We start from the raw sequence: 72089 nt of genomic DNA, 5'->3' as shown, positions 1-72089 counted from the left end.
AGGGCGGGGACGTGATAGAGATCGGTGGGTTACCTGACTGGATCCGAGCAAAACGTAGATGTGGTTGAAGTTGTGGTTGCGGCGGCGGCGGTTTGAGATGCCGGTAGGGGATGCGCGAGGGAGGGGGATACTAAGGGGAAGGGGATGTGGTTGGAGAAATAAATTCTAAAATCGTGCGCCTAATGAAAATTTTGGGGCGAAATTTGAAACTTGGGCGAGGGAAACACACAACGCAGACGAAGCATGTAAAATACTCGTGTGCGAGAAAAAAGAAAGTTGGCAGATCCCGTCTCCAAAAAAATATACACGTGTACTTGATTTTTTTTCGGTCAATGGTACGCCTGGTTTATTAGGAAATATCGCACAGGTAACTAACTTATGGGTCATTAATGCAAAAAACGCAGACGGATACGGCATAGAAACTGTGTGTTTTATGATCTTCTAATGATTAACGCAAAAAAAAACGCACACGGGCACACATGCTAATCAACGCTCAAAGCCCTCAAAGGATGCTCTTACCGATATTGTACATTAATACTACAAACTTAAAGTACTACTGGTAATTTGCTCTAATACTACAAACTTAAACTACTTCTCACATGTTGCCATCAGGGCATGCTGGCCAGACGTCGGCGTTCTCCTTCCCGACCTTGTAGGCGGCAGCCCACCGTGCTTCGATCTCCGCCAAGCTCTCCTCACCACGGCATGCGGCCTCTTTTTTCTTGCGGCGGCGGGACTCTCTTTTGTTGACTGCTTTCTTCCTTTTCCGCTCCTTCTGTGCGGCTTTGGCCGCCTCTAGATCCACCACCCATTCGGCCATGGCAGCCTCAAAGTCAGCCCATGTAACTGTGTGGCCACCGGCGGCGATGAATGATACGTCTCCGTCGTATCTACTTTTCCAAACACATTTGCCCTTGTTTTGGACTCTAACTTGCATGATTTGAATGGAACTAATCCGGACTGATGTTGTTTTCAGCAGAATTGCCATGGTGTTATTTATGTGCAGAAACAAAAGTTCTCGAAATGACCTGAAACTCCACGGAGCGTATTTTTGGAAATAATAAAAAATACTGGCAAAAGATCAAGGCCAGGGGGCCCACACCCTAGCCACGAGGGTGGGGGCGCGCCCCCTACCTCGTGGGCCCCCTGGAGCTCCTCCGACCTCAACTCCAACTCTATATATTCACTTTCGGAGAGAAAAAATAAGGGAGAAAATTCATCGCGTTTTACGATACGGAGCCGCCCCAAGCCCTAAAACCTCTCGGGAGGGCTGATCTGGAGTCCGTTTGGGGCTCCGGAGAGGGGAATCCGTCGCCGTCGTCATCATCAACCATCCTCCATCACCAATTTCATGATGCTCACCGCCGTGCGTGAGTAATTCCATCATAGGCTTGCTGCATGGTGATGGGTTGGATGAGATTTATCATGTAATCGAGTTAGTTTTGTTAGGGTTTGATCCCTAGTATTCACTATGTTCTGAGATTGATGTTTCTATGACTTTGCTATGCTTAATGCTTGTCATTAGGGCCCGAGTGCCATGATTTCAGATCTGAACCTATTATGTTTTCATGAATATATGTGAGTTCTTGATCCTATCTTGCAAGTCTATAGTCACCTACTATGTGTTATGATCCGGCAACCCCGAAGTGACAATAATCGGGACCACTCCCGGTGATGACCGTAGTTTGAGGAGTTCATGTATTCACTATGTGTTAATGCTTTGGTCCGGTACTCTATTAAAAGGAGGCCTTAATATCCCTCAGTTTCCACTAGGACCCCGCTGCCACGGGAGGGTAGGACAAAAGATGTCATGCAAGTTCTTTTCCATAAGCACATATAACTATATTTGGAATACATGCCTACATTACATTGATGAATTTGAGCTAGTTCTGTGTCACCCTATGTTATGACTGTTACATGATGAACCACATCCGGCATAATTATCTATCACGGATCCATTGCCTACAAGCTTTCCATATATTGTTTTCGCTTATTTACTTTTCTGTTGCTATTGTTACAATCACTACAAAATACCAAAAACATTACTTTTGTTATCATTACCTTTTGCTACCGTTACCACTACTATCATATTACTTTGCTACTAAATACTTTGTTGCAGATATTAAATTTTCAGGTGTGGTTGAATTGACAACTCAGCTGCTAATACTTGAGAATATTCTTTGGTTCCCCTTGTGTCGAATCAATAAATTTGGGTTGAATACTTTACCCTCGAAAACTGCTGCGATCCCCTATACTTGTGGGTTATCAAGACTATTTTCTGGCGCCGTTGCCGGGGAGCATAGCTCTATTCTTTGAGTCACTTGGGATTTATATCTGCTTATCATTATGAAGAACTTGAAAGATCCAAGAACCAAAATTTATCCCTCAACTATGAGGGGAGGTAAAGAACTGCCATCTAGCTCTGCACTTGATTCACCCTCTGTTTTGAGTAAGCTTGCGACACCTAAACCTGCTTCTGGCATTCATTCTGATATGTCGCATGTTATTGATGATGACACTTCTGCTATGCATGATACTTATGATGAAACTACTTCTATGCTTGATACAATAATGTAGACATTTAACTTCTACCTATATGCTGCAATTGTGAAAAATTATCTACAAGATGTGTCCCTATCTGCATTAAAGAAGTTCTGAAAGAAGATATGAACCGCCAAATTATTGAGTATAGTAATATAGAGATTTAAATTCTACCTATTACAGTTTTTGTTGCGTGTATACGTGTCACATCCCGACTTAGAGTACAATAAGAATGATAAACTACCCATATCAACAAGGTGAGCCTTTTTTTCAGGAACCCATCCGAAAGGAACCTTAAAGTCAAGCAATTTTAGGATGGGCGATCGACCCAGGAGTTGATCCTAGGTCCGCCCGAGTAAGGACAAAATGCACAGAAACTACTAATGTTGGTCTGTGGGGCCAATCTAGATTCTAGATGGTAGCCGGGCGCAACGGTCAGGAAATGATGGGTTTGGCCGGGGTGTTACAATATGGATTATCGAACATCCTCGGTTAGTTAGCACCCGACACATGTGGTTGGTCCACCCCCATGGTCCATTTTGTATCCCAGTTCGTTTGGTTCTTGATCAATAAAACCTAGCTTTACCGGTTAAAAAAAAGGAGAATGTGCCAACGCTGGCGGAAATCGGAGACCAGCAGAGGTCGTTCGTCCTCATGCCATTCTCTGAACATTTTTAAGAAAGCCCTGAAGATGATGATTCTACTAAGCTTGTCTCTGAGGCCTTGAAGATCGCCTCTGATCTGTATGCGTGTGACGGTATGAGGTTTTAGTTTTGACCCCATTGATTTTTTTTCTAATGGATGAATTGATGGTTTGTGGTGTAAACGGATGATCCGCCTTATAACTCCATCCAATCCATAATAATCGGAGTCGGAGGTAGTACATTGCAAAGTAGTACCAGCCAGGTTGTGATTCAAACAGCTTAAGAAGCAGAAGCAGACAGGGTAGTACGAGTAAATTCTTGGAATACAAAATATTAGATCTAGATACGCCCAGAATAGGTCCTATTCTTCTACCTTTTCCAGGTAGTCGATGGCTATTCACAGCTACCACCTGGCGGAATATTAGGGGTAAAATGGAAAATAAGGTGAATGATATAGCATGTTCCAACACAGGCAAGGCAGCGTAGCCAGCAGAGATACAGAATCAGAAACAGAAGTCCAGCACATATGAACCAATCATACAACTAATCAAACGACTACCTTATGTATATGCCAAACTGATCAATCCAATGGCGCCAGCAGTATGTATCTTTGCCAACACAAGAAAGAATGTCCATCCATCCAGTGGCACCAGCAGAGTATGCGCCAACAGAAGAAAGAAACTGCTTCATTAGTTCATTCATTCATAGGTAGGCAGCAGCCCAACTCAACATTATTAACCTAGCAAAATCTGTTGCATGGGAGATCTATTAGTATATACCAGCCAACAATTAGCAACAAGTTCAATGTGATCACACAAGATTCACTGTATACCAGCCAACAGAAGAAGAATGCACAAGTGTACATGCTATGCCTACCCCAACTTCGTCGATGCGTCTACTCTACCACTAAACTCAGCAACACTCTCCTCCATAGGCAGCAGCCCAACTCAACTTTGATCCAGCGGAATCTATTCACTTGAACTCTCATCGCCAGGATGTTCTCTCTGGGAAGTCTGTTGGCTTGAACCCTCATCAGCAGCATGTTCTATCTGGGAAGCCTGATGACTTGAACTCTCAGCTGGAGGAACACGCGGGTAGATGATTTCGTAATGGTTTGCCGAGTACAGCAGGGTCACTCTCGGACGGGGAACTCCGGGGACAGTGTAGATATCTGGATCATATCCTCCTCGGACTCGCTCCACTCTGAGGGGTATCTCAAGCGCTCTGGCCAAGGCCACCATCATGACATGATCCGTGAACCGACGAGCTGGAGTGACGCGCTGAAAGCACCACTGTTCGTACAACAACAACAGGAGGTTAGGTAAGTTGAGTGTCATGTATCCAGGAATGGATGCATTGGAAATCAGCATGAGGTAATGTACGGGAGAATATGCATCACTCACATCTTGAAGATTGTAATTTCCACTGAGCCCTGGTATAAGCGGTTCATACACCTCGTCGTGCCAGCATATCTCGACAGCTACTACTAATCTGAGGAAAATAAAAACTATCCAAGAAAATGAGTCAGAAACATGAATTACATGAGAACAAAAGGAAATATGACTTCAAGGGTGTTTTTCTCACTGTCTTGCGTCGTATCGTACTCGCTGAAGAACTCGAGAAGTTCCTCTTTACGGTAGCTAAAAATGGCACATATTATGTCAGTGAGATGGAATGCATTCGGCCACAATACTAATGATGGAATTGCAGAAAACCAAGCGAGTCAAAAACCTGCTAGTTGATTCCATGCCCTTCCACCTGCCATGACTCTTCCATCTCATTACTTTCTCGATCAGATTCTTAAATGCCTGAAAGAACCAGCGACGCAATAATTCACAGTTGATAATCACATATCATAGGTTACAATGATACATACAGATACTGATCAAATGATCAATAGCAAGATATAAAAGAACACAGCTAAGACAACTCGCTTGAGAAGCTTCAGTCATTAAGCATATACTATAGCATAGTAACAGAACAGTGTGATGCCTATACAATAACAATCAGTAGGTGCGCACTGTTACAGTGCTCAAACAAGCATAAAATTATGTTATTTCCTCATTATATTGCCGGTGTTCCTTTGCAAGTAAATTTTCTTAAGCCCGTTGGTACCATCGGGCTGTTAACTTTACAATAAACTTCAATTCAGTTATTGCCAACAGTGTGTAAAACTGTGACGGCATCCAACTACTGTAAAGCAATTGTGCATCTCCTGCAAGTGACAAAGATAGTGAGATGCCAGATGCAGAGATGCTGCTTGAAGTGTACAGTAACCTGAATAGAATCATTATCCCTTGCAAGCATGTTTATCCAAGAAATAACAGTTATGGACAAGGCGAGAACTTACTCTGCTGCTCCTGGAAAACTCAGACTCGTTCCATCGAAACTCAGACTCGTTCCATCGAAGAGCTGCAAAGTGCAGATTCACCATATCAACAGCCTGAAGGAGACGGTGTTCCTCATGTGTGTCCTGCCTATCAATAACTTGCTCCTGTTGTACATTCGCGAAAACAGAGAAAGTCAAATAACTAAACCTACATCCTATGATAAGGAAAAGAGGGGAAACTTACAAGGTACGAAAATATGAAACTCCTGTAGAAACACTCCCCATCTCCAATCACCGATCTACATTCCGAATAGGCATCAAGATGGTTCGCCTCATCAGAAGCAAGCTTATGATGCCTTCTGACTTCAGTGATGGGATGTGTCTGCAACGAACACACAAATATGAGAATTCAAATTACGCTGTGTTGAACATGGAAACAACATATCTAAAAATGTGATGGAAATTTTGTTTTCATTCAAATATTCAGGTTTCCATGTTCTCTGGAAATGTTTGAAACCACTAGTATATAATCCCATCATTGATACTGATCGGTTGTTGTTCGGTAACAAAACAAGAAGATATCTATTAACACATGATAAACTCAACAACAGTAAAAGTACGATTCAGGTCCCATCAGACTATCACAACCAAGAGTGAACATACAATTTAGTATTTATAAAAGAGAACATAATCTTTCTGAACAGTTGATTGTACATGAACCACTCATCACAGTATCTTGTGATATAGGGCTTTGATCCTGATTTTTTGCACTTCCATTTTGAATATTATATTAGACAAAATGGAGACAAACCTGGTGCTTCACATGTTCCGAACATATTTCCCTTCCTTTTCTACGAATCTATTTGACAGGAAATGAAGAAAACAAAGTTAAAGACCATACATCCTGCCAGTCTTACAATTAAACAGAATCAACAAGAAGATCGGGTATTTCGAAACAAGAAAAAAAAACAATGATACATAGCAAGACCACAAAACGTGTGTCCAAAGCTTCTTTATTTTTTGCAACTATTTACATGAAATTATTCTGAGGCTTCTGAATCAGTTCCAGGCACCAATCGCCCAAATGGCGAAACTTCTCGACTAAATCCTAAAGTGGTTGCCGATTTTGCATGTAAATGGCAACTGATTTACAGGAATTATTATATTCATTTACGCAGTCTTGAACTAATGTCTAGATTAAAGTTTCTGATAACAGCATCCGTTTACAAAGGAAGCTCATACATTCGACTTCAGGCTCTGTTACCAAAATATTGTAGTAATCAGGACATGACCTCATGATTTCCCCGCATTTTACAGATAACAGTTTCAACAAGATCATAGCCGTTTGCTTCAGAATAAGATGACAGATTGTGGAAAGACCCACGAGCGACAAGGACCTGTGTACTGCTGCCAACATATGCCCAAGATTCCCCCTATATTCTAAGGATGCCACATGACGCTCTAACCAAGATTCAGATAATGTACGTCAAGTTAAGTAATCCCAAGCAAACCTTCAGGTTAACTTCCCCTATAACGCTATTCATCTACACTGGAAACTGATACATTTTGGCATCAAGATTTATTGCCAAAATATGACAGTCAGCAACCACTGCCAAGACATGATCCCCACATTTTTCACTTGCAGCAAAAGTGCAAAACATGCTATCATACCAAATAGAAGAATCAATTAGCACTGAACAAGAACAAGAAAATTAAGTAGCAAGCCTGGGAACCGAAATCTTGAGCAGTTTCGAATAATCACAACAAGATCCTCGCCTGTCTCTAAATCTCATAACGCGCCGGCCGCAAGAGGAACTCCTGTAACAATCAGAAAATACCTAATCCTCAAACTGTCCCCAAGATTCCATTTCTACTACTCTAAACTAAATCATCCCCAAGATTTCAGCAGGCTTAGAGATCACAGTTCCAATTCCACATCCCGAACAGAAAGATCGGCACACGGAAGCTAAGAAGTGCCAGATTCATGCCATACCTGTTCCTTCCGCTCGAGCGCCTCCTCCGCGCGCCACGACCTGAACATCGCAGGAGAATCCAATGAAGCGCCACGAGCACGTCGCAGCATCGCAATGGTCACCACCTGCCGTGTCCACAGCGCGTTTGCCACGTCGGCGGCCGCCTGCTCGATCGCCAGCCGCTGGTCGAACGCCAGCCCGGAGCCGGACGGCCCCGCCGCCGCCGCGTCGGGGTCCTCCCTCGCCGGCGACACCACGGGGTCGTCGCTCCACGTCAGCCACGGTCCGAAGGAGTCGTAGTCGAGAGAGGGGGCGGAGGAGCCTCCGGCCTGGTCGAGGGCCGTCGCGGCGGGAGGTGGCGGCGCGGCGGCGCTCGGGGCCCCATCCCCATTGGAGGAGGCGCTGGAGTTGGAGTTGGAGCCCCCATGGGCCGGTTCTTGGTGGTGGTCGTCCTCGGCCGGTTCTGCTGCTCCTGAACCGGAACCGGACGGTTCCATCGCGTCGCGGCGGGAGAAACTCGGAGGACTCGCGTGGCAATTCCGCGGACTCGCGAGGGTGTGGAGAGGAAACGTGTGGAGGGTGCGGGATGGAAAAAGGGGGGAGGAGGACTATTTATTTGCAAACTGTGAGGGCGGTTTGGTCCCTGTTTTGCCAAAAAAAAAAAAAAAACTCCACGGTAAACCACATTAGTACAGGAAAGGCACAGCTCCATTTGCAGATACAGCCCACAGGAAAGAATTATTTTTACAAGAAAGGCAATCGGGAATACGCGACCAATCCACCGCCAAAGGGTAGGATACATGTCAAGTCGCACAAAACATACAGTAGATTGCATCCGCGTCCTACATGAGTGCCGGCATAGCCATCGGACGACGCATCCGTTGAACAAAATCCAATCTGTCACTAGCAAGTCGTCTCTCGTGTTGCCAGCGCGAAGAGCAGAGATTGACAATAACAAAGGCTACCAAAAAAAGGCAAGACCCAAGAAAAACAAGAAATGAGATTATAAAATCGTGGTTTGCCGAAAGCAGAAACAGAGCTGCCAAGGATGCACGTGGTGAATAAAGCATCATCTTGGAAACTCGAACCGGATGCGAATAATCCTTGGAAGACAATAGATGATAAGATAATGACTCAATCGCACCAAGATCCCAATCGTTCCACCCAAGCCAAGTACCCAAGAGAGGGCCTCCAAAACCGGAGGTAGAAGAGGCTAACAGAAGAAGAGCAATGCATCCAACACTAGAGAGTAGCCTTATAGTCACGCATGAAAAATATATAAGGAAGAGTGTCACTAGGGTGAGGCGGGACAAGTGCCAAGGACATTACCTGATCACGTGGACCACACTCGCCTCTAGCGCTAGGACAAACATAGTGCAGTTCACGCCCTGTTCGGCGGCGGTGACTTAAATCTACGGAAGCGGCGAAGGCGGTGACTTCAATCTCCGATAGTATAACCTGCTTCTCGCCTTCAAATGTGTTTAGTTAGAGGGACATGCTAGGGTGGTTATGTGTATCCCAACTAGTTGGCTTGGGATAACCCTTTTTCTGTTTGGCTGATGTATGAGATTAGCCGATGTTTTGTTTTGTTCGAAGGATGAATTATGGTTGGGGATAGTCATACTACTCCAATAAGTGTTTGGTTTGAGGGATGAGTAGTGGATTGGGGTTGTGATGGCCCTTTTTAATTGAGGTGGTCATACTACCCCTTAATTTGTAAAATTTTATATGAGGCAATCGAATATGATATGTACAATAATAATCTTGAAAATTTAACAAAACTTTGACACCATATCCGAAGAAACTCATCAATAGTACAAATTAAACTTGAACTTCAATACATGGCATAGTTCAACATTTTCATATATAACACAAGTGCATAGAACTCATAGTTCATCATTCCGGGAGGGCGGGGGGGTGCTAGATTTTGTGCCATGCCTCCCCGATCGATTTCTGTATCTCGCTATCTCTGTGTTGATTTCTCCTGCACCGCTGCATACGTTGTGCCCCACTTTTGCGCTAAACTCAGCCTAGCTCGCTAGAAACGGGCGATTCGAGCGTTCCTAGCAAGGCATACTCTGGACTGCTTTAAGGTTCATGCATGCGAGTTAGGCCTCCGTGTATGCTACCAAACATATTTTCCTTGCACCCAGTGAGCATGTTTTGGCGATGATGCAGGATTTCAAACGCGTCATTAACACATGAGCACTGCTTTGCTGATGCATCATGGGCATATTTGGTTACCTGCACATCATTTGCCTACTTGCATCTCTCATTCAGTTGGGCCTAGTTGAGCACATGCATGGTAAAATCCTATTGTGCATATTGTTTGGTAGCTTGCATGTAGGCTGACTGCATTAGGGCAACAATTTTTGTCTGCATTTGGTGGCCTGCGTTGGCTCTGGGTTGATGCAACCCCATGGTGTTTGGTTCCATACATTGGACTTGATTAAGAGTTAACGACTACACATGACATATAGAGTTACATTAGAGTGCCTTGGCGACTACAGTGGTCGATGGTCCCGGTGTTGCGTCCGATGTGATGAGTATGAAGTCGCGGACGAGCGACCTCGTCAGCGGCACGACAAACTGTTTCCTAGCATCATCGCAGCATGGAGGCTCTAAGGCAGACGACATGGAGGAGAAGTGCAGTGTGCATGCGATGACGGCGTCAGTGTAGTAGGTCGCGAGCGAGGAGGCCAAGAGGAATGACGCCGACAGCGGTGCCAGGCACGGCATCGCATCCATGCGGCAAGGTTGACGATGATCAGTGAGAACAAAAGGAAATCACTCTGAATTTCATGTAAACCATCACATGAACACCTTAATACATTACAATATGCAGATACACATAGTATACAGCTGTTGTAACAGAAAACATACAACACGAAAGTCATTTGAAACAATGAGATGAAGGTACAGGCCAAAGGAAAATACAAACAACCGACTGTGTGCAACTAGTTTGATAAAATTCGTCCAAAATAGCTCCAAACATGAACATGGAGTTGAACATTTACGGTCAACGAAACTACACAACTGGCTGCATGAATGGAACCACAACGTCGATGTGCATCTTTTTCATGTAGAGCTTATCTCAAATTGAAGCACCGTTGTGTAGATTAGAACGTATTAGCTCAAGGAGATTAATGAGTGTCATTAAAAGTAATGTTTAGTATATCACTTATTGTTAGCCTTTTGGTCGGGTGGGATTAGATATTAATTGGAAATTGATCATTGATTGATTTAATTGGTTGACTATTAGTTGGCCAAATTTTGCTTGGAATTGCCAGGTTTAAACAACTAAAATGGAAACAACCACCAGTGTTCTCGATGCCTTTAAATAGGACAACACTACATCAATACATAACTACATATTACATGTTAAACAATGTGTCAATGACAACTAAAGTTGGACAACACTATAACACATGTCCTATATGTAGTGTGATGTGCGGGAGGCGACTGAAGGGGAGGCCATGGTTTGAGGTTTCTGACCACAGGTGCCCAACTTGATTAATCGGTCGATTCCTAATTAATCGCTCTTAGTGGCCACCCACCGCTAAGCGATAAATCGACTGATAAATCAGTGAATTAAATGATTTTTTGGACATTGATTAAAATAGATAACATATATGCATTTGTATAGTCCACTATGTAGATGAAGATATACTCGTCAACGACCATCAAAACAGAGAACTTCCAACACGGAAGTTGGGTGAATCATCGAGATGAAACTACCGTTAAAAGGAAAATTCAAACGGTCGACCATACCCGATGAACTTTTCAAAATTCTCCCAAATAGCTCCAAACATCAACACATAATTGAGCATTTATGATCGACGAAACTGCAAACTAATTTCCTGATTATGAACCATAGCATCATTGAACATCTTTTTCATGTAGAGCTTATCTTGAATCAAAACACATTTGTGAAGATTTCATGGGACTGAGAAAAGGAGAATAGGGAAGGAAATTAAGTGGTAAGAGAACAACCCAAGTACATGTTGCCTACTCGCTCACATCCCCTCGCGCCCTTCCGTGCAATCGGACCCACCACGTGCGCTCAATATGGCTTGACTTAGACTGCCTCGCTAGAAACGGTAGTTTCGGTCATTCCTGGCAGGTCTGGCTCAGGAGTGGTTTAAGTTTCGTGTGAGGCAAGATTCCAGTGCACGCCACATCAAACTGGACACAAACACTTTACAAATCTGAAACTACCATAATATTACTACTAGTAGTAATCTTTTTGGTATGAAGGCACATGTAAACTTTCAGCAGCAGCCATCACCAACACTAGTTATCGCTAAGAATTTCGTATCCAGTTCGTCTTCGTGCTTCTTCTCACATACAATGAATTAATCTCATGCATAAAATTCTTTAGTTAGTCTCCTCTCGCGACATGGGGGGGGGGGGGACCATAGCCGCCCCACCAGGCCTCCCCTCCCCTTACCTGCTTCGCCCGTTGCCGAAGGGGACATAGGCAAAGCCATGTGTGCCCGAGGGAAGGTGGCGGCGGGGCATCCTCGTTGGTCAACCGGTGTCCTGCGCGGGTCTCAGGATGGCCGGTGGCGCGCGTCGGTCTAATGGTCCTGCTGCTCTTGGTGTGGCGTCTCTACATGGCGGTAGGGCCTTCCCTAAGCGGTGCTTGGTGGTGGTTGCTCGACGACATGGGGAGTGCATGTTCTGGGCCTGGGACCTGTGTACTAGTCGTGTCGACGTCTGGCATTCCTCATCCATGGGGCGCGACGCCGGACGCGCCTAGCTCCAGCGGTGCCGGCCAGGACGCGTGTTGGCAATGCCCTGCTTCATCTCACGATCTAAGTATGGCGAGCGAGGCAGTGGAGATGTGGTGAGGTGGGACTCCGGAGAAGGTCTCTAATGCGGTGTGATGGTGGCAGGGGTTGGTGGCTAGCCGGTCTCGGATCTAAACAGTGTGGTTGCCGCGAAAGCCTCGCTTGATCTTGGTCGACCCGATGATGGTGACCCTCGCTAGCGGCATAACCTTCCTGAAGGTGTCGTCAAGGGCAATGTCATGTTCCTTCTTGAATGTTCCAGGTGGTACCCTCGATCCGACTGTTTTTGGATCGAACAATGGCAGCACTATGTGTCATGCACTTCTTGAGGCCTCCATCTTGGAGCAGGATTCCAATTTTGGGGACTAGCGGGTTGGAGGTGCGTTCTACTAAGTGTGCTCATTGGTCTTATTGATTTGAGTTTGTGGAAGAGTCGGATGCTCTCATCTTAAGTCGGGTTAGCGAGTCTGTGATCCATCTTGGATCCCCTCATTCCCTATCAACACTCCTCCTTCTTGAGGGTGTTGCCGGGTGGCGACCAAACGACCAAGCTCAAACCTCTGCTTTCTTGGTTAGATGAAGATGAAAGCCGAAGTCCTCCTGTTGGCCGTGTCAACGAGATCGGTGATTGCAAGTGGCGACTCTTTCCCTATATCTCTTATGTCTTTTTCTTTCTTTTTGGCGGGTCTTGTTCATCTCATCATGTTTCACATTGTAACTTCCTGGCTTGGACGGTCTATGAAATGTAGCGTCCACCGTTGTTCGTAAAAAAGAAAATCTCATGGACGAATGACTACACGTACGCTGCGAGAAACAGAGGACCGATGATGGATGAATTGAATGTTTCAAATAATAAAACAGGAAGGCAAAATGGGCTCCAGTTTCTCCAAAATTAGTGCCTGTACGACACTTACGCATACGATTTTGGTACGATCCCTAATCCAAATTTTCTGAGCTCCCGCCCGCCTCACCGAACGAAATTTGAGAGCCCACGTCAGCGATCCGCGCCATCTCTTTCCCGGATCGAGATCTTGACCGTCCATTCCATCCGGATCGAACGGCAGGCCGACCCTCCTCCCCTGTTAAATCCCCTTCTCCCGAGACCACTCCAGCAGACGCAGCCACCACCAGTTCATCCATCCGATCCCATCTGCCCGCTCGCAGCTCCAAGGAAGGAAGGAAGCCTTCAGCCATGTCTGGCCGCGGCAAGGGCGGGAAGGGGCTGGGCAAGGGCGGAGCCAAGCGACACCGGAAGGTGCTGCGGGACAACATCCAGGGCATCACCAAGCCGGCGATCCGGCGCCTGGCGCGGCGGGGCGGCGTGAAGCGCATCTCGGGGCTCATCTACGAGGAGACCCGCGGCGTGCTCAAGATCTTCCTTGAGAACGTCATCCGCGACGCCGTCACCTACACCGAGCACGCCCGCCGCAAGACCGTCACCGCCATGGACGTCGTCTACGCGCTCAAGCGACAGGGACGCACCCTCTACGGATTCGGAGGCTGATTGACCTGCTCCGTCTGGTCTCTTCCCCCGCTGTTCCATCTGTCCGAGTGCGTGTGTTGTTGTTCCGTCATTGGGTTTGGTCTGTGTAGTTAGTGCAAGGCGGTGTGTATGGATGCAATGGAACCAGCGTTGGTATTATCTTAACTGCATCTCTCGATATGTTATAGTTTTATATCCTACTCTGCTTGTGTGATTCAGTGACGCTGCGTTCGCTTAATTCAGTTTTTAGCTGAATGAGCACCAAAATTTGGGTATGCAGAAACATTCTCTGAATTTAAATGTGTTTCTTTATCAGTCATGCTGATCTGCGTTCTGAAACTCTGGAATTGGTCTGAATGTTTGTTTCATCGGTTGGTTTTCTCTGCTTAGTGGAAGGCGATGATTATGAATGCAATGGAATCAGGGTCCTCGTGCAGCATCCTAGTACTTCGCTGCAGCTTTGTTCGCTGGACTCACTGACACGAAATTTCGTTGCGTTCCTTTTCTATTTGGTTATGTGCAAATGTTCGCTGGAGTTAGGTGTGTTCATCATCAGTCATACTGATTTTTGTTCTGAAACTCTGGAGATGTCAGATTGAAGCAGATGCTATACAATTGCCCATTGCGCAATTTGACGATTTCAGTTTACTGGTTATACGATTGCCCATTGCACAACAAAAAAGTTGTTTGCTATGTTTGTGTGATCTGCCATCCTTGACCCAGAGAGTAGAGAGAGATTCAGACCAACAGAGTTGCAGCCTTGCTGGCAATTTTGCCCTACTTTGTCAGCTGCTAGTTTGCTACTGGGACATGTTTTTCGAGTAATCATTGCATTTGGTACCGCTCCCCAATATTACACTAGGCTTCACACAGACTGAAACCAGATAACCTTCATTCTAGATGACACCATTATCATCCTTGGAGCGACATCACTGCAACACAAAAGGTACTACACAAGGTGAGAGTGGAGGATCCCTCCACTCCACCTAACCATGCCGAGGTGGTGGTCCGAGGCAGAGCTAGCAAAGCTACTACACTAGGCTGTTTTTCGGCCACCCCCCCCCCCCCCCCCCCGCGCGCGCACGCGCTCCCCCACGTTCCCTCATTAGGTATGGAACATTTTTTTAGAAATAATTCACAAATTTGAAAAGTTCCAAAATTTGAAAAATAAACAATTTCAAAAAATATTTCTGAAATTCAAAAAACAATTGATATTTTAAAAAATGTTTACGAACTTGAATCATGTTCAAGATTTCAATTTTTTCATGAATTTAAAAAATGGTTATAATTTCAGAAACTGTTCATGAATTAAAAAATCTTCATGATTATAAAAATTGTTCGTGAAATCAAAAAATGTTCATGATTTAAAAAATGTTCAGAAATTGTAAAAAAATCGCAATTTGAAATGTATGTAATTTTTTAAATTCGATGAATTAATCTTTAATTCAATTTTTTTACACCGTTTAAAACATATCTGAATTTTAAAATATGTTCACCGATTTGAAAAAACTGTTCCCGCATTTCAGAAAATGTTCATGAAATTTGGAAAGAAAAACGAAAAAAACAGGAAAGGATAAACTAAAATTAAAGATAAAGGAATAAAGAAAAAGAAAAGAATGAGAAATAATAAGAAATAAAGATAAAAACCACTTTGGGAAGGTTCTAGAAGCTTCCTAAAACCGTTCATGAGCTGGTTGGGCCGGCCAGCGAGGGGGGGGGGGGGGGATGGAGGGGTCTCTCCCGCGCGACCTACATGCGGAATAGGAATCGTCCTTGTCGATCTCTCCTTCTGTCTATCTGTGCCGCTCTTGAATTTTCTGATGAGACCACGCTAGGCGACTTAGTTCTTAATTTTGTGCACGATTGACCATCCATGCCTTGCCCATCGGTCGGCTTAACCTTTAATGCAAGTACATGCAGATGAAAATCTAATACTACATGCTTTCTTGTGAGTTTGGGGGGCCATGGCTCAGGTTGGCCCCCATGAAGCTCCGCGACTGACTACATGCTTGAATGAATCTAATTTGTTGTAATTTTTTGAAGATATCGGATCCAATCCCATAACAAGATATGAGCATGTGCGGTAATTGCAGGCTGCTCACAAGACCTCGGCTCTTGTACTCACCTGCCGCTTGATCTCTTTCATGGCTAACATTTCCTAAGAAACTCTTTGGTTGTGCTCATATGTAAGTTGCCGAGCTCAAACTCAAATTTGCATTGCATTTCTCGAAACAAGCTTTCACCCCCACTGTAAATAAAGGCACAAACAACCGAACCAATACAAAGTGATGAGGAAACCTCATACAAACAGGTCAAAAGAGAAATAAAACAACATCGAACTAGGGGCACAGCCTGTAGGTGGTGCGAGATGCTGTGGCAATGATTGCCAGGGTTGTGGTGGCGGGGTGTCAGCTGCAGCTTCAGGAATCAAAGCCAAGAACTCCTCATGCCCTGAGTTTGGGGGTGGATCCACCGCCTTTTCTTCTCTGGGCGTCATCGAGGTGGTGGACATTGAGAGCAGGAAGAGAAGAAGATACTTGCCAATGGGGTTCGTGCTCACCATCAAGGGCTTTGGCTGCGGAGATACAATGGCTCCGGCTGCCGACTGTCGGTGTCATCTACGCTGCTCTTGAATTTTCTGGTCGACAGGCGACCGATCTATTTACTCCTATCTTTCATGCCAAATGGGAGGCAATACCTCTCCAGCTCGGTTTTGACAGATTCCTTCTCGGCATGCCCGATGGTGGGCAGTTGAGTGGCTGAGGTCTCGACGAACCAAGTGGCGCAGTCCCCGACGTCGACGAGATTGCAGCCGTGTGGAATGTGTTCTAGATCCAAGTGTGCTCCGATTTCTTTGTCTAGGTTCCTCTTCATAAAAATCAGGGAGTAGATTGTAATTTGTGTATTTTTAAGGTCATGTTGTAATCTATATTGTACCGCCACTTGATCTCTAATGCATTCTCTAGGTCGCTTTGGACCCTCCTCTTGTTCCAATAAAAGAAAAAAAAACAAGGAAAACACGTGAGTCGGGTTGATTTGTTTGGAGAGCTGGGAACTTGTGATCTCCCTATAATTAATGCCCTCCAAGCAGATATTCCGGCAGTCGTGCAACGAGCGGTACTGGCAATACCGCTAGTTCAATTCCATCAGCATAGATCGCTATGCACCGTTGGATATCTGTGAATGCACGACCTGTATGAAGGCGAAATTCCTTTTACTTCTTTTATTTACGGTAGTACCATGTATGAAGGCGAAGTATCAGGTACATTAGAAATTCCTTTTACTTCTTTTATCTGTGAATGCTCTTGTTCGGGTGGATTTCAGTCTGCAAAGGACCTACGAGCAGCTAGCATTGTTGTGCTAGTTGTGGAACAAGCTTCATCTAACAAAGACGTTATTCAAGGCATACCCAAGCTACAAAATTGGCAACAACTTCAAGTTATTCCTCTCAGAAGACTAACTAGACATCTCTCAGAAGAACTATGATATTCACATCTAGAAGTAACAGCAGTACAGCTCCCGGAAGAACTATAATATTCATTCTTAAATTTTATCCAACACATGAAGTTGTTGTTCTGCACCAACATACGCATTGGATATGAACCAAAATCCCAAGTACATACTGAGATGAACCAAAATCCGAGGATATTCTTGTGTGCTCAACCTTAACAACAACAAGAAAAAATACTGATTATATTACAAAAGATACAATTCAGAGCAGACATTGTGCATAAACCAGTGAAAACTTACAAATCTTTCACAAGATAAATAACTATTTGTGTCTCTCTAGAAGGGAAAATTGAATTTCTCTAAAGGTAAACAAAAGAAAGTATCCAAAGACAATATTTGCCATCTTGCATATGCTTGACAGTTATCATGCATGGCCTCACAAGCACATCTAGTTAACTTTCTTGCATGTTTTCTTCGCTTCTCTCCCTTCAAGTCCTTGTGTTCCTCCTCATTTGTTCGGAAACCAACTTTGCCACAAAGAAATCGCCTCAGACCACCACATTATCTACAACCCTTTTTTGTTCAATTTTGATTGAAAACCCAACATTGTGTGCATATGCCTTGTAAAACTTCTCGACATCTTCCATAGTCTCGAATGCCATACCTACAAACACCCAGTAGTCATATAAGTCAATGATTATTAGAGAGATTTGAGTGAAATTATGGTGATAATGGTACTCACATAAAATAGGCCACTTGTAGCTCTCTTTTTTCATGTACCAAAGTTTCCAAATTGATCGGAGGAGGGTCCCTCCATTGTCGACATACTCAGGTTCATGCTCCATCTATAATGCAACATCGCATGATTAGTTCTTATCAATCGAGGAACAACAACAATCGCCAAATATCCATGTTCCGTATAGTAAATATACATGCTCTGTACACTGGTTGACCTATGACTTTCTATTGCGTAGCTTGTGATCTTTTTTCTAAAAAAGAATTTCTATGCTTGACAAAAACGGTGAAAATAATGTCTGTCTTTTGTAGCAGCCAAAGCTTTCTCATGATGCTGAAGATAGTGACAACCAATTTGCGTACAAAAACACTGTCTTATCAGTGTATCCTACTCGTCATTCTAGGTAAGCATCTAGTGAATTACGATGCTTGTCCGTTTCATGTACTGGATTACCTGTATATGACTATGAAGAGGCAGCGGCACGTCAGGGTTCAAAATTGTGAGGGGCAGCGGTGACAAGTACTCCTAAGGATGAGTCCCGGCTACAAGAGGGTGAGCCAAGTCCAATGGAGGGCGACATGCAGCCGACGAAAGCCCCATCACTGTCGATGGAAGGGCAGCCATGGCACGAGGCGCGGTTGGCAGAGGGAGAATTGTGGTGGATGGAAGGCCCATCCCGACGGTCGGAGGGCCAGCCGCGGCCGGCTGAGGGCAGTGGTTACGCGCCGGCGGCGCTCAAGACGATCGAAGAAACAGATCTCAGGATCTCACTAAGGGTCGAGCCCTATTCACCTCAAGATTAATATAGAGGGGGGTTATCTGCTAATGTGCGTTTAAGTGGATTGTTAGGACTCCCACCTGTGATCCATGACGTCCGCTCCTGATCCAACAGTTCACGATAGAAATTTCCAGATTTTCACCGAATAGTCATTTTCACCTGATACTTCGCCAAACATGTTTGTATAACGTACATAAACGGATTAACACCGGTTACCTTTCCAGTGAGAGTGCAGGCACAAATGGTTAGGCTAGTGGTAGGGACAAGAAAGAAAGGAATAATCAGTTGATAGACACTGTGATTAAGTAAAACTGAGCAGAGCTCTGGTTTTACTAATAGACACTGTGATTAAGTAAAACTGAGCAGAGCTCTGGTTTTACTATTATTCTTTGGATGTCCACAGGTGACGATGTTGGTGAACACAAATGATTATCACCAGTACCTCTTTTCTTTGAGAGGCGATTATCAATTGGTAAAATTATCACTGCCATTTTTAGCATCCCATTATCAGTTGTGAGTCATATAAGCCAAACCCTTTTACTGAGGATACATTGACAGTTGCTTAACATGCTAATTCACTAGTCCAGAAAAGGCCCTAGATCTGTTTTGTAAAGGAAATGGATTCTTCAAATTTGAGATTATCCGTGCCACCAGTTGCCTCTGCAATAGAAGCGTGAGAACAAAATGTAGTGGCACAACCTTCTATGTTGATGCGGCTCACTGACATGCTTATACACGAGTGATGCCGGTTATAAGATGATCATCAATTGCCTCTTTTTATGGCCAGAACACAAATTATCTCTTTTTAGATTAAGGTTGTCACTTTATCAGTAGAGTACCGGGAGAACTTGTGTCTGTAATCCTTTTTTTTTGCCAGGAACTTGTGTTTGTAATCTGACAGTGCTATCACTGTAGGAAAAAAAGTCTATCACGGTACATGGATGATCAACTACCCATGCATGATCAATTCCACGCTGGGGAATAACATGGTTGTGCATTTGTCTGACTCACAACGCGACTCCTCTAGGAAGAAAAGGAGAATACGACAGCATTGGAATTATAAAGGAATTGCAGTAACCATGTAAGTACTCTTCAGTGGGGTTATAGGACCATTACTTGAAGGTGACAAGTGGAGATCCCGCGGTCCTGAAGTAGACAGCAAGATCAATATTCAGGTCGTCATACATGCTCAGGAATGGATGAGCCTGGGTGTCAGAGGCAACAGATAGAAGAAATGGGTAAAGATCAGTGAGCTTGCTGTGTCAAATGACGCTTTCGGACGAACATACAAATTGTGAAGCAGACAGAAATTTCCTTACTGATAGGATTTGAGCAGATGACCTATTTGTAGCCTCTTTTTGCATACTGAAAAATTCAGAAAGAAATTAAGAAAAAGATATTAGCCTTTTTTGGACACTGACTTCCAGTAAATAAAATAAGAAAATCAATTGATCTGTCCACAGATGAAGGTGACTAGGTGAGTGTAAAAAAAGAAACATATGATGATGTTGGCATGCATATTCCAGAGCAGGAATTTCGGCGTGAGAATCACTACTTGACAGGCAAAAGGTAGAAAACCCACCATGGTAACTAAGCTCACAGTTTAAATCTCAGCAAATTGCAAATATTGCTCAAGTGTTATTGATTAACCAGGGGGGGGGGGGGAGGAGGGGGGAGGCAATGGAGAAGCACAAATACCACGCAGAAATGAATGAACAGAACTCTGGTGAAAACTGGTCTGATGGTGCAGAAGGTGATGGTTGGTCGACAACAGCTTCAAGAAGTTCATAGAAGCTATCACGAGGAGGATATGGGAAATTGCCAGTGGCACATTCCAGCATGACTAGGCCCAAGCTCCATATATAATATATCACTCATATAACCATGTTTCTGCCCGCTGATTCTTTCTGGCTGTCAAGAGTATATATGCATTTTAGATTTGGTAGCTGAAACAAAAAATGGTGGCCGTCTTTTCATGCCACACTGGAAGACATGCTTATATAAGTCAAACAAACTTTCACCCACCGCCATGTAGTTAAATGTGCCAGTAAATGTATCTCGCTTTGCAGAAGAACTAGAAATGATGGCACTAACAACAAAATCTGATATCTTTACTTCACCCCTATGATTTATTAATATATTCGATGGTTTCAGATCTCGGTGTATAACGCGCTTCTCATGATGCAAGTTACATCAGTCCTTTCAACACCTGCTCGAGGAAGTAAAAATTATCGATTGAAAAGGTCTATTTGATCTTAAGGTGAAAAAAAAACATTCTGATAACAAGAAAAACCTATGTAGTTACTTATGTGTCATTTTACTGGCCTGCTTACAAATTGCAGCAAGGTAGGCCTCTGGAACGGTTCTAGCAGTCATCAGGAAATCAGCCAGAGAGCCTCCATCCATATACTCCAAAGCAATAGAAATAACACCATTGACATAGAAACACTGATAGCATGTGACAACATATTGGCACTGTGTTGACAAACTTAATTTCAACTCCTGGGCAAGTTGCTTGCGTATGCTTTCCTGAATATTGAGTTGTATAACCTGCAAACATGACAGTACATGAATGGGGGTAAAGACCCTAGGCAAAATATCAGAGATTATAACTACCACTATAGTTTCTACTTTCTACAGAAAGAAATAGAAGGAACCAAAATTATAAATCATCAAATAATTTATTTTTTGGGCAATACCTTGAGAGCAAGAAACTGGCCAGTCCATTTTTGGCGCACCAATTGCACGGTTCCACTACCGTTCCCAATCACTTTGATTGCTTCCAGATCATGTATGCTCAACTGATGGTTATCTAACGGCTCTATAGGAGGAGCCTAGAGAAGCCGAGTATGGCAACGGAAAGAAGGCAAGACACAAGTTAGATGAATGAAGAACACAACAAGTTAAGAACAACAATGTAATTAGACAATTCCCACAAGAAATGGTGTTAGAAAGCAATCTTCCACTATAAGCAAGTGAGCATCAGCATTCTGGATACATCATAAATTATTTCTGTAACAACTGCATTTGCGGATATCCCACATGAAAATCACCTATGTATTCCCTCCGCACGGAATTAGTTGATGCTCAAACGGATGTATCTAGCATTGAAATACGTCTAGATAGATCCATTTGAGCGACAACTAATCCCGGACGAAGGAAGTACATAGTATCATTTGTCCTCAATTGTTGTTCTGAAAAAGAACACGAAACCCTGCTCCGTACCTGCTAATCCAACCACACATCCTAATATCTAAATCTGTTCATGTCATCAATGAAATTACAAAAACCAATACAACTACCAATATGCCGAGCGCAGCCCTACGTTCTTTTCCTATGAACGGCTAAGACCAGACGCGTGGAGGAATTTTTCATCTTGGGTGCCCGGTCATGTTTTAGTGGCTTACCTCGCCTTCCTTGGTCTGCGGGGTGATGCGGAGGCCGTCCTTGTTGACGAGCAGGTTGCCGTCGCCGTCCTTGAACATCCCGATCTGCATCCTGTCCCTGTCCCGCGCTGGAGCCCAGCTGACCACAACCACTGTGAAATCAAATCAATCAGCACGACTGCAAGAGCAATACGTCCAAGGAAAACAAAAATGCGAAAGAAGAGGGGTGAGGGTTTGAGGTTACAGGAACCTGCCCATGGTGGACTCGTGGGAGGGGAGAGCGATCTTGCCCGGCTTCTTCAACAGCAGCGGCAGTGTAGGGCTCCCTCGCCGGGGTGAGTGGATGGATGAGTCTTCGTCCGCCTCATCTTTGCTCTGCTTTTTCTGGAATTAAGCATTACAGTACCAGTATAAATGGCTGGCAAAATTGGCAGTTTGGCATAATTGGTCAACGACTTGGAAAAATATACACAGTGCACAATAAGACAGTATGTACATACTACATACATACATAGGATATGTAGACGAAAATAAACATACAATTGCAATCTTACTTAATCAAACAAACCTCATAGTAAGATTCTTAGGAATTACAGTCCTCTACAATACTTCAAATTTTATTTGAATCAAAAAGACCTTGGCATCGTCTGTTGTTGTTGCAACTACAGATTTTGTTTTCAAGAGGATTCTACTGAGACTGCAAAAGTGGTATTCTATCCCAAGAGCAAAGCTTTTGATACTAACGACATGATCCATTTTGGGAGGCGCAAGACGGCGCTGAATCCACCCACATATCCACTACTGATTCAGCTAGATGAAAATACTGCAGAAAATGCAAGTCCCGGCTCCTCTCTGCTATGTTAAGGAAGCTATCATCTTAAAAAAGTTAAAACCGGCTATAGCCACCAAAAAGACGTGGTGTGCTACATGAAAAGCTTGTCTATATGAAAAGTGTAGTGAGAAGAGAAGCTCACTTTTGAAAAGCCACAATATTTGTGATGTCTTATTTTCTCGTCCGGATAAGTCAAATTTCTATACTCTGATCATTTTTAACAATGGATAAAAAAAGCGTTATTCTAGGCCCTATGTGAAAAGCTTGTTTGTTTACCATAGCAAGGCTAGTAAGAATAAAAGCACCCCGCAAAAAGAAAAGGTGAGAAGAAAAGCTCGTAAAGAGGTTTTGAACTTCCTAAAAAAAGTTCTAGAAACCAAAAGATTGCAATTTCACATAGTAAACACCTCATTAGAAACTCCAGCATCCTAGACGGGATAAGCTGGAGACAACGATGATGTTAGAGACAGCTGCAAATTCAGCCGGAGATAAAGATGAAAAAGATCAATAATACATTCGTGACCCGATGGCTAACCAACATGATGTGATTTCTCTGCAAACTGAACCACACTGTTTGTCTCCGGGGAAGCTCTGACGGAAACCGCCTTGACAGTGACACGAACGCTTAGGACAGGCAGTTCTCACTGTCAACCTCTCTTTCATCCCCAAGGGCCCAGATTCCACAGCAAAAATCAACGGCTAGTCCAGCAAACCTGGCGTGTTGCGGTTCCTGTCCCCATGTTGACAGCTCTGGAATCTGGTGGCTGTACGAGGTCCGGCTATAAGATGCCACGCTACAGAATCACTAGCTGCAGGCCCAGGACATGAGCCTGATTGTACTAGTACTACTGCCCCTGGAGTTAGTAAAAGATTGGAACAGTTTTATGCATATCATTTCCAACATATTCGCTTGCAAAAACCAGGGACGCGGGGGGGGGGGGGGGGGGGGTGTTGTTCCTGGTTACCGGAAAGCATGATGTTCTTAATGAAATTTGAGTCCGCACAAAATTCATTCAAAATTTTCTAGGATTTTTGCCCGGAAAGTCCATTTACCCAGTTGGGGGTGGGGGGGGGGGGGGGGCAAGATACGCGATTACAGGCCAGGCGGTAACTGAATTTACCGCCCGGTAACCAAAACCCAGGCTGTAGGTAATTTCCACAAACTCATAGTGGTAACGCCGTATCGAGAGCGTGGGACTTGTCTCCCTCCTTTTCCGTCCAAATTTAATTCTCAGTAATACAAGGAAAAGCCAATTGTGGCTGAGATACTCCTGGAAAATGCCGTTGATGGCTGAGATACTCCTGGAAAATGCCGTTGATGGCTGAGATAAAAATGATCGAAACTCAACATGTGCTTTTAATATGGGTATATCTATTCAGTTTTACCTTTCCAGCCCCTTTTGATAATATTGTACTTAGTTAAAATACTATTCCCACAAGCATTTCTTGAAGCAAGAAAGTGCTCTAAGAAGCATTTCTTGAAGCATCAAAATTGTTTTTTTATACACACGCAACAAAAGTTTTTTTTTCTCATGAAAATTTACATGTACACAAAGGACACGAAAAAATAGACATCCATTTATTTTTTCATTTTTTGGACATCCGAAAAATTAGTTCTTGCAGCCAGAAGCACGTGCTCTTGGGAGCCATTTTGAATTATCGCTTCTATACCTCTACTACCTCCAACAAAAGCACCTTTACCATTAACAGAAGTCCTCTTCTGCTCCCGAGCTCGAATAAGCTCGGGATGAACAGTAAAATCGAAAAATAAAAATAAAAATTGTGACAAACTTTGGCAAGTGTTTGGTATGCTTGACAAATTTCATCACGAAATAACATTCGTGGAAGTCATGGCAAAAAAAATTTAGTACTCCAAAATGCTTTCGAAAATAGCATTTTGGGAGCATCGATTTTGTTTTTTCGCCACGACTTCCACGAATGTCCTGTCATGATAAATATGCAAGCACACAAAATATTTGTCAAAGTTTACCTGATTGTTTTTCAGAATTTGTTGAATTTGTTTACTCTTTTTTTTTCTAATTTACTGTTCACCATGGAGCATTTGAGCCCGGGAGCAGATACTCCACGTCCTACCATTTAGGTCTACTTGAAGAAGCTAAACTTCTAACACAATATCTAATATTTTCTAAATCAACCTCATACTCATCTGCGAGTAGATCCTGGATAGCCTTAGAGTTAAAAATAAAAAATTGTTTTGATTACCCACTCAAAGGCACATTGTTAGACTTCTCTTTGTGAGCTATAAAATCACTACCCCTGTAGCAATTTAATTTAGAAGAAACAATCTAGGCACACACCCTGCAGAACCGAAGGCTCGAAGGCGGATCTACCACCTTCCATACTAGTCACTTAAATATATTTATTTACCTCAAGAATATTACTTCCTAACTTCACCCCAACCCAAGTAGCTACGTCCCTAAGAAGGATCAGAAGAATTCAAAACAGTTGGAATGTGTAAATTACCTGTGTGCTATCTTCCATCTGATGATCCTCTAAACCTGCCACTCTTTCCATCTCCTTTACAGAACTTTCCAAGTTAGTGCTCAGATAATTTTCCCTAGCAAATGCTTCGAGATTGACCGACAACATCATGTTATCATTAGTAGTTGGTGCCGCAGGGATTCCGCATCAGGCTCCCTTCCCATCTCAGAAGCACCAACTGGTACTGCTTAATAAAAAAAATGTCATGTGCCTGCATGAAGAGAGAGTATATATATAACCCAACACGCCCCCAAGAATTAACCAAAGTAGCAACTAAGAAAGGAGACTGCTCTCCATGGTCGACTGAGCGATGAAACACGACGCGATTGAAAAGAAGCAGCAAAGAACCACCCCAGATGTCCCAAGGTCTTTTTGTCAGGAAAGTGATACGGTGGCTTCGCTTACGCATACCCCTGCTATCGTTACTGAGGTTGTGTGAAGAGATATGCAACTCAATTACGAAGAAAAAGAGGAATTAGTTTGTATAACAATAAAGCATGCTATTTTTTAATCTGATAAAGCATGCTATTTTAGCACATAACTAAGGTGCATAAGTGAAAAGAGATAGGACCGGAAATTAGGCATGTTTTCATGGTGTGCATGCTGCAGTCCAAGCCGTGAATGTGATTGGTTGGGGGCAAGAAAATAGGGGAAGATGCATCTCGCTTGAGCAAGCAATGAAACAAGAAAGTGCAAGACAAAATAGGAGGTTGAAATCCAGGCTACGTGCAATCAGGGATTCTTTTCTGATTCGGCTGGCACAGGATCAAAGTCTTATTTGTAACTAGAGGCCAACGTCATGGACGGACGGATGCAACTAAACTAGATGGGTTGACTACGGTCACCGGTTTCCGCTCAAGCCTCTATCTCTAACAAGTCAGCGGTTGGAGAAATTAATCATTTCTGAATTGGTAGTCCGGGACAAATTTTTTTATCACATAGAACAAGCTGCTTAGTTTTCTCTTGAAGTGACTTTATTAACTTGATGGCGAAACATTTATATTACCACCAGTTGACAGAAAATATACCTGGAACATGTAGACGCGAAGATGGATCTGATGACCTTGAAATCCTGATTGATTACAATAACCATTAGCTTCGTTAGAACATATAAGAATTATATCAGGTTAACCGAAGAATCGACATACATGTTTTTCTTTAAAAGAAAGATTTTATTGATTGAGGCGTCCGCACCAAGTGGGTGCACCCAGCCTCATAGAAGTTGAAGTAAAGGAGGGCATATTTCGTTGTGCTTACAAGGAACATTTGTAGTACCTTTTATCAGCCTGTCGCCTCTCTAATCTCTCATCGTATTCATCTGGCTCTTGTTCCTCCAGAATTTCATCCGATTCTTGCTCCAGATTCCCATATGGATCTTCCTTCAGAATCTCATCTAATTCTTGCTCCAGATTCCTATGTGGTTGTTCTCCCCCCAGAGTCTTATTTGATGGCATGTTAATTATAGGATTGGTCGGATGATTACTAACCAATGTCCTCAAGGCATACTCTAGATCAGGAGCTTCACCCCCAAAATTTGTGGAGATCTCTTTAAGGCCTGGCATATGCTCGATGCTGATGAGTGCAGTACCATCTTTTTCAAAATAGGGGATGGCATTGAAAACTAGCTTGAGCTTCCAGAGATTAGGCATTGCACCTTTCTCAAATTTTATCCAAGCTATGTCACTCGTGAACCTCAACTTGAAGTACTTGAGAATTGAGAACCCAGCCTTGTCAAAGATGATCTTGTCGTAGGGCGCCTTCTCCACATACAGAGAGAGAGAGCAGTGAGGGCAGGCGATCCTCTGAGGATATCAACACAACTCATCTGGAGTTCCCTCACTGCAATCTTCAAAATTCTTAGGTTGCCATGTTTCTCAATCCACAGAGGAATTCGTGAGAACATGATATGGCTATGTGGCGAGAACTCAAATCTCTGGAGAAGTGGGGGTGCCAGGAGATCCCATGACAGGGTGACGTCTGAAACGCCACGAGCATTTTTAGCCGATGAGCCATGAGCCACTACTAAAGTTTTCAGGTTGCCATGTCCTCCAAGTAAAGATATAATAGAACTCATGCTTCTATTCAGATGGTCAGAAGAAAGTGCAGAAGATCTGGTGAGGTGAAGATCCTGCAGCTTGCATACTCTCCACACTGAGAGACATCCTGCTGTTAATCCAATCCAGCAGATTTTTATCAACAGGAAGACCAAGGTGTAACAAGTTTGGTAAATGGATATCTCGTGGAACACAAGCAACTCTTGCATCCGGAATATCCAGTATTTCCAAACATTGTAGCACATGGTTTGGCAGTTTTATGCAGACATTACCTGCAATCTTCAAATATCTCAGTTGAAACATTTCTGAAATTCCAGTGAGGTCTACAGGGCCAACGTCATCGCCAGCATGACCGAACAGTTGAAGGTTCAGGACACGAAGAAGCTTGAACTCTGTAATACAAGGCATAGACTCGAGTAATCCAAAAAATCCAAGTGACCGAACTTGTGCCTTTGTGATGTTTGCTGGTGTCTTGGCATATTTTGCATTACCAAAGAGCAGAGATAGTCGACGGACCTTTTGAGAGAGTGACACCTTCTTTCGGCTGTAGTCTATTGCCATAATGAAATTCTCTTCTGCAGATTTGTGTGCAATAAGATCATGTACCATGCCATGCACTGCACAGGATAACACCTCATTGTTGTAGTTGGCACATATCAGTTGGATGAATCTTCTACCAATAAGTTGATCGAGATAGCTTTCTGCAACTTTCCCGATGTCTTGCCCTTCTGTCGTATAGATCAAACCTTCAGCCACCCATTGCTTCACCAAATCATCCTTCAAGATTGTGTAGCCCTCTGGATACATACTATGATAAAGCAAACATGTCTTCAAATATTGAGGAAGACTGTTAAAGCTCAGATTCAGTGCTTGTCTAGTTCTTTCTGATGCCGAGAAACAAGAGCTTAAGGACCGATGGATGTATGTCAAAAGATCAGTTGACATGACAGGCTGGCTTGCTAAAACACTTGCTATGCTGGCTCTGGCTAACGGCAAACCATCACATGTTTCAACTATTTCATTTAGAACATCTTTGAACTGTTCAGGACAATCTCTTTCAGAGCAAAAAAGTCTGTTAAAGAAAAGCTTTCTAGAATGACCATCATCTAGGTGTTTCATCTCAAAAACATACTCTGACTGATAGCAGCAACATGTTAATGCAACATCTTCGATCTGTGTAGTTGTTATTATTCTGCTGCCATGATTACCCTTTGGAGAAACATGATTAATAGTATGCCATACTGATGCAGCCCATACATCATCAATAATAATTAAATACCTGCATACAGATAATCAACTCTAGAGTTTAGGGAACATGGGAATTTTGATATATCTTGAAAGAAGAAAAAAGGCACTACCTTTTATCTTGTAGATATTGCTTGATATCGTGAATGAGATCAATTTCCCTACAATGTTGCGGAGGATGTTGCCGCTGTAGTTGCGAGAGCATGTCACAGAAAATTTTCTTCATATCAGGTTTCTTGGATACTCGAACGAAAGCTTGGCAATTGTATTGCTTCCTAAATCGGTTGTACAACACTCTAGCAAGTGTGGTTTTAGCAAGACAAGCAGATCCAAGAACAGAAAGCACCTTGAGCTGCTGGTCCCCATCGGTAGCCAGTGAGTTGATAAATTCATTCATCCGGCCATCGATTACTATGTCTGCAGTTTCTTCATATGGCCTTGGAAGAACCATAGGGCCATGGGACACAAAGCTACGCCTCAAGGTTCTGCAAGAATGGAGATTATACCTCTGGTGGCGTTGAATGGCCTCCTGGACATACCTCCTGAATTCTGATAACGTTTCTGCACTAATAACCTGAGTCTGGGAAGTCTTGACACGACTGAACCATTTGCGGAGGGATCTGGTGGCCTTGATGTTGTTGGCAAAAAGGGAGGGATCTTCAGGCGGCACAAATAATAAGCTGTCGACGTAATCCTACATGTCATAAGACAGGTCGCGTGCCTCATTCATCCAGCACATGGCCATTGGCGGAGGGTCTTCCACTTCTAATAGTTCATCAAGGTAGGAACTTATCTTTTGAACGTCATCCTTGAGGAGGCGCATCCTGTCCTTGATCCTCTTGGAGCAGCATTTCTGAGGAGCATCCCTAAGGAGAAGCATGTCCAACTTCCCAATAAGGGGTCTCATGGCGCCCAAAACATCTAAACACAGGCACATAAACAAAGGTAAAATTAATTAATGGATATTGCGTACACATGTGCCCTGTATACTATAGAAAGGCAACCATCAACTGTGTGACAAAGCAAAATGCACAATGTTGAAATCGGGCACCCGCGAGAATTTAACAAGGAACAAGCAATCAAAACAAGACGACAATCTCGTGGTCACAATGCAGACATGGCATGACAATTATCCATTCTTATGCCCATCGAAAGAAAACAAGTTAAGTAGTCCTGCATGCGATTACTTGGTGAAAGGGCCACCACTGTTAGGAGGAGTTAGATCTGAGAGGACGACGTTCTTGTGCACCTCAGGAGATTCCTTCTCTTCCATGATCTCCACCACTATAATTACCAGGTGCCCCTCTACTCAATTACCACTATAATTTCTCGGTCTTCTCACCCCCCCCCCCCCCCCCCATCCCTCTTCGATAGGCAGCCTGCATCAGATGAGGCCATGTTGAGCTCCCAAAGAAGCTGGGGTCCCATGGCACCAAGCGATATGACTATTGGGACCCTCAAACATCTCTCAGCTTCTGCCTTTGATCGTAGCGTCTAAACGGACAGATGCTGAGGGGACAGCATGGCAAAGAAAACTGTTGCAAAAGATGTGGTCGAAAATATGCAGAGAAAAATGAGCTGCCGTGAGGATAAACAATCTAATGCCACAGGGTTTGGATGGCCATGGTTGCGACTTGACTCATGTATGTAAAATTAATTGTAAGTAAGATAAACCTGCTATCCAGGCGCCTTATTTCTTCTATTAATTTATGTGGGTGCAATGTCTTACCTAAAAAAATCTCTGTCTCCAATATCTTCCCTAAGAAAATTCTGTGTGTCTGATATCTTACCCAACAAAGTTCTATGTGGCTGATGTCCTCCCTATGAAAAAGAAAATCATGCTAGGAAGGTGGCAGACGCGGCCACAACAATCCAGCGGATGATGATAATCGTTTCCTTGGGAGCGGCGCGCCGGCCAAACGATTCGGCCGGTCGCTCGCGAGCCACGCGATGAGCCCCCATCGTATGCCTCGTGCATCACCCTGGCCCACCTTATCTTCTCCCTCTTCCTTCTTCCTCCCGATCCCCTCCTTCTTTCTGTAACACCCACAATGCGGCTATATCTCCCACGTGTCGGGGCACGACTTAGAGGCATAGTCGCATGGTAGGCTTGTCGCAAGAGGGTAATCTTTACACATCCCATATACTGAATAAGAAAGGAATAAAGAGTCGGCTTACAATCGCCACTTCACACAATACATGAATAATCCATACATCATCCAAAGTACAATCAAAGGTCCGACTACGGAACCAAAATAAAGAGAGACAACCCCAATGCTAGATCCCCGATCGTCCCAACTGGGCTTCACTACTGATCATCCGGAAAAGAAGCATAGTAACGTCCCGAATCCTCGTCGAACTCCCACTTGAGTTCGGTAGCGTCCCCTACACTGGCATCATCGGCACCTGCAACCTGCATCTATTTGGAAGTATCCGTGAGTCACGAGGACTCAGCAATCTCACACCCACGAGACCAAGACTATTTAACCTTAAGGGTACGAAAGAGTAGTGAGGTGGAGCTGCAGCAAGCACTATCATATATGGTGGCTAACATACGCAAAAGAGAGCGAGAAGAGAAGCAACGCAATGGTCGAGAAACTATAAGTGATCAAGAACAAGAAGTGATCCTGAAGCTACTTACGTTCAAGCATAACACGAGACCGTGTTCTCTTCCCGGACTCCGCCGAAAAGATACCATCACGGCTACACACGCGGTTGATTCATTTTAATTAAGTTAAGTGTCAAGTTCTCTACAACCGGATATTAACAAATTCCCATCTGTCACATAACCACGGGCACGACTCTCGAAAGTTTATACCCTGCAGGGGTGTCCCAACTTAGCCCATCACAAGCTCTCACGGTCAACGAAGGATATTCCTTCTCCCAAAAAGACCCGATCAGTCTCGGAATCCCGGTTACAAGACATTTCGACAATGGTAAAACAAGACCAGCAAGACCACCCAACTATGCCGACAAATCCTGATAGGAGCTGCACATATCTCGTTCTCAGGGCACACCGGATAAGCTAAGCGTATAGGTACCAACATAACCCAAGTTGCCAAGGGACGGTCCCGCACGGTCTAGTTTGGACCAACACTCAGAGGAGCACTGGCCCGGGGGTTTAAAATAAAGATGACCCTCGGGCTCGCAAAAACCCCAGGGAAAATGCTTAGGTGGCAAATGTTAAAACCAAGGTTGGGCCTTGCTGAAGGAGTTTTATTCAAAGCGAACTTTCAAGGGGTTCCCATAACACCCAACCGTGTAAGAGACGCAAAATCAGGGAACATAACACCGGTATGACGGAAACTAGGGCGGCAAGAGTGGAACAAAACACCAGGCATAAGGCCGAGCCTTTCACCCTTTACCAAGTATATAGATACATTAAAGTAAATAAGATATAATAATGATATCCCAACAAATCCATATTCCAACATGGAACAAAACTTCATCTTCACTTGCAACTAGCAACGCTATAAGAGGGGCTGAGCAAAAGCGTTAATATAGCCAAACAACGGTTTGCTAGGAAAGGTGGTTTAGAGGCTTGACATGGCAATATGGGAGGCATGATAAACAAGTGGTAGGTAGTGCGACGTAGCAATAGAGCGAACAACTAGCAAGCAAAGATAGAAGTGATTTCGAGGGTATGGTCATCTTGCCTGCAATGTTCTCAGAGTTATCGAAAGCTGGACCCTCGAAAGCGTACTCAACAGGTTCCTCGTTCACGTACTCGTCTCCCGGCTCTACCCAAAGTAAGAACACAAGCAATGGAACAACAATCAAACACGGTGCAATGCACAAGCAACATGATGCAATACATGGCATGATATGCAAGATATGATATGCAATGCATATGCGTGCTCCGGAAGAGAAAGAATGATCAAGGCATGAACTTGGAAAACCAAGCATACCGCTGGAAAGATGAGATGATTTCGGTTCAAATCGATATAAAGATCACCGGAAACGGATGCACGGTTTGCAAATGGCAAGCACAACAAGAATGATGCTATTCTGTGATTAACAACATAATGCCACTTAGAATGCAATAAGAAACTAAGCTACTGCACTCCAACATAGCAACAAAGCATATGGCAGTCATGTACATGAGATGCTTGACAAAACATGAACACTGAGCTACGGCTAAATCACATTAGAACAGGTTCAAAAAAGCATGGCAAAAGTGTAAAAGATATCAGCATCACAGACTTAGTGAAAATACTAACATGTCAAAAACAACATCAGGAAGCACTATTTAGAGCAAGCAAAAAACATGCTACAGGAACATATCATACAAAGGCATGGCATGATTCTACTAAATGCATAGATCAAAAGTCCCTTACGGATCATGAGCCAAAAAGGCACAGAAGATATGATGGCACCCATGTAAACATAGAAAGTGTTATTAACAGTTTCAGACAGCAGAAAAACAGAGCATGGCATAAACAGAATTATGAAGGCAACTTTGCGAGCTCATGCCACTCACCATAAAGCATTGCATGACAAAACAAGCATAGAAAAAGCAAGATGACATGTTCATGAAGCTATCCATGGCAAGAGAAAGTTCATAGGATGCATGGATCACTAGCAACAACCATGGCAAAATTGATTAACATGTTAACATCCTGCCAGGAACATTTTATAGCAAAAGTAGAGCAAGAACAAGACATGCTAGACAACTCCATAAATGCAAACAGGGGCATGGATGGATAGAGAATAACCACATGTTCAAAACATCACTGAAGTATCCCAAAATAAGCATGGATATCACTGTAGCATCAAGTTTACATGGCATCAAAATAACATCAGGAAAAGGAATTTGCGTGCTTGTGCTAGTCACCACATAGATCACAAAAATACAAGACAAGCACCTCTGTAAAGATGGCATGGTGTAGTTCAAAACTCATGTAGACCTCATGCCCATATGATGCACACATCAAATGCAACAAAAATGACAAAACCTCATAAACTAATGATCTCCAGTAGCTAACATTTTATACCACACTTGCATCAATGAAAATGACATCATAATGAACATGAACATGCATATAAATGCTTCTAACGTGAAGAGCTCGATGAGACGAACAACTTGATATATCATATGCATGCTTTGGAGCTACGGTCACCGAGATATGATGCAATGAACATGGCCAGAAAAAGTTAGGGATATTCGGGACTTAGAAGAATTTCATCACCTCCTAGAGAATAGATCTAGGGTTTGGTGCACGGGAACCGAGGCAGCCGAAGCACTCGCTGGAGTTGGGCCGGAGATAGACAGAGAGACCGCCGGAGACGTCGAGGTCGCCGGATCCGGTGGAGAAGGGCAGCGAAGGGCGGCAGGGTCACCGGGCGCGGGGTCACGCGGCACGGCGGTGGCGAACGCGGCGCGAGGCGGCGGCGCGATATCCGGGCGGCGGCGCTGTGGCGGCAGGCGACGGCGCGGAGGTGGAGCCGGGGCGCGCTGGCGGAGAGCGCGGGGCGCTCAGGCGGCCCCGCCTGGGCCCGCAGGCCTGCGCGGGAGGGGCGGCGAAGTGGGCGCGGATCGCCACGTGTCAACCTGGAGGTGTATAGTTCTGCCAGCTGAGCTGCTGTGATAGATTCTTTGATTGGAAGGAAATGAGCCACTTTTGTAAGCTTGTCAATGACAACGAAGATAGCATCATTTCCATGCTTGGACTTGGGAAATCCAGTCATGAAGTCCATTTCAATATGGTCAAACTTCCATTCTGGAATAGCAAGAGGCTGGAGGAGACCAGCTGGACGTTGGTGTTCTGCTTTCACCCTTCTGCAGACATCACATTCATTCACGAATTGAGCAATTTCTCGCTTCATTCGAGTCCACCAATACGACTGCTTGAGGTCATGGTACATCTTCGTACTTCTAGGATGAATGGATAAAAGGGAATTGTGCGCCTCATTCATAATGACTTTCCTTAGATCACCTTTAGGAACCACAATCCGGTCCTCAAAGAATAGAGTGTCTTTGTCATCAATGCGATAGCACTTGTATTTGGGTTGGCTCTTGGCAATCCCATGTTTCACCTTCTTCACCATGGTATCAAGAAGTTGTGCCTTATGAATTTGATCTTCCAAAGTGGGAGAGACTTGGAGGTTGGCAAGAAAGCCTTGAGGAACAACTTGGAGGTTCAGTTTGCGGAAAGCCTCACAAAGGTCCGGTTGGAAGGGCTTGAGAATTAAGCTGTTGCAGTAAGCCTTCCTGCTCAAAGCATCTGCAATGACATTGGCCTTGCCTGGAGTATATTCAATACTCGGATTGTATTCTTGAATCATTTCGACCCAACAAGTCTGCCTGAGGTTGAGGTTGGGTTGAGTGAAGATGTACTTGAGGCTCTTATGATCTGTGAAGATGTCCACTTTCCTTCCCAACAAGAGATGTATCCACGTTAATAATGCATGGAAAACTGCCGCCAACTCAAGGGCGTGAGTGGGGTAGTTCCTTTCGTTGGGCTTCAACTGACGAGAGGTATAGGCCACAACTTTCTTCTCTTGCATTAACACAACATCGAGACCTTGTAGGGAGGCATCACAGAAAACTTCAAATGGCTTGGATTCATCAAGAGGAGTCAAGACATGAGCTGTGACTAACTTCTCTTTGAGGGTGTTGAAAGCAATGTCACATTCAGGTGTCCAGACATACTTGACATGCTTCTGGAGGAGATTGGAAAGAGGCTTTGCAATCTTAGAGAAATTCTCAACGAATCTTCGACAATAACTTGCAAGCCCAAGGAAATTGCGGAGCTGTTTGACATTCTGAGGAGGTTCCCAATTAACAATTGTGGACACCTTCTCGGGATTAACAACGATGCCCTTGGCAGAGACGATATGACCAAGGTTGTCACATCCCTAGTTCTGGTATGACCTAGACCAGCTAGTCAATTGTGCATCATGTTCAAATTCCATTTAAATTTGAAATGGGGATTTGTGAAACCCTCAGAATCATTTCTGGAAATAACTCAGATAAAAATTGCTCCAAAAAGGTCCAAGAAAATGTTCATGTAGCTCTCTGAAAATATTGGTTAGAGGTAAAATTCAAACAAATATTTTCAGGAGCTCATAAGTATTTATTTTGGCCATTTGGAATTAATGCAATAATTATTTGCATTGGATATATATATATATATATGATATATTTATTTATATATGTCCAACAACTCTGACTTTTATGTGAGGGGCTCTGGAATACTTCAACTAGCTCCTACAACAAAATCCAGAAGAAAATAAATTGATTTAGTATTTTATTAAATCAAAACAAATGTCAGAAAAAAGAAAAACAAAAATGGGAAAAAACCTACCTGGACCTTACCTGGGGCCAGCTCCTGTGCTGGCCCAGCACTGTGCGGCCTGGCCGGCCCAGTTGGCCAGCCTAGCCCACCTGCCCCCCTGTTGGAAATATGCCCTAGAGGCAATAATAAATTGATTATTATTATATTTCCTTGTTCATGATAATCTTTTATTATCCATGCTAGAATTGTATTGATAGGAAACTCAGATACATGTGTGGATACATAGACAACACCATGTCCCTAGTAAGCTTCTAGTTGACTAGCTCGTTGATCAATAGATGGTTACGGTTTCCTGACCATGGACATTGGATGTCGTTGATAACGGGATCACATCATTAGGAGAATGATGTGATGGACAAGACCCAATCCTAAGCCTAGCACAAAGATCATGTAGTTCGTATGCTAAAGCTTTTCTAATGTCAAGTATCATTTCCTTAGACCATGAGATTGTGCAACTCCCGGATACCGTAGGAATACTTTGGGTGTGCCAAACGTCACAACGTAACTGGGTGGCTATAAAGGTACACTACAGGTATCTCTGAAAGTGTCTGTTGGGTTGGCATGAATCGAGATTGGGATTTGTCACACCGTGTGACGGAGAGGTATCTCTGGGCCCACTCGATAGGACATCATCATAATGTGCACAATGTGATCAAGGAGTTGATCACGGGATGATGTGTTATGGAACGAGTAAAGAGACTTGCCGGTAACGAGATTGAACAAGGTATCGGGATACCGACGATCGAATCTCGGGCAAGTATCATACCGATAGACAAAGGGAATTGTATACGGGATTGATTAAGTCCTTGACATTGTGGTTCATCCGATAAGATCATCGTGGAGCATGTGGGAGCCAACATGGGTATCCAGATCCCGCTGTTGGTTATTGACCGGAGAACGTCTCGGTCATGTCTGCATGGTTCCCGAACCCGTAGGGTCTACACACTTAAGGTTCGATGACGCTAGGGTTATAAAGGAAGTTTGTATGTGGTTACCGAATGTTGTTCGGAGTCCCGGATGAGTTCCCGGACGTCACGAGGAGTTCTGGAATGGTCCGAAGGTAAAGATTTATATATGAGAAGTCCTGTTTGGTCACCGGAAAGGTTTCGGGTTTTATCGGTAACGTACCGGGACCACCGGGAGGGTCCCGGGGGTCCACCAAGTGGGGCCACCAGCCCCGGAGGCTTGCATGGGCCAAGAGTGGTAAGGGACCAGCCCCTGAGTGGGCTGGTGCGCCTCCCACAAGGCCCAAGGCTCCTAAAGGGAAGAAGGGGGGGGGGGGGCAAACCCTAAGGGCAGATGGGCCCTAAGGCCCATTCTCCCTGCGCCTCCCTCTCCTCCCCTCTTGGCCGCCCCCCTTTTCCCATCTAGGGCTGCCGCCCCCCTAGGGGTGGGAACCCTAGAGGGGGCGCACCCTCCTCCCCTCCTCCTATAAATAGTGAGGCCTAGGGGCTGCCCAACATATGATTTGATCTTTCCCTGTTGGTGCAGCCCTCCCTCTCTTTCTCCTCCTCTCCCGTGGTGCTTGGCGAAGCCCTGCAGGATTTCCACGCTCCTCCACCACCACCACGCCATTGTGCTGCTGCTGGATGGAGTCTTCCTCAACCTCTCCCTCTCTCCTTGCTGGATCAAGGCATGGGAGACGTCACCGGGCTGTACGTGTGTTGAACGCGGAGGTGCCGTCCGTTCGGCACTAGGATCTCCGGTGATTTGGATCACGACGAGTACGACTCCTTCAACCCCGTTCTCTTGAACGCTTCCGCTTAGCGATCTACAAGGGTATGTAGATGCACTCTCCTTCCCTCGTTGCTGGTTTCTCCATAGATAGATCTTGGTGACACGTAGGAAAATTTTGAATTTCTGCTACGTTCCCCAACAGTGGCATCATGAGCTAGGTCTATTGCGTAGATTCTATGCACGAGTAGAACACAAAGTAGTTGTGGGCATTGATTTTGTCCAATATGCTTACCGTTACTAGTCCAATCTTGTTTCGACGGTATTGTGGGATGAAGCGGCCCGGACCGACCTTACACGTACTCTTACGTGAGACAGGTTCCACCGACTGACATGCACTAGTTGCATAAGGTGGCTAGCGGGTGCCAGTCTCTCCCACTTTAGTCGGAACGGATTCGATGAAAAGGGTCCTTATGAAGGGTAAATAGCAATTGGCATATCACGTTGTGGTCTTTGCGTAGGTAAGAAACATTCTTGCTAGAAACCCATAGCAGCCACGTAAAACATGCAAACAACAATTAGAGGACGTCTAACTTGTTTTTGCAGGGTATGCTATGTGATGTGATATGGCCAAGAAGAATGTGATGAATGATATGTGATGTATGAGATTGATCATGTTCTTGTAATAGGAATCACGACTTGCATGTCGATGAGTATGACAACCGGCAGGAGCCATAGGAGTTGTCTTAATTTATTTATGACCTGCGTGTCAACATAAACGTCATGTAATTACTTTACTTTATTGCTAACCGTTAGCTGTAGTAGTAGAAGTAATAGTTGATGAGACAACTTCAAGAAGACACGATGATGGAGATAATGATGATGGAGATCATGGTGTCATGCCGGTGACAAGATGATCATGGAGCCCCAAGATGGAGATCAAAGGAGCTATATGATATTGGACATATCATGTCACTATTATTTGATTGCATGTGATGTTTATCATGTTTATACATCTTATTTGCTTAGAATGACGGTAGTAAATAAGATGATCCCTCGTAATAATTTCAAGAAAGTGTTCCCCCTAACTGTGCACCGTTGCAAAAGTTCGTCGTTTCGAAGCACCACGTGATGATCGGGTGTGATAGATTCTAACGTTCACATACAACGGGTGTTGACGAGCCTAGCATGTACAGACATGGCCTCGGAACACATGCAAACACTTAGGTTGACTTGACGAGCCTAGCATGTACAGACATGGCCCCGGAACACAGAAGACCGAAAGGTCGAGCATGAGTCGTATGGTAGATACGATCAGCATGAAGATGTTCACCGATGTTGACTAGTCCGTCTCACGTGATGATCGGACACAGCCTAGTTGACTCGGATCATGTAATCACTTAGATGACTAGAGGGATGTCTATCTGAGTGGGAGTTCATAAGATGAACTTAATTATCCTGAACATAGTCAAAAGGATTTTGCAAATTATGTCGTAGCTCGCGCTTCAGTTCTACTGTTTAGTTATGTTCCTAGAGAAAATTTAGTTGAAAGTTGATAGTAGCAATTATGCGGACTAGGTCCGTAAACTGAGGATTGTCCTCATTGCTTCACAGAAGGCTTATGTCCTTAATGCACCGCTCAGTGTGCTGAACCTCGAACGTTGTCTGTGGATGTTGCGAACATCTGACATACACATTTTGATAACTACGTGATAGTTCAATTAAACGGTTTAGAGTTGAGGCACCGAAGACGTCTTGAAACGTCGCGAAACATATGAGATGTTTCGAGGGCTGAAATTGGGATTTCAGGCTTGTGCTCACGTCAAGAGGTATAAGACCTCCGACGATTTTCTTAGCCTGCAGACTAAGGGAGAAAAGCTCAATTGTTGAGATTGTGCTCAGATTGTCTGAGTACAACAATCGCTTGAATCAAGTGGGAGTTGATCTTCCAAATGAAATAGTGATAGTTCTCCGAAGTCATTACCACCAAGCTGCTAGAGCTTCGTGATGAACTATAATATATCAGGGACATATATGATGATCCTTGAGATATTCGCGATGTTTGACACCACAAAAGTAGAAATCAAGAAGGAACATCAATTGTTGATGGTTAGTGAAACCGCTAGTTTCAAGAAGGGCAAGGGCAAAAGGGGATGCTTCATGAAACGGCAATTCAGCTGCTGCTCTAGTGAAGAAACCCAAGGTTGAACCCAAACCCGAGACTAAGTGCTTCTGTAATAAGGGGAACAACCACTGGAGCAGAATTACCCTAGATACTTGGTAGATTAGAAGGCTGGCAAGGTCGATAGAAGTATATTGGATATACATTGTGTTGATGTGTACTTTACTAGTACTCCTAGTAGCACCAGGGTATTAGATACCGGTTCGGTTGCTAAGTGTTAGTAACTCGAAATAAAAGCTACGGAATAAACGGAGACTAGCTAAAGGTGAGCTAACGATATGTGTTGGAAGTGTTTCCAATGTTGATATGATCAAGCATCGCACGCTCCCTCTACCATCGAGATTGGTGTTAAACCTAAATAATTGTTATTTGGTGTTTGCGTTGAGCATAGACATGATTGGATTACGTCTATCGCAATACGGTTATTCATTTAAAGAGAATAATAGTTACTCTGTTTATTTGAATAATACCTTCAATGGTCTTGCACCTAAAATGAATGGTTTATTGAATCTCGATCGTAGTGATACACATGTTCATGCCAAAAGATATAAGATAGTAATGATAGTACCACCTACTTGTGGCACTGCCACGTAAGTCATATCGGTATAAAACGCATGAAGAAGCTCCATGTTGATGGATCTTTGGACTCACTCGTTTTTGAAAAGATTGAGACATGCGAACCATGTCTATTGGTGTATATGCATGAAGAAACTCCATGCAAATGGACCGTTTGGACTCACTTGATTTTGAATCACTTGAGACATGCAAATCATACCACATGGGCAAGATGACTGAAAGCCTCATTTTCAGTAAAATGGAACTAGAAAGCAACTTGTTGGAAGTAATACATTTTGATGTGTGCAGTCCAATGAGTGCTGAGGCGTGTAGTGGATATCGTTATGTTCTTACTTCACAGATGATTTGAGTAGATGTTGAGTATATTTACTTGATGAATCACGAGTCTGAATTATTGGAAGGTTCAAGTAATTTCAGAGTGAAGTTGAACATCGTCGTGACAAGAGGATATAATGTCTATGATATGATCGTAGAGATGAATATCTGAATTACGAGTTTGGCACAGAATTAAGACATTGTGGAAATTGTTTCACAACTAATACAGCCTGGAACACCGTAGTGTGATGGTGTGTCCGAACATCATAACTGCACCCTATTGGATATGATGCATACCATGATGTCTCTTATCGAATTACAACAATAGTTTATGGGTTATGCATTAGAGACAACCACATTCACTTTAAAAGGGGCACCACGTAATTACGATGAGATGACACCGTATGAACTATGGTTTAGAGAAACCTAAGCTGTCATTTCTTAAAAGTTTGGGGCTGTGACGCTTATGTGAAAAAGTTTCAGGCTGATGAGCTAGAACCCAAAGCGGATAAATGCATCTTCATAGGACACCCAAAACAGTTGGGTATACCTCCTGTCTCAGATTCGAAAGCAATAAGGGATTGTTTCTAGAATCGGGTCCTTTCTCGAGGAAAGGTTTCTCTCGAAAGGATTGAGTGGGAGGATGGTGGAGACTTGATGAGGTTATTGAACCTTCACTTCAACTAGTGTGTAGCAGGGCACAGGAAGTTGTTCCTGTGGCACCTACACCAACTGAAGTGGAAGCTTATGATAGTGATCATGAAACTTCAGATCAAGTCACTACCAAACCTCGTGGGATGACAAGGATGCGTACTACTTTAGAGTGGTACGTAATCCTGTCTTGGAAGTCATGTTGCTAGACAACAATGAACCTACGAGCTATGGAGAAGCGATGGTGGGCCTGGATTCCAAAATGGCTCGAGGCCATATAATCCGAGAAAGGATCCATATATGAAAACAAAGTGTAGACTTTGGAATAACTACTTGATGGTCGTAAGGCTGTTAGGTACATATGGATTTTAAAAGGAAGACGGACAATGATGGTAAGTATCACCATTAAGAAAGCTCGACTTGTCGTTAAGATGTTTTCCGACAAGTTCAAGGAGTTGACTACGATGATACTTTCTCACTCATAGCGATGCTAAGAGTCTATTGGAATTATATTAGCGATTACTGCATTATTTATGAAATCTTGCAGATAGGATGTCAAAACATTGTTTCCTCGACGATTTTCTTGAGGAAAAGTTGTATGTGATACAAACGGAAGGTTTTGTCAATCCTGAAAGATGCTAACAAGTATGCAAAGCTCCAGCGATCCTTCTAAGGACTGGAGTAAGCATCTCGGAGTTGGAATGTATGCTTTGATAAGATGATCAAAGAATTTTGGTTTTATACAAAGTTTATGAGAAACTTGTATTTCCAAAGAAGTGAGTGGGAGCAGTATAGAATTTCTGATGAGTGTATGTTGTTGACATATTGTGGATCAGAAATGATGTAGAATTTCTGGAAATCATGTAGGGTTATTTGGAAAGTGTTTTTCAATGGAAAGCCTGGATTAAGCTACTTGAGCATTGAGCATCAAGATCTATAAGGATAGATCAAAACGCTTAATGGTACTTTCAAATGAGCACATACCTTGACATGATCTTGAAGGTGTTCAAGATGGATCAGTCAAAGAAGGAGTTCTTGCCTGAGTTGTAAGGTATGAAGTTAAGACTTAAAGCTCGACCACGGCAGCATAGAGAGAAAGGACGAAGGTCGTCCCATATGCTTAAGACGTAGGCTCTACAGTATGCTATGCTGTGTACCGCACCTGAAGTGTGCCATGCCATGAGTCAGTCAAGGGGTACAAGAGTGATCCAAGAATGGACCACAGGACAGCAGTCAAAGTTATCCTTAGTAACTAGTGGACTAAGGAATTTTCTCGATTATGGAGGTGATAAAGAGTTCGGCGTAAAGGGTTACATTGATGCAAGCTTTAACACCTATCCGAATGAATCTGAGTAGCAAACCGGATACGTATAGTGGAACAACCATTTGGAATAGCTCCAAGTGGAGCGTGGAAGCAGCATTTATAATATGACCTAGAGATTTGCAAAGTACATACGGATCTGATTGTTGCAGACCCGTTGACTAAAACCTCTCTCACAAGCAAAACATGATCAAACCCCAGAACTCATTGAGTCTTAATCACATGATGATGTGAACTAGTTTAGCGACACTAGTAAACTCTTTGGATGTTGGTCACATGGCGATGTGACCTGTGAGTGTTAATCACATGGCGATGTGAACTAGATTATTGACTCTAGTGCAAGTGGGAGACTGTTGGAAATATGCCCTAGAGGCAATAATAAATTGATTATTATTATATTTCCTTGTTCATGATAATCGTTTATTATCCATGCTAGAATTGTATTGATAGGAAACTCAGATACATGTGTGGATACATAGACAACACCATGTCCCTAGTAAGCCTCTAGTTGACTAGCTCGTTGATCAATAGATGGTTACGGTTTCCTAACCATGGACATTGGATGTCATTGATAACGGGATCACATCATTAGGAGAATGATGTGATGGACAAGACCCAATCCTAAGCCTAGCACAAAGATCGTGTAGTTCATATGCTAAAGCTTTTCTAATGTCAAGTATCATTTCCTTAGACCATGAGATTGTGCAACTCCCGGATACCATAGGAATACTTTGGGTGTGCCAAACGTCACAACGTAACTGGGTGGATATAAAGGTACACTACAGGTATCTCCAAAAGTGTCTGTTGGGTTGGCACGAATCGAGACTGGGATTTGTCACTCCGAGTGACGGAGAGGTATCTCTGGGCCCACTCGGTAGGACATCATCATAATGTGCACAATGTGATCAAGGAGTTGATCACGGGATGATGTGTTACGGAACAAGTAAAGAGACTTGCCGGTAACGAGATTGAACAAGGTATCGGGATACCGACGATCGAATCTCGGGCAAGTATCATACCGATAGACAAAGGGAATTGTATACGTGATTGATTAAGTCCTTGACATCGTGGTTCATTCGATGAGATCATCGTGGAGCATGTGGGAGCCAACATGGGTATCCAGATCCCGCTGTTGGTTATTGACCGGAGAACGTCTCGGTCATGTCTGCATGGTTCCCGAACCCGTAGACGCTAGGGTTATAAAGGAAGTTTGTATGTGGTTACCGAATGTTGTTCGGAGTCCCGGATGAGATCCCGGACGTCACGAGGAGTTCTAGAATGGTTCGGAGGTAAAGATTTATATATCAGAAGTCCTATTTTGGTCACCGGAAAGGTTTCGGGTTTTATCGGTAACGTACCGGGACCACCGGGAGGGTCCCGGGGGTCCACCAAGTGGGGCCACCAGCCCCGGAGGCTTGCATGGGCCAAGAGTGGTAAGGGACCAGCCCCTGAGTGGGCTGGTGCGCCTCCCACAAGGCCCAAGGCTCCTAAAGGGAAGAAGGGGGGCAAACCCTAAGGGCAAATGTGTCACATCCCTAGCTTCAGGCATTGCTCTAGGTTAACTTCATGTGTGCATCATGTCTATATTTTTGAAACTTGAATTGAGGAATATTGGAAGCCTCAAAACCCTAAATAAAAGAGGGGCAAAAACCCTCGAAATCTCATTCATTGCTCCAAAAGGCTCTTCTTAAATGTTTGATAATTTTTGGTAAGGGTTCTGGTCCCAACCAAAATATTGAACATTTTTAAGGATTTATTTTGGGACTTTGAATTTAAATCTTTAGCTATTTGAATTTGAATTATATTCATATAATTAGAATATAATTTCAAATACCCCTGAAATATTTTATGAGCTTTTTGGAAAAGTCCATCTAGCAACATAAATTATTCAGAGGATATTTGGCACTGTTTTGAATTTGTTTAAATTTGAAAAACAGTGGCAAAGAAAAAAAACAAAACAGAACAGAAATAAAAATAAAAAGAACAGAGTCTTACCTGGGCCTTACCTGGCTGGCCCAGTGGACAGCCCAGCCCACTGGCCTGGTGCCAGTCGTCCTCTACCTCTGCCAGTAGGCAGAGGAGGGAGACAGCGCACGCGCGCGCCGTGGCGACACGCCACCTCCCTGCCTGCCTGCGTCCCTCGCCACCGCGACGCCTCGGGCTTTCTCCTCGGCGCCGCCTCGAACCCCTGGACCCCCTCACTCGTCCCCTTCGTCTCTCCTTCGCCTCTCCCTCTCGCACACCCGAACGCCTCCGCCGCCGCCGTTCGCAACCACCGCAACCACAGCCACTCCCTCGCCCCCTCTCTGCGTACCCGAGCTCCGCCCTGACCCCGTGGAGCTACCCACCGACGCACGCGATCAGAGGAAGCCGAAATCGACCGGAGCATCATCGTCTTCACCTCCGGTGCCCGGAGATCGACTCCACCGATTCGGCGCGTCCAGAGCTTCCCCGACTTCGTCGTCTCCTCCGCTAGCCCCTCCGTGAGCTCTCCTACGTTTCCCCTCTCTCCCCGTTGGTTTCCCGTGCAGTAGCCATGCTAGCCACCGTACCGAGCGCCACCGTCCGCCATGGACGCCGGACGTGGCACTGACGTGCTGTTGCGGCCAGTCCGACGAGCCTAGCGTGCTCCTAGCTGCCCCAGGAGTCCGCATAGCCCCTCAGCCAGCCCCCTAGCGCCCCGTACCCTCGCTCCGCCCAAACCCGAGCTCCGGCGGCCGCAAAAGAGCTCGCCGCCGTTAACTCCGGCCACCCCAGCACCAAACACCGCCACCGTTGGATGCGCCACATCGCCAGCTACTCGTAGCACCCACCCGCGCATCAAACCGTGGCCGGAGCAGCGTTTCCGACGCCCTCCGCCGTTGCTGGCGTCGCCGGCGACAAGCCGCGGGTCAACTCCGGCGGGTTTGACCCGGGGTTTGACCCCCTGACGTGTGGGCCCAGGCGCCTGCTTAGTTAGTGCTAAGTTAGTTAGCGTTAACTAACTTAGTTAATTAGGTAGGCCACTGACATGCGGGCCCCGCCCGGCTAACTAAGTTAGTTAGGGCTAACTAACCTGGTTAGTTGACTGAGACACTGACGTGTGGACCCCACACGTCAGGTTTGACCCTGACCGACCCCTGTTGACTTGCTGACGCAAGCATGACGCAGTGCTGATGTCATAACTCATTTTCTGGATTTAATTTAATTCTGAAATTCCAGAAAATGCCTAAAACTTCTAAAAATCATAGAAATTCAACCGTAACTCCAAATTAAATAATTTATATATGTAAAATTATCAGAAAAATTCAAGGAATCCATCTGTACCATTTTCATGCATGTTAGAACAACTTATCACTACTGTTTAGGGCAAATGAAGTGAATGGCATTTGAATAATCACATATGGAGTTTGAATTTGAATGTTATATTCAAACCAACTTCATTTAATCTGTTGCTAGTTGCATTAGCTCAAAACACATTCATTTTGCCATGTCATGATCATGCATCATATTGTGCATTGCATTGATTGTGTTCCCTTCTGTGTTGCCGGTATTTGTTCCCTCTCGATAGACGTGATACCGATGATGTGATCGTTGACACTGATGAAGACTCAATGTTATCTTCAGAAGTGCCAGGCAAGCAAAACCCCCTTGTTCATTCCGATACAATCCTACTCTCTCGCTCCTGCTCTCTTTTACTGCATTAGGACAACACCGATTCATCTGTTACTTGCTGCGGTAGCTGAACCCCTTTATCCTTTGCATGACCTGTCATTGCCACAGTAAATAGATGAAACCCACTAGCATGAGTAGGAGTTGTTTGAGCCCTGATGTGCCTACTCATTCATGTTTGTTTGTCATGCCTGCTACTGCTTAGAGTTGAGTCAGGTCTGATTCATCGGGGATGAATCAGAGGCGTGTGAACCTGTCCTACTGTGTGTGAGCTAAGTGTGTGAACACGATTTGGTAAAGGTAGCGGTGAGAGGCCATGTAGGAGTACATGGTGGGTTGTCTCATTGCAGCCGTCCTCAGGAACTGAGTTCTGTGTTTGTGATCCATGATTCAGCTACTACCACGCATTGGGCCCGAAACCAATGGACCCTCTCGGCTTCTTAATCACCCTTGTCCTCTGTCCAGGAGTTGCAAGTAGTTTCTGGCGTTTGTAGTATGCTGGAGGCCGTGGACAGCGCTGACCGTAGGGGTGGGCTGTGATGCGGTAGGCACGTGGCCGGGTAAACCGGGCACCCGTTTGGTGTCACGGAACCCTGTACACATCGTTTGGGGCTGTGAGCGAAACTCCGGCCGGATCTCCTCATGGATGGAACCCGAATAGGCGATAAACCTGGACTAGAGACTTGAGTGTTTAGGCAGGCCGTGGCCGACACCCACGTTGGGCTTCCGCTTGAAGGTTGCCGAGTACATGTCGTGTAAACGGCGGTAAGTGGTGAGAGCGTGTGTGAAGAAGTACACCCCTGCAGGGTTAATATGATCTATTCGAATAGCCGTGTCCGCGGAAAAGGACTTCTGGGTTGCTTATATCAGTTCATAGACAAGTGAAAGTGGATACTCTAAAATACGCAAGATAAGCGTGAGTGCTATGGATGGCGTTCTCGTAGGGAGACGGGAGCGGATCCATAGTGGTGTATTGATATGGTGAATATGTGGACTCGTGTGCGCCACCTCAAAAGAGTCGCTTGCAGTCGTAGTTCAGGATAGCCACCGAGTCAAAGCTGGCTTGCTGCAGTTAAACCCCACCATCCCCTTTGTTGATAATGATGCATATGTAGATAGTTCTGATGTAAGTCTTGCTGGGTACATTTGTACTCACGTTTGCCTATTTTATGTTTTTGCAGAGAGACTTCAGTCTCACTAGTAGTTCACGTGGACTTCGACGTTTAGCTTGATACCTCAGCTACGATCTTGTGCCCTCGGCAGGATCTGATAGATAGTCAGGCTTCTCAGCCTTTTTCATTTATAGATGTCTGTACTCAGACATGATAGCTTCCGCTTGTGCTTTGATTTGTATGCTCTGAATGTTGGGTCATGAGACCCATGTTTGTAATATCTCGCTCCTCGGAGCCTATTGAATAAACTACTTGAGTCGTAGAGTCATTTTGTGATGCCATGTTGTATTGCACATATCGAGCATATTGTGTGTATGTTATTGAAATGCTTGGTATGTGTGGGATCTGACCATCTAGTTGTTTATCTTTAGTAGCCTCTCTTACCGGGAAATGTCTCCTAGTGTTTCCACTGAGCCATGGTAGCTTGCTACTGCTCCGGAACACTTAGGCTGGCCGGCATGTGTCCTTCTTCGTTCCTGTGTCTGTCCCTTCGGGGAAATGTCACGCGTTGAGTACCGGAGTCCTGTTAGCCCGCTACAGCCCGGTTTACCGGAGTCCTGCTAGCCCAGTGCTACAGCCCGGATCCACTTGCTGATGACCGACACGTTCGATGCTGGGTCATGGATGCCTGTCCCTGTAAGTCTGTGCCACTTTGGGTTTACGACTAGTCCATGTCAGCCCGGGCTCCTTATCATATGGATGCTAGCGACACTATCATATACGTGAGCCAAAAGGCGCAAACGGTCCCGGGCAAAGGTAAGGCGACACCCGTGGGAATACCGTGCGTGAGGCCGCAAAGTGATATGAGGTGTTACCGGCTAGATCGATGTGACATCGAGTCGGGGTCCTGACAGCGTTGGTATCAGAGCTTGACTGCCTGTAGGATTACCAAGCCAAACTGGTCGAAGTTGAGTTTAGAAATTCTTTAGTTATATAAGGGAATTGATTGTGGGATGGAACGTAAGGCTCTTTTTACTCCTTATACCTCATGCCCTTCTGATCTGAGTCATCTTATCTTTCCTGCGGGGATTAAGAACTAGGCTATCTCTTCTTTCTATTAGGATCACGTGTTACTAATCAGTAGACTTATAAGATTGTTGGATTTAAGTCTCAGTTCAGTTCCTACTACTTCCGTATGTTAATTGTTGATCTCGGAACCTTGATATTGTGCTTCTGAGTGGTTATGCCACCATTTTTGTGATTGTCTCAAATCTTTTTGAGCAATTATAGCCGTTATGCTGTCCGAGTCATCCCAGGTTTCTAAATAGTCCGATGCATTTGCAAATCCCTTCCTTCTGTTTCCGATGTTCCCATGGGCCAGATTAACCACACTAATCGGTGTGTTGAGGTAATTATTGCCTCGACATATATGTTGGAATTATTATTATGACCCTAAGTGCTTAGGGGATCATCTAGTGGTCTAGCCATGATTTGTGTCCTAGTGTGAAGATTCTGGCCTTTATTCTCGGAAGCATCCCGTGATGCTACTTAGTAGTAGGTATTCTACTCCTGGGTTTCTGAACCCGAGATCCACCCTACTTATTTCATGTTGATAGTGTTTGCTAGTTCCTTTAGGATATTAGTAACCTTTGCGATAGTCCTCGATGTTCGTGGTATTCCTTTCTTCCAAATACTATGAACCGCTTATGGCAGATGTTCCTCGCTGATCGAAAAGATCACAATCAGAGTGCTCTCGATGGGTTCTCGATTCTACATTGTAACTCTGCCAGTTCTACTTTTTTGCATGGGTTATCCGGAAGAAATATGTTGAACTTGGTTCGACATACTAATCTATGCATCCACAACTCAGAAAGTTATATGTTCCTTTGAGCTGTTCTCTTTAGTTGCATTCTGACCCTCGTCTATCAATTGATAGTCAAGAGTATGCGTGCGTTCGTTCATCGATGCCTATGACTCTTGTGGTCTGTCAAGCCATTCTATTCCGGAATGACTAGGAGAAACAAACTCCAGTACCTCTTCCATATCTAGGATTGGGTCAAAGTAGTTGTATTCCGCAGATCAAATGCCAATCCAGCTTTTGGTTCTGCTCTACCTTGGAGTATTACATATTTTATATCGAGATTGTTATAGGAATTGCACACCATCCCATGAACTCTTGGTACAGTGATACTTCTTGCCATCACTGTTCATTCCTCGGCCCTCGTGTTGATGCAACCGGAATACCGACAAATGAATTGTGATGTGTGAAATCAATACTGCTAGCAACTCTGTTGCTTGGTAGTTAAAGGATAATAATTTCATTCTTAGTATGTTGGTTTTCGAATCATCCTTCTAAGACTGATCGTGCTACCTAGTCCTTATTTCGGTGCACCCTTCGATTGATGAGTTAGGATCTTGTCAAGTCCTCACTCATTTGATCATATCGTCTTGCCCTCAAAAGCAAGATTGTTCTCGAGCTTAGTAACATACCGGTGGTTCGTGACTTTCCAAATATCTTCTTGGAGGTGTTACCGGGTTGTCACCTGACCGCTATGTTGAGTTCGTGATCAAGTTGGTTTCTTGTGAACCACCTTCTCTCCAAGAATCGGTGTTAGATATCCCTGAGCTAGTTGGTTAAGCTAGACAACAACTTGGAGAGTTGGAAGATAAAAGCTTGTCTGACTTAGTTCGTTCCAAAGGGATATTCTTGTGTAGTGTGTGTTGAAGAAAGATGATATCTTCATCGATTGGTCCTTGTGATCAGTTGCTGGACCTATTGTCTTATCAATCCTTTGATTTGAGTGTGGGCTATCGTCAAATCAAATCAGTACCAACGATGCTCGTAATGTTGTCTTATTCGTGGTTGATCCCTCGAGCATACACCATTATATCTTTTAGGTCTGACCAATGCTATCACTTGTTCACTTAACTATGGAATTCCTTTTAAAAGGAAACCCAGATGAATTGTTGTTGTGCCCATTGACAACATCCTTGTCTTCTCCATAATTTTGCTGAACATTAAGCTAGTGTTGGAAACTTTTGAAAGCATTTGTTCATGCTAGCTCATGAAGCATATGTTTGGATGAAGGTAGTGACTTCCTTTAATTCATGTGCATCTGATGCAAGTTGCCGCCGTGGATTCGAGAAAGTCAATGTTGCTTTCTTTGGAATCATTCCAAATCAGTCATGCACACGTGCGAAGAATGCTGTGGTTTGAAGACTTGCAACCTTCAATCTATATGTATCCCTAGCACACCAAGCCACTGATTGATTTGTTCAAGGAGAAGGAGTTCTTCATAAGAGCTAATCCGGACTGTATGCAAAGACTTCGATACCCTCGTTGATGGTTCCCCCTCCTGAACTCGGTAGTGTTTTATTATAAGACTACTATGTGGTCATGCTTGTCTAGGACAACGTGTTCACATGTTGTAGCAGAACCAGCTCATGTTTTGGAGCTTGCTATCGTAGTTCATCTCCCGAGAATCCCGCAACGTCATCTCGTCAATTTGTGTTGCAAACTTTCATTTTTCTTCCTAGACTCGATGAGTCTGGGATATCCTGACACCAACCAGATCTGAATCTCAGGCAGATATGATGGTTGGAATATTTCCCAAGAATTATAATATTGGTCTCTCGATAACCGGTAAGGTGGATGTCGTGGCCAACACACCCATCCGGTAGACCTATTATTATAGTATCTTGTTTGAGGAAGTTGGCCACCTCCCCATAGGGATTTCGTAGGGTTTACTCCCTAGTTGCCCCTATGGATTTTGTGTTCCCGAAGTCCGACCTTTACTTGATGTTCTAGATACCCAGATCATTTCTACGAATGGGTTACACTAGCACATCAAGGAGAACATTAGAAGCGGAGTGCTAAATGTCTCTCGGTCGATCATCCAGATTTTATTTCCCCGGCCCTGCCAAGGGTGAAATATGAGAAAGTATTATCTTCCTTTGCATCTGCATCATCCATCATCATTTGTCATGGTAGCAAGCTGTGTTGCCAGGATCCTTGACACGGATATTGGTAGAATCTTGATGATTGTGGAAATGCTCAAGTTCTTGAGAGCACGCACAAGCGCTACGTGTTATCATCGACACTAACTGGGTTTGCTCTCAGTTTCCTCGGCAATGCTATGACCTACTCAAACAGTGAATTCACTCTCTATTGTTGGGTTCTTCCCCAGCTACCAGAATCATTCCCAGCATTTGCATTTTGTTCCCAGCTTGCACCGTCAATGTGCCATTCTACCATGGGTCTCTTCCATTTCCGGTGGTAAGCAAATTCATCCATTACGTTGTCTTCAACAAGGTAATCCACATCATCCAAGTCTGAGTATGCCATTCTACCGCCCCGCCAATCGATTGCTGTGATTTGCCTTAGGCTGATATAGAGAGTCTCAATGATCTCTATATCAAAGGTAATTCTTTTTGCCACTTAAGGGGAGATATCTACGAGTCACGGTTCCGAAGGTGTCTCGTTGTGGTTTCATGGCAACTCAACTCCTCGCTACGTTGACAATCGATTACCACCTTCTTAAGCGTGAAATTGTTGTCTACCTAGTGAACTTTCGTCATCCGTTTCTTTCCACCCCTCTTGATGTGTATCTCGTGTCTCAACCCGAGAGATGGTTCTATGTCTCATTCCGGGAGTTAATCCTGAGTTGTTCGATCTTCGAGAAGACCGATCCTTCCAGAGTTTTCCTTTCCTCTTCTTGTCATGATTAGCTGAAGATCTCAGAGCAAGACGACAAGACAAAGATGGTGTTCAAATCAACGTTCATTTGAAGTGCAACCTGGATCGTGAAGATTGTGCTAGTTTGCGTTCCCCTTTCACCTTACCCTACGCTTGAATCTCGAGACGAGATTCTTGTTTAGTGGGGGTGAGTTGTCACATCCCTAGCTTCAGGCATTGCTCTAGGTTAACTTCATGTGTGCATCATGTCTATATTTTTGAAACTTGAATTGAGGAATATTGGAAGCCTCAAAACCCTAAATAAAAGAGGGGCAAAAACCCTAGAAATCTCATTCATTGCTCCAAAAGGCTCTTCTTAAATGTTTGATAATTTTTGGTAAGGGTTCTGGTCCCAACCAAAATATTGAACATTTTTAAGGATTTATTTTTGGGACTTTGAATTTAAATCTTTAGCTATTTGAATTTGAATTATATTCATATAATTAGAATATAATTTCAAATACCCCTGAAATATTTTATGAGCTTTTTGGAAAAGTCCATCTAGCAACATAAATTATTCAGAGGATATTTGGCACTGTTTTGAATTTGTTTAAATTTGAAAACAGTGGCAAAAAAAAAAGAAAACAAAACAGAACAGAAATAAAAATAAAAAGAACAGAGTCTTACCTGGGCCTTACCTGGCTGGCCCAGTGGACAGCCCAGCCCACTGGCCTGGTGCCAGTCGTCCTCTACCTCTGCCAGTAGGCAGAGGAGGGAGACAGCGCACGCGCGCGCCGTGGCGACACGCCACCTCCCTGCCTGCCTGCGTCCCTCGCCACCGCGACGCCTCGGGCTTTCTCCTCGGCGCCGCCTCGAACCCCTGGACCCCCTCACTCGTCCCCTTCGTCTCTCCTTCGCCTCTCCCTCTCGCACACCCGAACGCCTCCGCCGCCGCCGTTCGCAACCACCGCAACCACAGCCACTCCCTCGCCCCCTCTCTGCGTACCCGAGCTCCGCCCTGACCCCGTGGAGCTACCCACCGACGCACGCGATCAGAGGAAGCCGAAATCGACCGGAGCATCATCGTCTTCACCTCCGGTGCCCGGAGATCGACTCCACCGATTCGGCGCGTCCAGAGCTTCCCCGACTTCGTCGTCTCCTCCGCTAGCCCCTCCGTGAGCTCTCCTACGTTTCCCCTCTCTCCCCGTTGGTTTCCCGTGCAGTAGCCATGCTAGCCACCGTACCGAGCGCCGCCGTCCGCCATGGACGCCGGACGTGGCACTGACGTGCTGTTGCGGCCAGTCCGACGAGCCTAGCGTGCTCCTAGCTGCCCCAGGAGTCCGCATAGCCCCTCAGCCAGCCCCCTAGCGCCCCGTACCCTCGCTCCGCCCAAACCCGAGCTCCGGCGGCCGCAAAAGAGCTCGCCGCCGTTAACTCCGGCCACCCCAGCACCAAACACCGCCACCGTTGGATGCGCCACATCGCCAGCTACTCGTAGCACCCACCCGCGCATCAAACCGTGGCCGGAGCAGCGTTTCCGACGCCCTCCGCCGTTGCTGGCGTCGCCGGCGACAAGCCGCGGGTCAACTCCGGCGGGTTTGACCCGGGGTTTGACCCCCCTGACGTGTGGGCCCAGGCGCCTGCTTAGTTAGTGCTAAGTTAGTTAGTGTTAACTAACTTAGTTAATTAGGTAGGCCACTGACATGCGGGCCCCGCCCGGCTAACTAAGTTAGTTAGGGCTAACTAACCTGGTTAGTTGACTGAGACACTGACGTGTGGACCCCACACGTCAGGTTTGACCCTGACCGACCCCTGTTGACTTGCTGACGCAAGCATGACGCAGTGCTGATGTCATAACTCATTTTCTGGATTTAATTTAATTCTGAAATTCCAGAAAATGCCTAAAACTTCTAAAAATCATAGAAATTCAACCGTAACTCCAAATTAAATAATTTATATATGTAAAATTATCAGAAAAATTCAAGGAATCCATCTGTACCATTTTCATGCATGTTAGAACAACTTATCACTACTGTTTAGGGCAAATGAAGTGAATGGCATTTGAATAATCACATATGGAGTTTGAATTTGAATGTTATATTCAAACCAACTTCATTTAATCTGTTGCTAGTTGCATTAGCTCAAAACACATTCATTTTGCCATGTCATGATCATGCATCATATTGTGCATTGCATTGATTGTGTTCCTTCTGTGTTGCCGGTATTTGTCCCCTCTCGATAGACGTGATACCGATGATGTGATCGTTGACACTGATGAAGACTCAATGTTATCTTCAGAAGTGCCAGGCAAGCAAAACCCCCTTGTTCATTCCGATACAATCCTACTCTCTCGCTCCTGCTCTCTTTTACTGCATTAGGACAACACCGATTCATCTGTTACTTGCTGCGGTAGCTGAACCCCTTTATCCTTTGCATGACCTGTCATTGCCACAGTAAATAGATGAAACCCACTAGCATGAGTAGGAGTTGTTTGAGCCCTGATGTGCCTACTCATTCATGTTTGTTTGTCATGCCTGCTACTGCTTAGAGTTGAGTCAGGTCTGATTCATCGGGGATGAATCAGAGGCGTGTGAACATGTCCTACTGTGTGTGAGCTAAGTGTGTGAACACGATTTGGTAAAGGTAGCGGTGAGAGGCCATGTAGGAGTACATGGTGGGTTGTCTCATTGCAGCCGTCCTCAGGAACTGAGTTCTGTGTTTGTGATCCATGATTCAGCTACTACCACGCATTGGGCCCGAAACCAATGGACCCTCTCGGCTTCTTAATCACCCTTGTCCTCTGTCCAGGAGTTGCAAGTAGTTTCTGGTGTTTGTAGTATGCTGGAGGCCGTGGACAGCGCTGACCGTAGGGGTGGGCTGTGATGCGGTAGGCACGTGGCCGGGTAACCGGGCGCCCGTTTGGTGTCACGGAACCCTGTACACATCGTTTGGGGCTGTGAGCGAAACTCCGGCCGGATCTCCTCATGGATGGAACCCGAATAGGCGATAAACCTGGACTAGAGACTTGAGTGTTTAGGTAGGCCGTGGCCGACACCCACGTTGGGCTTCCGCTTGAAGGTTGCCGAGTACATGTCGTGTAAACGGCGGTAAGTGGTGAGAGCGTGTGTGAAGAAGTACACCCCTGCAGGGTTAATATGATCTATTCGAATAGCCGTGTCCGCGGAAAAGGACTTCTGGGTTGCTTATATCAGTTCATAGACAAGTGAAAGTGGATACTCTAAAATACGCAAGATAAGCGTGAGTGCTATGGATGGCGTTCTCGTAGGGAGACGGGAGCGGATCCATAGTGGTGTATTGATATGGTGAATATGTGGACTCGTGTGCGCCACCTCAAAAGAGTCGCTTGCAGTCGTAGTTCAGGATAGCCACCGAGTCAAAGCTGGCTTGCTGCAGTTAAACCCCACCATCCCCTTTGTTGATAATGATGCATATGTAGATAGTTCTGATGTAAGTCTTGCTGGGTACATTTGTACTCACGTTTGCCTATTTTATGTTTTTGCAAAGAGACTTCAGTCTCACTAGTAGTTCCACGTGGACTTCGACGTTTAGCTTGATACCTCAGCTACGATCTTGTGCCCTCGGCAGGATCTGATAGATAGTCAGGCTTCTCAGCCTTTTTCATTTATAGATGTCTGTACTCAGACATGATAGCTTCCGCTTGTGCTTGATTTGTATGCTCTGAGTGTTGGGTCATGAGACCCATGTTTGTAATATCTCGCTCCTCGGAGCCTATTGAATAAACTACTTGAGTCGTAGAGTCATTTTGTGATGCCATGTTGTATTGCACATATCGAGCATATTGTGTGTATGTTATTGAAATGCTTGGTATGTGTGGGATCTGACCATCTAGTTGTTTATCTTTAGTAGCCTCTCTTACCGGGAAATGTCTCCTAGTGTTTCCACCGAGCCATGGTAGCTTGCTACTGCTCCGGAACACTTAGGCTGGCCGGCATGTGTCCTTCTTCGTTCCTGTGTCTGTCCCTTCGGGGAAATGTCACGCTTTGAGTACCGGAGTCCTGTTAGCCCGCTACAGCCCGGTTTACCGGAGTCCTGCTAGCCCAGTGCTACAGCCCGGACCCACTTGCTGATGACCGACACGTTCGAAGCTGGGTCATGGATGCCTGTCCCTGTAAGTCTGTGCCACTTTGGGTTTACGACTAGTCATGTCAGCCCGGGCTCTTTATCATATGGATGCTAGCGACACTATCATATACGTGAGCCAAAAGGCGCAAACGGTCCCGGGCAAAGGTAAGGCGACACCCGTGGGGATACCGTGTGTGAGGCCGCAAAGTGATATGAGGTGTTACCGGCTAGATCGATGTGACATCGAGTCGGGGTCCTGACAAAATGGGCCCTAAGGCCCATTCTCCCCGCGCCTCCCTCTCCTCCCCTCTTGGCCGCCCCCCTTTTCCCATCTAGGGCTGCCGCCCCCCTAGGGCTGGGAACCCTAGAGGGGGCGCACCCTCCTCCCCTCCTCCTATAAATAGTGAGGCCTAGGGGCTGCCCAACATATGATTTGATCTCTCCCTGTTGGTGCAGCCCTCCCTCTCTTTCTCCTCCTCTCCCGTGGTGCTTGGCGAAGCCCTGCAGGATTGCCACGCTCCTCCACCACCACCACCACGCCGTTGTGCTGCTTCTGGATGGAGTCTTCCTCAATCTCTCCCTCTCTCCTTGCTGGATCAAGGCATGGGAGGCGTCACCGGGCTGTACGTGTGTTGAACGCGGAGGTGCCGTCCGTTTGGCACTAGGATCTCCGGTGATTTGGATCACGACGAGTACGACTCCTTCAACCCCGTTCTCTTGAAAGCTTCCGCTTAGCGATCTACAAGGGTATGTAGATGCACTCTCCTTCCCTCGTTGCTGGTTTCTCCATAGATAGATCTTGGTGACACGTAGGAAAATTTTGAATTTCTGCTACGTTCCCCAACACCCCCCTCCCCTGTCGTCTTCCTCCCACCAGGAGGACGCGCGCGTGGCCGCCGCGCGCGAGCACACGCTGGCCACCTCCTGCTTCCCTGCTCGCCGCTGGAGGCATCCGAGGGCGACACGCACCCCCCGACCCCCTCGTCCACTCCCTCCCCTCTGGTCGCCCCTCTCCTCCTCTGCTCTCTTCCCCGCTGCTGCCCGAGCGCCACCATCGCCACCGACGCCGTTCGACGCGCCCACCGTAGTCCCCTCGCCCCTCCGTCGTGCCCAAAAGCTCCACCACCTCGTCAGCTACCTCTCCGTCACGCCACGCGTCGCAGGACGTCTTGTGGAGCCGCCTCCACCGTCATCTTCAACCTCGGCCGCCGTGGATCTCCACCACCCGTCCGTCGCCTGCAGTGCCTTCTCCGAGCCGCCGTTGCCTCTGCTCAACTCGCTGTGAGCCCCACCGTCGAACCCCCCTCTCCCCTAGCTCGAATTCTCCCTCCAACACAGCGCCGTCACGGACGAGAGCTCGGCTCCGCCGTTCATGTCGCCGTCGTGGCCACTGTCACCTAGGCTCGCAACCGAGCTCACCGCCATTCTCAGTGCCCTCCCGCGCGTCGTTTGCACCCAACCGCAGCCCTAGTGCCCCACAGCACCTAAACCGCACGCACCCGACTCCGGCCGCCGCGAGCTCTGCTCCGGCGAGCTCCGCCATTCCCGCGGCCTCCCCTGAGCGCGGCTGGATGCGCCCGTGCACGGGCTACCCGTCGGTGGCCTCCGTGTGCCAAACCGTGGTGTCCCGCTCGTTCCGGAGAACTTCCGCCTTGGCTTGGGGTCGTCGCCGGCGAAACTCCGGCGGCTGACGTGGAGCGTGATTAGCTGCTAACCCTGCCACTTAATCCACCCCCTAAGCCACTGACTATGGGCCCCAGGGCTCGGTCAAACCCTGGTCAGCTGGGTTTGACTCGGCTTTAGCCCCGGTGTCACTGACGTGTGGCCCCCACATGTCAGGTTTGACCTGGTCAGCCCTGCTGACGCCTCTGTGACGTCATGCTGACACAGTTATTTCTTTTCTGGTATTAAATTAAATCAGGAAATTCCAGAAAATGTTATAAACTTCAAAAATTCATAGAAATTCAACCGTAGCTCAGATTGAAATAATTTATATATGAAAAATTATCAAAAAAATTCATCTATCCATCTGTACCTGTTTCATGCATGTCTAACCAACTTATACTTGCTGTATAGGTGAAAAATATAACTGGCATTTATAAAGATTTATTTTAGAGTTGCATTTGAACCTTTGGTTCAAATGGACCTCTTCCAAATAGAATGCTGAATGCATTAGCTCAAAGCACATCACATACTCATGCCATGATCATGCATCATATTGTTGCATATGCTTGTGTTTGATTATCGACACCATTCCTTCTCGATAGGTCCTGCTCCGGAGACCCTTCCAGAGTACCTGTCTGAGGAGCAGTGCCTTCCTTGTTGATCTACCAGGCAAGCAAACCCCCTTGTTAATTCCGATACAATCCTACTCTCTCGCTCTTGCTCTCATTTATTGCATTAGGACAACAACGATTCAACTACTACTTTATGCTGTGGTAGTTGAACCCATTCCTCTGCATGACCTGTCATTGCCACAATAAATAGTTATAACCCACTAGCATGTGTAGGAGTTGTTTGAGCCATGTTGTGTTCTTGCCATGCCATGCCTACTATTGCATAGAGTTGTGTCAGGTCTGATTCATCGGGAATGAATTGGAGTGATATGATATGTTCTGGTGCTGAGAGTTAAGCGTGTGAACACGATTTGGTAAAGGTAGCGGTGAGAGGCCATGTAGGAGTACATGGTGGGTTGTCTCACTGGAACCGTCCTTAAGCACTGAGTTCCATGTATGTTGTCCAATGACTAGCTACTACCACACATTGGAATGCTTGAGTGCCCCTCTCGACTTATTAGCCACCTTGATCTCTGTCTAGGAGTCGCAAATAGTTTCTGGTGTTTGTAGGTAGTGTTAGTAGTCTACCAAGTGGCACCCGGTCAGGTGGGCTTGGGACAGACTAGGCACAAGTGGCACGGTGTACCAAGCGTAGATCCATCTGGCGAGGTGGGCTTGGGAACCCTGCACATATCGTTTGGGGCCGTGAGCGACACCCCGGCCGGATCTCCTTGCGGATGGAACCCGAATAGGCGATAAACCTGGAATAGAGTCTTGTGTGGTTAGTCAGGTCGTGGCCAACACCCTCGCCGGGCTTCCGCTTGAAGGTTGCCGAGATACATGACGTGTACACGGTGATAAGTGGTGACAGCGTGTGTGAAGAAGTACACCCCTGCAAGGTTATCATGATCTATTCGAATAGCCGTGTCCTCGGTTATGGACTTCTTGGATGCTTACGTGGTACATAGACAACTCAAAGTGGATACTCTAAAATGCTCAAGACAAGTGTGAGTGCTGTGGACGGCCTTCTCGTAAGGAGACGAGGATGAATCCATAGTAGTGTATTTGATGTGGTGTTTAGTGGACTCTTGTGCACTGCCTCACCTCAAAGAAGTTTCTCGTTGTCGTAGAACATGATAGCCACTGAGTCAAAGCTGGCTTGCTGCAACTAAACCCCACATTACCTTCTTGATAGAAATGCATGTATGATAGGATCTGATGTAAGTCTTGCTGAGTACCTTTGTACTCACGTTGCTTTATTTATGTTTTTGCAGCGGAGACTTCGGTCTTATTAGTTTATTTGGACTTCGACGAGTAGCTTGTTACCTCAGCTACAATCTTGTACCCTTGGGAGGGACTTGTAGATAGTCAGGCTTCTTAGCCTTTTTCTTTTGTAGTTGTCTGTACTCAGACATGTAATGCTTTCGTTGCTTGTATGCTTTGAATGATGGGTCATGTGACCCCTGTTTGTATTTAATGCTATGTGGCTCTTCTGGGCCTTTATCTATATGAGTTGCATTATGTTGTGATGCCATGTTGTACATCACATACTTGCATGTTATGCGTACGTGTGACGTGTATTGCTATGTGTGGGATCCGACAATCTAGTTGTTTATCCTTGGCAGCCTCTCATATGGGGAAATGTAGTCTAGTGCTTCCTTGAGCCATAGTAGTCCGCTACAGCCCGGTTCACCGGAGTCCTGCTAGCCCAGCACTACTGCTCAGGACACTTGACTGGCCAACATGTGTTTCACTTCGTTCCCGTGTCTGTCCCTTCGGGGAAATGTCACGAAGTGACATCCGAAGTCCTGCCTAGCCGCTACAGCCCGGGTTCCCTGGAGTCCTGTTAGCCCAGTGCTACAGCCCAGATTCACACGCTGCTGACCGACATGCTCGATGTGAATCATGTATGCCTGTCCCCATAGGTTAGTGACGCTTTGGGTTCACGACTAGCCATGTCGGCCCGGGTTCTCTGTCATATGGATGCTAGCGACACAATCATATACGTGAGCCAAAAGGCGCAAACGGTCCCGGGCCAGGGTAAGGTGACACCCGTGGGAATACTGTGCGTGAGGCCGCAAAGTGATATGAGGTGTTATCGGCTAGATCGATGTGACTTGGGATCGGGGTCCCGACAGCTTTGGTATCAGAGCCTGACTGCCTGTAGGATTTCCAAGCCAACCTGGTCGAAGTTGAGTCTAGAAACTCTTTAGTTATTTAAGGGAATTGATTGTGGAAGGGAACATAAGGCTCTTTTTACTCCTTTCACCTCTTGGCCTTCTGATCTGAGTCATCCTATCTTTCCTACGGGGTTAAGGAACTAGGCTTCCTCTTCTGTCTACCAGGATCACGTGTTACTACTCCGTAGTCCCATAGGATTGGTTGATCAGAGTCATATTCCAGTTTTTAAGTACTTCCGGTGTAGTCTGCTTAGTAATATCTCAGAACCCTGAGTGATGATGTTGAGTTTGGTGCTACCCCGTCCTTGCAGAATGTTTCATTTTGAGCATTGTACTACCGTTATGCTGCCGGAATTGTCCTAGGAGTTCAACAGATAGTATTTTCTTTGTACTATATTCTACATCCTTATGATGATGCTGAATCCATCCTTGTTTCCTTGGTTTCGTTCTTCAGGATGTTGTCGGTTAATCGAAATTCTATTGCTCGTAGCCGGAACCACGGAGATGGTAGGGATGAGGATCCTCCCGATCAGTCTTCGCTGGCAAAGTTCATGTTAGAAGTTGAGATGAACAAGCGTGAGACCAACCGCTTGTTAGCACGTATCGAGGAGAACACCGCACCCCAGTGCAAGGGGTCAGCGACCATTTATGATTTCATTGGTCTGAAACCACCTACCTTCCATCATTCCATCGTACCACTCGATGCAGATGACTGGCTTCGTAGTATCAATCACAAGCTGCGTTCTACGAACGTAGCTGAAAGTGACAAGGTCACCTATGCTACATATCACCTGGAAGGTCCTGCTAGTCTTTGGTGACAGAACTATGAGGCTATGCTTCCAGCTGGCCAGATAACCACCTGGAGAGATTTCACTGAGGCCTTTCGCGAGCATCACATTCCTCAGGCTCTCCTTGACCGCAAGAGAGAAGAGTTCTGTAGTTTCACCCAGAGTAAGATGGCTGTTGATGCTTATAGTAGAGAGTTTGAGAACCTTGCCCGCTATGCTACAGAAGAAGTGTCCACAGACGCCAAGAAGCAGGCTAGGTTCCAGAAGGGTCTCAACCCCAAGTTGCGTCGTGATCTCCACTTGCACCATTGCAATACATTCCAGGCGCTTGTGAATAAGGCCATTAATGCAGAGACAACTCAACTCACTTACAGGAGTCTCGTAAGCACACCCGTGATCTGGGTTCTTCCTCCGGTTCTAGTTCTCAGAAGCGCCGGATTTGGGTTCCGAACTCCGCTCTTCCACCCGGTTATACACCAAGGCCTTCTTGTGTGGCACCTCACCCAGTTCAACCATATGCTACACCCATGCCTATTGGTAGACCACTTGTCAATGCGGGTCCTTGTCCTACCTCCAAGATTTGTTACAAGTGCGGAGATCTAGGCCACATTGCCCGTATTTGCACTCAAACCCGTGTTGCTCCACCCCAGCCCGAGAAGTCTGTTGGCCGTGGTAGTAAGCCATCACGTAAGATGATCAGTGCCAAGTCAGCTCCCACTGAACTTGGACATGTGCATCACGTCTCAGCTAAAGACGCTCATGATGATCCAGATGTCATTCTTGGCACACTCCTTGTCAACTCTCATCCAACTTCGGTTCTATTCGATACTGGAGCATCTATAACGCCTCGAGACCGATGTGCCAGGTGTCCTCCAGTTATTCGCTATTGTTGCCATGTCATTTGCTTGCGTGTTGCATCTTGTCATGTCATCATGTGCATTGCATCATCATGTTTTTCAAAACCTGCATCCGTCCGGGTTTCCCCCAGTTCTTTTCGTTGTCCATTCTGAGCCCAGACACACTTGCACGCGCCCGCGGCATGTCCGAAATATTATTTTATAAGTGACTGGAAAATGTTCTCGGAATGGGTTGAAAGTTGGCGTGCGGTCTTATTATAGTGTAGATAGACCGCCTGTCAAGTTTCATCGCGTTCGGAGTCCGTTTGACACCCCAACGGATAACTATAGCGGCAGTATAGCCAGTCTAACGTCGGACGTTTTCGGTCTCCGAAAACTGTTGCCGGGCTTTCCCTCTCTTTCCTCTCTAGACCGTCTACACAGCCCACTACCTACCGTCAGGTCCAACCTAACCTCTCTCGTCAGCCCGCAGCCCCCCTCGCGCGCGTCCGAAAGTTGTCCCGAACCCGACCCGGACTGTCACCACCGTTGTGTCCGGATCATCCCCAAACATCTACAAAACATCTCCTTTTTCCTATTTGGTCTTCCTATCTTTTATTTGTCGGCCGTCCGATAAAAATCGAAGGGACCAAATACCCCTAACCAAAATCCTCGTTGCTATATAAATAGATGGAACCCTAGCCTTGTCCCATCCATCCACCAAATCCCTCAGCTGCCGCCGCCCGACAACCTCCCTCTTTTTCCTCGCGCAACCAGTCAACTCCCTGCTTTCTTCCTTGGGATCGCTCCCGATCCAAAAAAATCCACCAACCGGATCCACCTTCCTTTCCTCCTGTAGCACTCAACTCCTCTCAATCCATGCCATGCCTGCGCCTCCCGAGAGAGCCCATTGTCACCCCGTTCACTGCTTCCCAGAGTTCTTCACCGCGAGGCCTTCTTCGAGCCATGGCGCGCCAAGGTCTTCGTCACCTTGCTCCTCCCTCGCCTCGCTGCCTCATCGCCGCGGTAACGACAACAATGTGCAAGACCCGGCACCGCTCCTCCTCTACGCGCCCATCGCTACTCCTCGAGCCCTCTGCTTCACCCTGCACCGAGCGACAAGACGCGCCGTCGCGCGTTGACCCATCCTCTGCCTCGCGCTAAGCTTGCCCGAGCCTCACCACCAGGACCCCGTGCCGCCAGAGCAGACCAGCGCCCGCCGTTGCTGGCGACCGAACCATCAAGAGCATGCCCCTACACTAAGCCGTCCCTGACCTCCATCTCGTCGCCCACGCCGCCGCCTTGCTCCTCCCTCGCCGTCGCCTCGCCGGCGAACAGCACCAACAGGTCGTCAGCATCGCCCCTGGCTTCCCCGCTCGCTCGACCGTGTGTGTTGACCCCGCATTCAACCACGAATCCGGTGAGGACCGGCCGCCCGTCGCCCAGAACCGGCAGCCTCGCTCGCGCCCCTCTGTCCTGCGCCGTCCCGACCCTGCGTCGCCCGCCAAGTACCGCTACCACCTTCAGCCACCATTCGTCAGCCTCGGCCATCCCCGTTGCCGGCCGCCTCGAGTTCGCCGCCCTATGCTGCAGCCTCGTCGCCGCCAGCCGTTCCCGCCGTCCGTCGCTCTGAACCTGCTGTAGTTGTCTCTGTTCTTCAGTAACGAGAAGGAGCGGCTCGCTCGCCTCGCGTTGACCTCGGTCGGGCCACATCTTGCGCCGCTTGGGCCTCCTCCTCTCCAGCTGGGCTTGGCCCGATGTGAGCACTCCCTGCAGCCCCTCCTCTCTGTTGGCCCAGTGTGTGAAGATTCGGCCCGATGAGTTTTTTTCCCTGCTACGAATTTATTCTTTACCCAGAGTTTACCTGTTTTACAGAAAAACCCTCAGCATCCATGCATTTAATAACTAATTAACCGTGCATCGGAATTAAACAAACTTAATATGAAAGTTGCTTAGAATTTTGTCTAGTTTCATAATATATCACTTTCATCCATGTTTAGAATGTTTAAAATGATGTTTGTGTGTATTTCCCATAATGCCATGCTAAAATGCTTTATTTCATAACTTAATAACCGTAGCTCCAAATTTAATAAACTTTATATGTAAATGGGGTAGAAAAATGCCTAGATTATCATGATGGCTTTACTTTGCATGTTTAACAACTCTAAAAATTATGTTTAGGGCAGAACAGTACCAAACCTAATATATGCATATGAGGAGTTTCCGGACTTGTTGTTTTGTTGTTCCGGCCTCATTTAAACTTGCCTAGATTAGATAGTTTCATCATGCTTCCCCTCTTGCCATGTTTAACAACATTTAATATTGTTGGGTACATAAACGAGATCGAACTAAATAACTTGAATGTGGTGTTTCATCAATATGCAACGGAGTTGCATATTGAGCTCCACTTAACTTGTAGTATTGTTTGTGCACCTTGCCATGCCATGAATCATTAAACCGGACATGCATCATACTTGATTGTGCATCATGCCATGATTATGTGGTGGTTGTTTACTATGTTGTTTGCTCTTTTCTGATGTTGCTTCTTCGGGTTGGTTCCGATAACGTCGCGTTTGTGAGGACCCGTTCGACTATGCCCGTTTGTCTTCTTCATGGACTCGTTCTTCTTCCTTGAGGGATTTCAGGCAAGATGATCATACCCTCAAAATCACTTCTATGTTTGCTTGCTAGATGCTCGCTCTTTTGCTATGCCTATGCTACGATGCCTACCACTTGCTTATCATGCCTCCCAAATTGCCACGTCAAACCTCTAACCCACCATGTCCTAGCAAACCGTTGATTGGCTATGTTACCGCTTTGCTCAGCCCCTCTTATAGCATTGCTAGTTGCAGGTGAAGATTGGAGATCGTTCCTTGTTGGAACATTGTTTACTTGTTGGGATATCATTATATTATCTTGTTATCTCAATGCATCTATATACTTGGTAAAGGGTGGAAGGCTCGACATTTTGCCTAGTGTTTTGCTCCACTCTTGCCGCCCTAGTTTCCGTCATATCGGTGTTATGTTCCCGGATTTTGCGTTCCTTACGCGGTTGGGTGATAATGGGAACCCCTTGACAGTTCGCCTTGAATAAAACTCCTCCAGCAATGCCCAACCTTGGTTTTACCATTTGCCACCTAGCCTCTTTTTCCCTTGGGTTTCCGGAGCCCGAGGGTCATCTTTATTTAAACCCCCCGGGCCAGTGCTCCTCTGAGTGTTGGTCCAAACTAGAGCCCCTTGCAGCGCCACCTCGGGGAAACTCGAGGGCTGGTTTTAGTTGTACGAATTGCTTATCCGAGTGTGCCCTGAGAACGAGATATGTGCAGCTCCTATCGGGATTTATCGGCACATTCGGGCGGTGTTGCTGGATTTGTTTTACCATTGTCGAAGTTGTCTTGTAGAACCGGGATACCGAGTCTGATCGGAATGTCTTGGGAGAAGTTTTATCCTTCGTTGACCGTGAGAGCTTGTGATGGGCTAAGTTGGGACTCCCCTGCAGGGTTTTGAACTTTCAAAAGCCGTGCCCGCGGTTATGGGCAGATGGGAATTTGTTAATGTCTGGTTGTAGAAAACCTGAAGTTGACCTTAATTAAAATACATTAACCGCGTGTGTTACCGTGATGGTCTCTTCTCGGCGGGGTCTGCGAAGTGAACACGGTGTTGGAGTAATGTTTGACGTAGGTTATTCTAGGATCACTTCTTGATCATAGATTCTCGACCGTGCTTTTGCCTTCTCTTCTCGCTCTCATTTGCGTTGTTAGCCACCAAATATGCTAGTCGCTTGCTACAGCTCCACCTCATACCTTTACCTTACCCATAAGCTTAAATAGTCTTGATCGCGAGGGTGCGAGATTTCTGAGTCCCCCTGACCCACAGATACTTCCAAAACCAGCTTGCGGGTGCCGATGGGTCCGTGCAGATGACGCAACCAAGCTCAGGAGGAGCCCGATGAAGATCTTGTCCTTTGTGTTGTTTCGTTCTAGTTGGTCAGTAGTGGAGCCCAGTTGGGGTCGATCGGGGACCTTGTCGCATTTGGGGTTCTTCTTTTATTTTGGTTCCGTAGTCGGACCTTGATTGTATTTGGATGTTGTAATGCTTTATTCATGTAATTGTGTGAAGTGGCGATTGTAAGCCAACTATGTATCTCTTTCCCTTATGTATTACATGGGTTGTGTGAAGATTACCTCACTTGCGACATTACTTTCAATGCGGTTATGCCTCTAAGTCGTGCTTCGACACGTGGGAGATATAGCCGCATCGAGGGCGTTACAGCATCTCACTCCTTCATTTCCGAAAGTTATGGCCGCTTGCACGACATGTCATTTTGTGATATGCCCTCCCCACTACTCATTCAAACTCCTGGATCCAAGTGGCAAACTTCTAGGATAAGTTATGGCAATGAAATACATGTTGACAGACTTGTATTCCTAGCTTCCTTGATATCCCTTAAGTCTTCAGATATTAACATCATCTTGGGTATGGACTGGATGAAAGCTCATTATGCCAAGATTGACTGTTACACCAGGTCTGTTCAGCTCACACACCCCTCTCGCAAGATAGTCACTGTCTCCACCAAAATTGCAAAGCGTCAACTCTATTCTCTAAATGCCAGCCCTCTTCCTGACCTTGAAGATATCCCGGTAGTCCGCGACTTTCCGGATGTCTTTCCAGAGGAACTGTCAGGTATTCCACCTAACAGAGATGTAGAGTTTTTCATAGATCTTATCCCCGGAACCGCCCCAATTTCTAGGAGACCTTACAAGATGGCACCCTTAGAGCTAGCCGAGCTTAAGAAACAACTGTATGAGTCCTTGCAAAAGGGTTTCATCCGTCCTAGTTCTTCTCCCTGGGCTTGCCCCGTCCTCTTTGTCAAGAAGAAGGATGGTACGGACCGGATGGTTGTAGATTATCGCCCCGTTAATTTGGTCACGATAAAGAACAAGTATCCGCTCCCCAGGATCAACGATCTGTATGATCAGCTTGCTGGATCCTCAGTCTTCTCCAAGATGGATTTGAGGTTAGGCTACCACCAAATCAAGATCAGAAACGGGGACATTCCTAAAACGGCTTTTGTCACTCGTTATGGTCAGTACGAGTACACCGTCATGTCCTTTGGTCTAACCAATGCTCCAGCTACATTCTCTCGCTTGATGAACTCGATCTTCATGGAGTACTTAGATAAGTTCGTCGTGGTTTACCTCGATGATATTCTTATTTACTCGAAGAACGAGGAAGAGCATGCCGAACATCTTAGACTTGTGTTAGAAAAACTCAGAGAACACCGCCTTTATGCCAAGTTCTCCAAGTGCGAATTTTGGTTGCCAGAAGTGACCTATCACGGCCATGTAATCTCTGGTAAGGGCATTGCTGTCAATCCCAAAAGAGTTCAAGCCATTCTTGATTGGACTCCACCTGAAACGGTTAAGCAAGTTAGGAGTTTCCTTGGCCTAGCCAGTTAATGTCGCCGCTTCGTTGAGAACTTCTCCAAAGTGGCCAAACCTCTCGCGGAACTTCTCAAGAAAGATAAAAAGTTTGAGTGGTCCCCACAGTGCGAGTATAGCTTTCAGGAACTGAAAAGACACCTGACTTCTGCTCCCATACTTGTGCCATCGGATTTCACTAAGGACTTTGTTATCTATTGTGATGCCTCACGGCAGGGACTAGGCTGCATTCTTATGCAAGATCATCATGTGATTGCCTATGCATCTCGACAGTTGCATCCACATGAGGAGAATTATCCTACACATGATCTAGAGCTTGCAGCCATAGTCTATGCACTTAAGATATGGCGACATTACCTTCTCGGTAAACGTTGCGAGATATACACCGACCACCAGAGTCTCAAGTATATCTTCACCCAACCAGATTTGAACCTTAGGCAAAGATGTTGGTTGGAGTTGATCTCAGATTACGACTTAGGAATTACCTACACCCCAGGCAAGGGGAATGTCATGGCTGATGCGCTAAGTCGTAAGTCCTATTGCAATAATCTCATGTTGCAACAGGGCCAACCACTTCTCCATGAGGAATTATGTAAGCTTAACCTTCACATTGCTCCTCATGGATTCCTTTCTACCTGGGTGGCGAAACCTACCCTTGAGGATCAGATCATTACTGATCAGAAGTTTGATAGGGGTGTTATCCACATCAAGAGAAACATTAGGAAGGGAGTTGGTGGATGTTTCTCTATGGATGATCGAGGTGTTGTTTTCTTTGAGAATCGCTTGGTGGTTCCCAAGAATCAACATCTACGACAACTGATTCTTAAGGAGGCGCATGAATCTCCTCTCACGATTCATCCCGGTAGTACTAAGATGTATCAGGACCCGCGCCAGAGGTTCTGGTGGACTAGGATGAAGAGAGAGATTGCTCAGTTTATTGCTAACTGTGACGTTTGTCGTCGCGTTAAGGCAGAGCATCAAAGACCTGCTGGCACCCTTCAGCCTTTAGCTATTCCTGAATGGAAATGGGATAAAGTTGGTATGGACTTCATCACCGGCTTTCCCAGGACCAAGAAAGGGAATAATGCTATCTTCGTAGTCATTGATCGTATTTCCAAAGTGGCTCACTTCCTACCTGTTCGAGAGAGTATCACTGCTAGTCAGCTTGCTGACTTATATATTTCTCGAATAGTGTCACTTCATGGTGTTCCACTAGAGATCAATTCAGACCGTGGTAGTCTTTTCACTTCTCATTTCTGGGAGAGTTTCCAAACTGCCATGGGCACCCATCTTTCCTTTAGTACCGCTTTCCACCCTCAATCAAGTGTCAGGTGGAAAGGGTCAACCAAATCCTCGAAAACATGCTTAAAGCGTGCGTTATCTCATTCGGTATGGATTGGGAGAAGTGCCTTCCTTTCGCCGAGTTTGCTTATAACAATAGCTACCAATCCAGTCTCAAGAAAGCTCCTTTTGAGATTCTGTATGGACGAAGATGTCGAACACCTTTGAACTGGTCAGAAACTGGTGAAAGACAATTCTTTGGACTGGATATGATCCAGGAGGCAGAAGAGCAAGTTCGCATCATTCGTGAGAATTTGAAAACAGCCCAATCTCATCAAAGGAGCCAGTATGACCGTCGTCATAAGGAAGTGGCTTATGAAGTTGGCGACAAGGCTTACCTTCGGGTTACCCCTTTGAAGGGTACCCATCGTTTCGGTATCAAGGGCAAGTTGGCTCCTCATTACATTGGTTCTTTTTGCATTAACGAGGAGAGGTTTCCTACCAGTTGGAACTACCCCCACATCTTTCTCGAGTTCATGATGTCTTCCATGTCTCTCAACTCAGGCGTTGCTTCTCGGATCCCATCCACGGAGTGGACCATGAAACGTTTGATCTCCAAGATAACCTCACATATTGAGAGTACCCTGTCCGCATTCTGGATCAAGCAGAGCGTGTCACTCGATGTCATAACATCAAGTTTCTCAAGGTTTAGTGGTCTCATCATTCCGAGAGAGAAGCTACTTGGGAGCGTGAAGATCGTCTTCGACTTGAGTACCCCACTTTCTTTCCGCCGACTCCTGAATCTCGGGACGAGATTCTTTCGAGTGGGGGCGAGTTGTCACATCCCTAGTTCTGGTATGACCTAGACCAGCTAGTCAATTGTGCATCATGTTCAAATTCCATTTAAATTTGAAATGGGGATTTGTGAAACCCTTAGAATCATTTCTGGAAATAACCCAGACAAAAATTGCTCCAAAAAGGTCCAAGAAAATGTTCATGTAGCTCTCTGAAAATATTGGTTAGAGGTAAAATTCAAACAAATATTTTTAGGAGCTCATAAGTATTTATTTTGGCCATTTGGAATTAATGCAATAATTATTTGCATTGGATATATATATATATATATGATATATTTATTTATATATGTCCAACAACTCTGACTTTTATGTGAGGGGCTCTGGAATACTTCAACTAGCTCCTACAATAAAATTCAGAAGAAATTAAATTGATTTAGTATTTTATTAAATCAAAACAAATGTCAGAAAAATAGAAAAGAAAAACAAAAATGGGAAAAAACCTACCTGGACCTTACCTGGGGCCAGCTCCTGTGCTGGCCCAGCACTGTGTGGCCTGGCCGGCCCAGTTGGCCAGCCCAGCCCACCTGCCCCCCTCCCCTGTCGTCTTCCTCCCGCCAGGAGGACACGCGCGTGGCCACTGCACGCGAGCACACGCTGGCCACCTCCTGCTTTCCTGCTCGCCGCTGGAGGCATCCGAGGGCGACACGCACCCCCCGACCCCCCTCGTCCACTCCCCTCCCCTCTGGTCGCCCCTCTCCTCCTCTGCTCTCTTCCCCGCTGCTGCCCGAGCTCCACCATCACCACCGATGATGTTTGATGTGCCCACCGTAGTCCCCTCGCCCCTCCGTCATGCCCAAAAGCTCCACCACCTCGTCCGCTACCTCTCCGTCGCGCCACGCATCGCCGGACGTCTTGTGGAGCCCCCCTAGTGCCCCGCAGCACCTAAACCGCACACACCCGACTCCAGCAGCCGCCGCGAGCTCTGCTGCGGTGAGCTCCGCCGTTCCCGCGGCTTCCCGTGAGCGCGGCTGGAGGCGCCCGTGCACGGGCTACCCGTCGGTGGCCTCCGTGTGCCAAACCGTGGCCTCCCGCTTGTTCCGGCGAACTTCCGCCATGGCTCGGGGTCGTCACCGGCGAAACTCCGGCGGTTGACGTGGTGCGTGATTAGCTGCTAACCCTGCCACTTAATCCACCCCCCTAAGCCACCGACTATGGGCCCCAGGGCTCGGTCAAACCCTGGTCAACTGGGTTTGACTCGGGTTTAGCCCCGGTGTCACTGATGTGTGGCCCCCACATGTCAGGTTTGACTAGGTTAGCCCTGCCGATGCCTCTGTGATGTCATGCTGACGCAGTTATTTCTTTTCTGGTATTAAATTAAATCAGGAAATTCCAGAAAATGCTATAAACTTCAAAAATTCATAGAAATTCAACCGTAGCTCAGATTGAAATAATTTATATATGAAAAACTATCAGAAAAATTCAATCTAACCATATGTAACTATTTCATGCATGTCTAACCAACTTATACTTGCTGTATAGGTGAAAAATATAACTGGCATTTATAAAGATTTATTTTAGAGTTGCATTTGAACCTTTGGTTCAAATGGACCTCTTCCAAATAGAATGCTGAATGCATTAGCTCAAAGAACATCACATACTCATGCCATGATCATGCATCATATTGTTGCATATGCTTGTGTTTGATTATCGACACCGTTCCTTCTCGATAGGTCCTGCTCCGGAGATCCTTCCAGAGTACCTGTCTGAGGAGCAGTGCCTTCCTTGTTGATCTACCAGGCAAGCAAACCCCCTTGTTAATTCCGATACAATCCTACGCTCTCGCTCCTGCTCTCATTTATTGCATTAGGACAACAACGATTCAACTGCTACTTTATGCTGCGGTAGTTGAACCCATTCCTCTGCATGACCTATCATTGCCACAGTAAATAGTTATAACCCACTAGCATGTGTAGGAGTTGTTTGAGCCATGTTGTGTTCTTGCCATGCCATGCCTGCTATTGCATAGAGTTGTGTCAGGTCTGATTCATCGGGAATGAATTGGAGTGATACGATATGTTCTGGTGCTGAGAGTTAAGCGTGTGAACACGATTTGGTAAAGGTAGCGGCGAGAGGCCATGTAGGAGTACATGGTGGGTTGTCTCACTGGAACCGTCCTTAAGCACTG

General features: G+C 45.7%; 1 protein-coding gene and 2 pseudogenes across 2 annotated transcripts; 1 reads left to right on the top strand and 2 right to left on the bottom strand.

Annotated features, from left to right (window-relative positions):
* Positions 1–3654: 3654 nt before the first annotated feature.
* Positions 3655–8054, bottom strand: LOC123130220 (uncharacterized). The gene is made up of 8 exons (XM_044550172.1): positions 7508–8054; positions 6326–6373; positions 5759–5896; positions 5536–5679; positions 4917–4993; positions 4770–4825; positions 4589–4692; positions 3655–4477 (listed from the first exon to the last, which is right to left on the bottom strand). The coding sequence occupies exons 1-8, from the start codon at positions 7982–7984 to the stop codon at positions 4154–4156; spliced, it is 1368 nt and encodes a 455-aa protein (XP_044406107.1). The 5' UTR covers positions 7985–8054; the 3' UTR covers positions 3655–4153.
* Positions 8055–12154: 4100 nt separating this feature from the next.
* LOC123129413 (uncharacterized) lies at positions 12155–13971 on the top strand (annotated as a pseudogene). The gene is made up of 2 exons (XR_006463673.1): positions 12155–12336; positions 13236–13971. The product of XR_006463673.1 is annotated as an uncharacterized protein (transcript).
* A 5841-nt stretch (positions 13972–19812) lies between these two features.
* LOC123129412 (uncharacterized) lies at positions 19813–57848 on the bottom strand (annotated as a pseudogene).
* Positions 57849–72089: the final 14241 nt, after the last annotated feature.

This window comes from Triticum aestivum, chromosome 6A, assembly GCF_018294505.1.
Source record: "Triticum aestivum cultivar Chinese Spring chromosome 6A, IWGSC CS RefSeq v2.1, whole genome shotgun sequence".
Classification (NCBI taxonomy): Eukaryota; Viridiplantae; Streptophyta; class Magnoliopsida; order Poales; family Poaceae; genus Triticum; species Triticum aestivum.
This window is presented reverse-complemented; position numbering and strand designations above follow the sequence as displayed.

Bases quoted from the DNA above. Each gene is read 5' to 3' on its own strand.
- LOC123130220 (XM_044550172.1), bottom strand. From the start codon at position 7,984: ATGGAACCGTCCGGTTCCGGTTCAGGAGCAGCAGAACCGGCCGAGGAC. The intron at 5,680-5,758 runs GTAAGTTTCCCC...AATGTACAACAG, and splicing joins GTTTCATATTTTCGTACCTT to GAGCAAGTTATTGATAGGCA. The intron at 4,994-5,535 runs GTAAGTTCTCGC...TGGTTCTTTCAG, and splicing joins AGTTTTCCAGGAGCAGCAGA to GCATTTAAGAATCTGATCGA.